Source organism: Triticum urartu, chromosome 1A, assembly GCF_056163025.1.
Source record: "Triticum urartu cultivar PI428250 chromosome 1A, HENAU_Tu73, whole genome shotgun sequence".
Lineage (NCBI taxonomy): Eukaryota > Viridiplantae > Streptophyta > Magnoliopsida > Poales > Poaceae > Triticum > Triticum urartu.
Genome location: NC_141873.1, coordinates 539,128,842 through 539,200,372, shown reverse-complemented (window position 1 = coordinate 539,200,372; position 71,531 = coordinate 539,128,842). Strand labels below are relative to the sequence as shown.

The 71,531-nt window shown below is 45.5% G+C and overlaps 4 protein-coding genes across 5 annotated transcripts; 2 read left to right on the top strand and 2 right to left on the bottom strand.

Annotated features, from left to right (window-relative positions):
* The first annotated feature begins 45,696 nt into the window (after window positions 1-45,696).
* Window positions 45,697-49,358, top strand: LOC125527446 (farnesyl pyrophosphate synthase). Its single transcript, XM_048691956.2, has 12 exons — window positions 45,697-46,076; window positions 46,777-46,801; window positions 46,894-47,009; window positions 47,094-47,180; window positions 47,321-47,437; window positions 47,524-47,612; window positions 47,775-47,826; window positions 47,928-48,023; window positions 48,118-48,162; window positions 48,271-48,360; window positions 48,435-48,506; window positions 49,011-49,358. Exons 1-12 carry the CDS (start codon window positions 45,942-45,944, stop codon window positions 49,137-49,139), a joined length of 1,053 nt encoding a protein of 350 aa, XP_048547913.1. The 5' UTR covers window positions 45,697-45,941; the 3' UTR covers window positions 49,140-49,358.
* A 686-nt stretch (window positions 49,359-50,044) lies between these two features.
* Window positions 50,045-58,002, bottom strand: LOC125527450 (Transducin/WD40 repeat-like superfamily protein). The gene is made up of 9 exons (XM_048691958.2): window positions 57,676-58,002; window positions 57,489-57,589; window positions 51,808-51,981; window positions 51,619-51,718; window positions 51,378-51,494; window positions 51,158-51,295; window positions 50,955-51,036; window positions 50,449-50,498; window positions 50,045-50,378 (listed from the first exon to the last, which is right to left on the bottom strand). The coding sequence occupies exons 1-9, from the start codon at window positions 57,748-57,750 to the stop codon at window positions 50,253-50,255; spliced, it is 963 nt and encodes a 320-aa protein (XP_048547915.1). The 5' UTR covers window positions 57,751-58,002; the 3' UTR covers window positions 50,045-50,252.
* A 3,675-nt stretch (window positions 58,003-61,677) lies between these two features.
* LOC125527456 (AP-1 complex subunit mu-2) lies at window positions 61,678-64,926 on the top strand. Its single transcript, XM_048691967.2, has 11 exons — window positions 61,678-62,079; window positions 62,160-62,309; window positions 62,416-62,478; window positions 62,580-62,756; window positions 62,844-62,947; window positions 63,446-63,553; window positions 63,631-63,727; window positions 63,841-63,938; window positions 64,020-64,161; window positions 64,254-64,376; window positions 64,484-64,926. Exons 1-11 carry the CDS (start codon window positions 61,951-61,953, stop codon window positions 64,580-64,582), a joined length of 1,290 nt encoding a protein of 429 aa, XP_048547924.1. The 5' UTR covers window positions 61,678-61,950; the 3' UTR covers window positions 64,583-64,926.
* A 907-nt stretch (window positions 64,927-65,833) lies between these two features.
* LOC125538074 (uncharacterized) lies at window positions 65,834-67,209 on the bottom strand. Of its 2 annotated transcripts, XM_087529774.1 has the most exons (2): window positions 66,889-67,209; window positions 65,834-66,828 (listed from the first exon to the last, which is right to left on the bottom strand). In XM_087529774.1, the coding sequence occupies exons 1-2, from the start codon at window positions 67,068-67,070 to the stop codon at window positions 66,060-66,062; spliced, it is 951 nt and encodes a 316-aa protein (XP_087385900.1). In that variant the 5' UTR covers window positions 67,071-67,209; the 3' UTR covers window positions 65,834-66,059. The 2 variants fall into 2 exon arrangements, with proteins under 2 accessions (XP_087385900.1, XP_048557336.1); XM_048701379.2 differs by having other exon boundaries at window positions 65,834-67,209.
* Window positions 67,210-71,531: the final 4,322 nt, after the last annotated feature.

The window sequence follows — 71,531 nt, the reverse complement described above, 5'->3', positions numbered from 1 at the left end:
TACGGTTTCCCCAGGATATAAGTAGCCCCCCCCCCCACACACACACACATACACACAACCACTAGTTGGTTGTCTGCTCCAAGTGATTGATTAACAAGTTTCATCTAGAGCAACCCATCCTCCAAAGAACGTGGGAGAATCCTAAGTGATGAAAAACCCAAACACCCAAACCCATAGTGATTGAGCGTTACTGAAGAGATTGACATGTGTGATCCGACGCTTGTTACCTTTGAAGACTATGATTCTTCTAGATGGTTAGGCATCATATTCCAAGCATCCAACAAGAATTTTTGGAGTTCTATAGAACGAGTTTATGAATATTTCAGAAGCCTACCTTGAAGACTTACCACGAGTGTTCAGGCGGGGTCTAAGTGACCTTAAGTCAAGGAGAATAAGGTGAAGACTTAGTGTCTTCTGAGTTAAATCTCGAGCCTCCCTAATCAAACATACAGCTTTCACACAACTGGAACTAGTCAAACAAATTCATTGTCTTCACCGAGCCAACCTAGTTTCAAATTCCTCAACCCTTAACTTCCAGTATTTCTACAATTGTAGGATTTGTGTCCCTCACTCTGAAGACTTTCATCTTGATAATTTTTCATTCCTTCAGTTCATGATGTCTATGTTTGATCATATGTATATTAGCATGTTCTTCATCTGTCACTATAATGTATGACTGTTTAGTTTCGCTTTGACGACTTAATTTTCATAAAAACCTCCCGGTCCCCCCCCCCCCCCCCCCCCCCCCCGGTCGATAACTTGCACTTTCAGAGGCATATGTCAGATGGTAGTTTGAGAAGGCAAAGACTTTTGGAACAATTCAGCTCGAGAAAACATAGGACTCCCGCTCCCGTGTCGGTCCGCGGGGCGACACCAGGGCGACCCCAACCCTAGCCGCCAGATCCACCTCCACCACCACTCTGCCGCCGCCGGTGATCAGCGCCGGCGGCGGCGAAGGTCGGCTCCCGAAACCGGGCGGCAACCTCTTCCACTTCAATCCAAGCCACCACCGCAAGATCCATCGGGGCTCGGTCCAGGCAACCTGCCGTCTTTCGATCCAGTGGGGCGCCGCCGCCCAGGCCTCACCCGTCCGCTGCTTCCTCGCCGGCCCCTGTCACCACGCACGAAGCACCCATGCCAACCCCTGCCTCACCGTCCGGTACTCCCCTCCACATCCACCATCGCCAGATCGAGGCGGCCCCCCACATCGCCAGCGCCGGAGGAGGCCGTCGGGCCGGTCCCGTGGCGGACGGCGGCGGCAAGGCCATGCTCTGCTCTTCGCCCGCGACATCAGCCTCCTCCCAAGATCCAAAATCCGCCTCCCACATCTTCCTGCCCGGAGCCGCCAGTGCCCGCCGGCCGGCGCGTGCTGGACCTCCGTCGGTGGCTGCTGCTCACACAGCTCGTCACCGTCGATGGGGGGTTGCTCCCGTGCTGCTCGTCAGATCCGGCCGACGCTGCCCTTTTCGTCGCGGATCTGCTCGTCTGGGGGTGCCCCTTTCTCAGGGCTGTCAGATTGAATCCTCTATGTCCGGTCTGTCGGAGTTTGGGTGTGGTGGTGGTGGAGGGTGTGAGGAGGCATGGAGAAATCTGTGCCGGCGACAGCCGGCTGCCAGCGGCGACGCCTGCGGGCGCCGCGTCCCACCATGGTGGCGCTGTACTGCCTCCTCCTCCTTCTCGTTGGACTTGGGGAAGGGGAGAAATCTCTGTCGGTTCGTCCGGCCACGACTGCGGCGGCGCACTCATGCCGCTCCTCCATGTTGATTGCGCGGTCTGCATCCCCTTTATGTTCGTATGGTGAATTCCTTTGCCCTCTGTTTGACCTCTCGAGTTTGCTTCAATTCTCTCATCGCCTCCCATCCACCTCGTACCACATTCGACTTCGCCTCTTCGCCGAGCCCTTCGCTGCCTTTCATCTGCCCCTGCCCATCGTCTGGTGTGTCGCCCATGTTGTTGTGCATGCTCATGACCCTTCCATGGATGCCATTGTGTTGCGGCGAGCTTCATGCTCTTGGTGTTGTCTCGGTTCATCTTTGCTCAACGACGACGCAAGATGCCTCCCCAACTTGCTAATCGTTCCAAATTCCTGTGGCGGAGCTCCCAGTCAAGGTTCGTGTCCAGCTGTGGCACTCGTTGATTGTGGATGCTCCTGTGTTGCGCCGTGGGGCTTGGTACGCACGCCGGTGCGGTGCGTTAGGTTGCTTGCAAAGTCTTGGTATTGTGATCCCTCGATGGCACCCCACATCTACTTGTGTCTCTCATGGTGATGGTCCTTCAGTCTGCTAGCTAGGTCGTGACATGTCCCGGGTGTCTTTAATTTTTCTTTCTTTCTCATCTTCTGTAACTGTGTTACCTGTACGGTTTTTGGCCCGGTTTTCCTCATAAACGGGGTCAACTTGTTTAGGTTTTCGATCCGGTTTCCCTTATAAACTTGATCAGCCAAAGCTTAAGGGGTGACTCTTGGCTTTGACAGCTTTTGATGGTCCTTCAGTCTGCTAGCTAGGTCGTGACATGTCCCGGGTGTCTTTAATTTTTCTTTCTTTCTCATCTTCTGTAACTGTGTTACCTGTACGGTTTTCGGCCCGGTTTTCCTCATAAACGGGGTCAACTTGTTTAGGTTTTCGATCCGGTTTCCCTTATAAACTTGATCAGCCAAAGCTTAAGGGGTGACTCTTGGCTTTGACAGCTTTTTGAGCAATATATTCAGGTGGGGAATCCCCCCCCCCCCCCCCCCCCCCCCCTTGACCGTTCAAAAAATAATTTAGCTCGAGAAAGAGAGGTTGCAGCTGGTCCAGGACATGGAGGATTAGAGGGTCGTGTTGACCGATGCTTCCCTCTTGGATCCGGAAGACAAGAAGTGACTTGAGTGGAAGAAGCAGGAGATCAACGCACGCAATGGGAGCACCGAACGAATCATTCTTATATCGTCTATCTATGAATTGTCGTATTGTCTTTTCGCATGTGTTGAATTGTCCTTTATTTTGCTTTGTTGCATTGTTGAATTGATAATGAAATAGTGATATATGATGGATGTGGATGTGGATGGATTTGCATGGATTCAAGAAATTGAATATAAGGTGAACAAATAAAGAGCCATCTAAGACTGACCAGGACGCGTCTGTAGATGCTTCAACAGCGAGAGGACGCTACCAACAAAGATGCCAGTCAGTCCAAGTCCGAAGCAGCCGGGGAGGCGGCTCGGGCAGGACAGGTCGGGGAGACGGCAGCAGCGATACCAGGCACGGGTCGACGACCGGCCTGTAGCACGACGGGCAAGGTGGTTGTCGCGGCCCATTTAGAAACGTTTTAGGCGTTTTTCTCGCTTTAGGCGTTTCGTCGACTGTTCGTCGCACTGAGCTCCACAGGAGGAATCGCGTACATCACATCACATCTAATACACGAGTGTTTTGCTCCAAGAAGAGGAGGAATCGCATACATCCTCCTATTTATTTTGTCTTTTTTATAAAATTAAAACTTGTGTTTATTTTTTCCTGGAGCGTTATGAACGATGATGGTGCTAGCGACAGGACATCACATCACATCACATGTACCGATACGAAGTGAGTACTGTACTACTTAGACCTCCTTCAATGCAAAGGTGCTTAGATGAGGTGCTAAGTATATTAAATGCCTTAGCAACTCTAGTCCTCAATGCAAAGGTGCTAAGCTTTTAGGTGCTAAGCTTCATGCATTTAATTAGTTGTAGACTTAAAATTGTGCTTCCACCTAGGTACACGTGCTTAGCACCGTTTCCTTCTGAGGTCACCATACTATTCTCTCTTCTTTTAACTAGCATGCCATATCAGACTTTTTGCTTAGTTAGCAACCTTAGCACCTGTCCAAGGTGGAGTATTGAGAGAGGCCTTAGTACATCGCCCACACATTCAAGAATCGATTGCCAATGCTTTCCAAAAAGAAGAAGAATCGATTGTCAATCCATGCATAATTTCTGGTGTTGCCAATTATTAGCTTAGTTCGAGAGTAAAACCACATCGGTTATTTTAAAATGATGAAGGGAGCAGTAAATCGTAGACCATGCACTCAGCTGGCCATGTGTCATGCATTCAGATCCGGCCAACATGCACTTGGTTCTTGGATTTTTTGCCCCCGTATAAGGTGTGCAGTTGTGGTTATTAGAGCGTCTCCAACGTCGAACACTTAAACTGTTTGTATACGTCTGAACCACGGAAGCCAGTTAATATGGTCTTATACCGCTCTGTTCGGCGGTCAGGATGCATTTTCTCCCGTAAAATGAAGACGAGGTGCGGGAGTTCGGTCGGACAACAGCCACATTGAACTTCGACACCCCAGGCCAACTAAATCCGCCCTCCCGGTCCAATTTTCTTTCACTTCGCCACTTCTCCCCATTACTTTGCATCTGGACCCTTCACCTCCGCCTTCGTTGTTGTACCTTGCCGGTCGGCACACAGGCATTGTCGGACGTTCGTAACCAGCACGGACACGCCCGTTCGCCTTTTACAAGGCGTTGTCTACCCTGCAGCTATTTGTACCCAGGTACACTCCACCACCTAGTCAACGACCTTCATGGCGGCCACCACGACCGGCAGGTGTTCAGTCAAATGTCATTGAGCTTATTTTCGGATGCCGTGTCGTTTTTCAGAGTAAGAAGGATGGCGGGGTACTCGACCATGAAGGATGAGTTGTTGTGCGATGTGTAGTTGGCCGTATCCGTAGATTTCATAGGCAGGAGCAGAGGGGGGACCTTCTGACAGCAAGAGCATGAATCATTTCACGCACGAAAGCACATTGCGCCCTACGTCCATAGTCGCAATGTGAATTCATTATCGTATCGATGGTACGCCTTCCAGACCATTGTCACCAAGTTTTGTCATGTAGTTGCTCAGCTGAAGGCGAGGTGACCATTGCACACGACAGAGGAGGAGATTCTAAGTTTGCTTCTTCTTTCTCAACTTGTTGATTTAATCATTCATTCACTTAATGTTGCTCTGTACATTGTGTAGCTCGTACGTGCTGTCGTGATGTACCACAGGAACGAGGGACAACCATTTACATACACACACTGTTGGATGACATGATCCGTTGAATAACTTGTTGAACATCGAATTTGAGACATTGTTATACTAGACTTATTTGCATGCTATGTATGGATCATTTGTGCTATTTTCTTTTCGAACTTTGACGAATATTAGCGGGTTTGCATGAATTTCGGTCGCTAAGTTGAAACCCGACTTGAAATGTACGCGCACAGCGTTGGATGGCTAACTCTGACATCCATGTCTATGGACGGATACCGGAGCAAATTTGCGGGTAAACGTTGAAGATGTACTTATGCCCCATAGGTACGAAATAACGTATTATTTTTTGGTTTTCCTATCGGAGTTGAAATGGTACTTGTGTGTGTGTGGGGGGGGGGGGTGTGTGTGTGCTAACTTTAGCAAACAAGGTCGCAACTCGCTACGTTTGTGCACCAATGATGCACACCCCGTATGATGCCCCGTGAGTTCATCAATCTGAACCTAAGTGCGCCCCGGGCGCTCGTGCTTGCCATGTTGCCTCGCACAAACTATAGTGGGATCGGTATGTTGTTTGGTCTTCTTCATTGGCGGACCTTTTCAACAAATAGTTGGGCAGGCCAGGTGGCTCAGATGAAGGAAAATGTTGTTCGACTGGCCTTCCACATCCCTAGTGTTGGTGTTAAAACCGGCGGATCTCAGGTAGGGGGTCCCGAATTGTGCGTCTAAAGCGGATAGTAACAGGAGGCAGGGGACACGATGTTTACCCAGGTTTGGGCCCTCTTGATAGAGGTAATACCCTACGTCCTGCTTGATTGTTTTTGATGATATGAGTATTACAAGAATTGATCTACCACGAGATCGAAGAGGCTAAACCCTAGAAGTTAGCCTATGTTATGATTGTCGGTTGTCCTACGGACTAAAACCCTCCGGTTTATATAGACACCCGGAGGGGGCTAGGATTACATAAGGTCGGTTATAAAGGTGGAGATATACATATCTGTATTGCCTAGCTTGCCTTCCACGCCAAGTAGAGTCCCATCCGGACACGGGACGAAGTCTTCAAACTTGTATCTTCATAGTCCAACAGTCCGGCCAAAGTATATAGTCCGGCTGTCCGGAGACCCCCTAATCCAGGACTCCCTTAGTAGCCCCTGAACCAGGCTTCAATGACGATGAGTCCGGCGCGCAGTGTCGTCTTCGGCATTGCAAGGCGGGTTCCTCCTCCGAACACACCACGGAAGACTTTCAATACAAGGACAGTGTCCGACCCTGCAAAATAAGTTCCACATACCACTGTAGAGAGAATAATATTTTCACAAATCTAATCTGCTGACACGTTTTGACAGCGTGACATCACGCCATGACCCGGTCATTATTCAGACCGTTTCCCTCAACCAGCTCCGCACAGAACGTGAGGCAGTTTTCTTGACACGTCTTGTCAAAGCAGAGATCGTGTCCCCCTTATCACGGGATTCTCATCAATACAAACGTGGGTAACCCAACCGTGCCTGTTGGTATGACTCCTAGATCTTAGGTAAGTCCCAAACGGCCACGAGGAGGACGCTTGATATTCACCCTCTTTATAAAGGGGACGAGACTTTTTCTTTTTTCCCTCCCGTGCTCAATCGAATCCTTCCTCCACCTTGAGTTCTAACACCCAAAACTCGGGTCAGGTGCTTCAGACCTTCAACTATGTCCGGATCCAACCTTCAAGGTTGGTGGATGCCTTCCTCCGTCACAGAGGAGGACATCAAGAAGTTGAGGGAGGCCAGATATCTGACCGCCGAAATTCCGCATAGGCTGCCCACCCGAGGGCAGGTCGTCCCTACTCCCGAACCCAACGAGAGCGTTGTGTTCGTCTCCCACTTCCTCCGAGGGCTAGGCCTCGCTCTGGATCCCTTTGTTAGGGGTCTTATGTTCTATTACGGGCTGGATTTTCACGATCTGGCCCCGGATTCCCTTCTTCACATCTCGTCATTTATTGTCGTATGCGAGGCCTTCCTCCGCATTACCCCTCACTTCGGCCTGTGGCTCAAGACCTTCGATGTGAAGCCGAAGATGATCAAGGGGCAGCACGCAGTGTGCGGAGGTGCTTTAATAAGCAAGATCACTGAAGCTCCATGGCCAGAGGGTTCCTTCCCAGAGGTGTCCGGATTGTGGCAGCGGGAGTGGCTTTACATCATAGCTCCCCGAAGTGCCAAGTGGGTAGCTGCCCCCGCCTTCCGCTCGGGCCCCCCACCACAACTGATGTCATGGATCAGCAGGGGGCTGAGCTGGGGTCCAGCCAAGGACGTGCCAATACTGCAGAGCCGTATCCGAGATCTCTTCGAGGGAGACTTCAGTCTGGTTATGGTAATGCAAGTTATGTTGGTTCGTCAAGTCCAACCTTGCAAACGCCGGCCCCTCCGTATGTGGGAATTCAACCCGGAAGGACCGCGAGTGTAGGATCGAAAGTATGTCTAGAGGGGGGGTTGATTAGACTACTTGACCAAATAAAAACTTAACCTTTTCCCAATTTTAGTTCTTGGTAGATTTTAACTATTGTAGGACAAGTCAAGCAATCATCACACAATTCAAGCAAGCATGCAAAGAGTATATTGGCAGCGGAAAGTAAAGCATGCAACTTGCAAGAATGTAAAGGGAAGGGTTTGGAGAATTCAAACGCAATTGGAGACACGGATGTTTTTCCCGTGGTTCGGATAGGTGGTGCTATCCTACATCCACGTTGATGGAGACTTCAACCCACGAAGGGTAACGGTTGCGGGAGTCCACGGAGGGCTCCACCCACGAAGGTTAACGGTTGCGCGAGTCCACGGAGGGCTCCACCCACGAAGGGTCCACGAAGAAGCAACCACCCACAAAGGGTCCACGAAGAAGCAACCTTGTCTATCCCACCATGGCCATCGCCACGAAGGACTTGCCTCACTAGCGGTAGATCTTCACGAAGTAGGCGATCTCCTTGCCCTTACAAACTCCTTGGTTCAACTCCACAATCTTGTCGGAGGCTCCCAAGTGACACCTAGTCAATCTAGGAGACACCACTCTCCAAGAAGTAACAAATGGTGTGTAGGTAATGAACTCCTTGCTCTTGTGCTTCAAATGGTAGTCTCCCCAACACTCAACTCTCTCTCATAGGATTTAGATTTTGTGGAAAGAAGATTTGAGTGGAAAGCAACTTGGGAAGGCTAGAGATCAAGATTCATATGGTAGGAATGGAATATCTTGGTCTCAACACATGAGTAGGTGGTTCTCTCTCAGAACATATGAGTTGGAATTGTGTATGTGTTCTGATGGCTCTCTCCACAAATGAAGAGGAGGTGGAGGGGTATATATAGCCTCCACACAAAATCCAACCGTTACACACAGTTTTCCAATCTCGGTGGGACCAAAGCAACAAACTCGGTCGGACCGAAAAGGTAAACCTAGTGACCGTTAGAGATTTTCGGTGGGACTGACATGCAACTCGGTAGGACCGATATGGTTAGGGTTTGGGCATAACGTAATCTCGGTGAGACCGATTACACAAACTCGGTGAGACCGAGTTTGGTAATAAGCTAACCAGAGAGTTGGTCAGGCAAACTCGGTGGGACCGATTTGCTCTTTCGGTGAGACCGAAAAATTACAAAAGGGAAACAAAGAGTTTACCTTGCAATCTCGGTGGGACCGATTCGCTCTTTCGGTGAGACCGAAAAGTTACGAAAGGGAAACAGAGAGTTTGCAATCCCATCTCGGTGAGACCGAGATCCCTATCGGTAGAACCGAATTGCTAGGGTTTGGCAGTGGCTTATGACAAGTGAAACTCGGTGGCGCCGGATAGAAAGAATCGGTATGACCGAGTTTGGCTTAGGGTTTAGGTCATATGTGGATATGGGAAAGTAGTTGAGGGTTTTGGAGCATATCACTAAGCACATGAAGCAAGAGGCCCATTAAGCAACACCTCATCCCTCCTTGATAGTATTGGCTTTTCCTAAAGACTCAATGTGATCTTGGATCACTAAAATATAAAATGAAGAGTCTTGAGCTTTTGAACTTGAGCCAATCCTTTGTCCTTAGCATTTTGAGGGTTCCACTTTCACATCCATGCCATGCCAATCATTGAGCTTTCCTGAAATAGTCATCTTGGAATAGCATTAGCTCAATGAGCTATATGTTATGAATTACCAAAACCACCTAGGGATAGTTGCACTTTCAGCGAGTTATTCAGCATTTCCTCGGCATGACGCACGAAGAGATGTACAAATCGTCCTTCGGACCCCAAATAGAGTGTCCGGACACCACCGAGGATGTGGGCCTGAGCTGCAACCGCCCTGCTGCCCAAGTAAGTGTTGGGTAACGTAGTAATTTCAAAATTTTCCTACGCACACGCAAGATCATGGTGATGCATAGCAACGAGAGGGGAGAGTGTTGTCTACGTACCCTCGTAGACCGCAGCGGAAGCGTTATGACAACGCGGTTGATGTAGTCGTACGTCTTCACGGCCCGACCGATCAAGCACCGAAACTACGGCACCTCCGAGTTCTAGCACACGTTCAGCTCGATGACGATCCCCGGACTCCGATCCAGCAAAGTGTCGGGGAAGAGTTCCGTCAGCACGACGGCGTGGTGACGATCTTGATGTTCTACCATCGCAGGGCTTCGCCTAAGCACCGCTACAATATTATCGAGGAGTATGGTGGAAGGGGGCACCGCACACGGCTAAGAAAACGATCACGAGGATCAACTTGTGTGTCTAGAGGTGCCCCCCTGCCCCCGTATATAAAGGAGCAAGGGGGGAGGAGGCCGGTCCTAGGAGGGGCGCGCCAGGGGAGTAGGATTCCTACTCCTAGTTGGAGTAGGTTTCCTCCTTTCCTAGTCCAACTAGGAGAAGGGGGAAAGGGGGGGAAGAGGGGAAGGAGGGGCCGCGCCCCAAACCCCTTGTCCAATTCGGACTGGGCTTGGGAGGGGCGCGCGCCACCTCCTGGTCCTTCCCACTAAGGCCCATTAAGGCCCATTGCTTCTTCCTCGTATTCCCATAACTCCCCGGTACCTTCGAAAATACCCGAATCACTCGGAACCTTTCCGATGTCCGAATATAGTCGTCCAATATATCGATCTTTACATCTCGACCATTTCGAGACTCCTCGTCATGTCCCCGATCTCATCCGGGACTCCAAACTCCTTGGATACATCAAAACATATAAACTCATAATGAAACTGTCATCAAAACCTTAAGCGTGCGGACCCTACGGGTTCGAGAACAATGTAGACATGACCGAGACACGTCTCCGGTCAATAACCAATAGCGGAACCTGGATGCTCATATTGGCTCCCACATATTCTACGAAGATCTTTATCGGTCAGACCGCATAACAACATACGTTGTTCCCTTTGTCATCGGTATGTTACTTTCCCGAGATTCGATCGTCGGTATCTCAATACCTAGTTCAATCTCGTTACCGGCAAGTCTCTTTACTCGTTCCGTAATACATCATCTCGCAACTAACTCATTAGTTGCAATGCTTGCAAGGCTTATGTTGTTGGGGAACGTAGTAATTTCAAAAAAATTCCTACGCACACGCAAGATCATGGTGATGCATAGCAACGAGAGGGGAGAGTGTGATCTACGTACCCTTGTAGACCGACAGCGGAAGCGTTAGCACAACGCGGTTGATGTAGTCGTACGTCTTCATGGCCCGACCGATCAAGCACCGAAACTACGGCACCTCCGAGTTTTAGCACACGTTCAGCTCGATGACAATCCCTGGACTCCGATCCAGAAAAGTGTCGGGGAAGAGTTCCGTCAGCACGACGGCGTGGTGACGATCTTGATGTACTACCGTCGCAGGGCTTCGCCTAAGCACCGCTACAATATTATCGAGGATTATGGTGGAAGGGGGCACCGCACACGGCTAAGAATATGATCACGTGGATCAACTTGTGTGTCTAGGGGTGCCCCCTGCCCCCGTATATAAAGGATCAAGGGGAGGAGGCCGGCCGGCCCCTATGGCGCGCCAAGGAGGAGTCCTCCTCCTAATAGGAGTAGGACTCCTACTAGGAGGGGGAAAGAAGTGGGGAGGGAGAAGGAAAGGGGGGCGCCGCCCCCCCCCCCTCCTAGTCCAATTTGGACCAGGGGGGAGGAGGCGCGCGACCCACCTTTGGCTGCCCCTCTCTCTCCACTAAGGCCCATATGGCCCATTACTTCTCCCGGGGGGTTCCGGTAACCCTCCGGCTCTCCGGTTTTCTCCGAAATCACCCGGAACACTTCCGGTGTCCGAATATAGCCGTCCAATATATCAATCTTTATGTCCCGACCATTTCGAGACTCCTCGTCATGTCCGTGATCACATCCGGGACTCCGAACTAACTTCGGTACATCAAAACTCATAAACTCATAATATAACTGTCATCGAAACCTTAAGCGTGCGGACCCTACGGGTTCGAGAACAATGTAGACATGACCGAGACACGTCTCCGGTCAATAACCAATAGCGGAACCTGGATGCTCATATTGGCTCCTACATATCCTACGAAGATCTTTATCGGTCAGACCGCATAACAACATACGTTGTTCCCTTTGTCATCGGTATGTTACTTGCCCGAGATTCGATCGTCGGTATCTCAATACCTAGTTCAATCTCGTTACCGGCAAGTCTCTTTACTCGTTCCATAATACATCATCTCGCAACTAACTCATTAGTTGCAATGGTTGCAAGGCTTATGTGATGTGCATTACTGAGAGGGCCCAGAGATACCTCTCCGACAATCGGAGTGACAAATCCTAATCTCGAAATACGCCAACCCAACATGTACCTTTGGAGACACCTGTAGAGCACCTTTATAATCACCCATTTACGTTGTGACGTTTGGTAGCACACAAAGTGTTCCTCCGGCAAACGGGAGTTGCATAATCTCATAGTCATAGGAACATGTATAAGTCATGAAGAAAGCAATAGCAACATACTAAACGATCGGGTGCTAAGCTAATGGAATGGGTCATGTCAATCAGATCATTCACCTAATGATGTGATCCCGTTAATCAAATAACAACTCTTTGTTCATGGTTAGGAAACATAACCATCTTTGATTAACGAGCTAGTCAAGTAGAGGCATACTAGTGACACTCTGTTTGTCTATGTATTCACACATGTATTATGTTTCCGGATAATACAATTCTAGCATGAATAATAAACATTTATCATGATATAAGGAAATAAATAATAACTTTATTATTGCCTCTAGGGCATATTTCCTTCAGTCTCCCACTTGCACTAGAGTCAATAATCTAGATTACACAATAATGATTCTAACACCCATGGAGCCTTGGTGTTGATCATGTTTTGCTCGTGGAAGAGGCTTAGTCAACGGGTCTGCAACATTCAGATCCGTATGTATCTTGCAAATCTCTATGTCTCCCACCTGGACTAGATCCCGGATGGAATTGAAGCGTCTCTTGATGTGCTTGGTTCTCTTGTGAAATCTGGATTTCTTTGCCAAGGCAATTGCACCAGTATTGTCACAAAAGATTTTCATTGGACCCGATGCACTAGGTATGACACCTAGATTGGATATGAACTCCTTCATCCAGACTCCTTCATTTGCTGCTTCCAAAGCAGCTATGTACTCCGCTTCACATGTAGATCCCGCCACAACGCTTTGTTTAGAACTGCACCAACTAACAGCTCCACCGTTTAATGTAAACACGTATCCGGTTTGCGATTTAGAATCGTCCAGATCAGTGTCAAAGCTTGCATCAACGTAACCTTTTACGATGAGCTCTTTGTCACCTCCATATATGAGAAACATATCCTTAGTCCTTTTCAGGTATTTCAGGATGTTCTTGACCGCTGTCCAGTGATCCACTCCTGGATCACTTTGGTACCTCCCTGCTAGACTTATAGCAAGGCACACATCAGGTCTGGTACACAACATTGCATACATGATAGAGCCTATGGCTGAAGCATATGGAACATCTTTCATTTTCTCTCTATCTTCTGCAGTGGTCGGGCATTGAGTCTTACTCAACTTCACACCTTGTAACACAGGCAAGAACCCTTTCTTTGCTTGATCCATTTTGAACTTCTTCAAAACTTTGTCAAGGTATGTGCTTTGTGAAAGTCCAATTAAGCGTCTTGATCTATCTCTATAGATCTTAATGCCTAATATGTAAGCAGCTTCACCGAGGTCTTTCATTGAAAAACTCTTATTCAAGTATCCCTTTATGCTATCCAGAAATTCTATATCATTTCCAATTAGTAATATGTCATCCACATATAATATCAGAAATGCTACAGAGCTCCCACTCACTTTCTTGTAAATACAGGCTTCTCCAAAAGTCTGTATAAAACCAAATGCTTTGATCACACTATCAAAGCGTTTATTCCAACTCCGAGAGGCTTGCACCAGTCCATAAATGGATCGCTGGAGCTTGCACACTTTGTTAGCTCCCTTTGGATCAACAAAACCTTCTGGTTGCATCATATACAACTCTTCTTCCAGAAATCCATTCAGGAATGCAGTTTTGACATCCATCTGCCAAATTTCATAATCATAAAATGCAGCAATTGCTAACATGATTCGGACAGACTTAAGCATCGCTACGGGTGAGAAGGTATCATCGTAGTCAATCCCTTGAACTTGCCGAAAACCTTTTGCGACAAGTCGAGCTTTGTAGACAGTAATATTACCGTCAGCGTCAGTCTTCTTCTTGAAGATCCATTTATTCTCAATTGCTTGCCGATCATTGGGCAAGTCAACCAAAGTCCATACTTTGTTCTCATACATGGATCCCATCTCAGATTTCATGGCTTCAAGCCATTTTGCGGAATCTGGGCTCACCATCGCTTCTTCACAGTTCGTAGGTTCATCATGATCTAGTAGCATGACTTCTAGAACAGGATTACCGTACCACTCTGGCGCGGATCTCACTCTGGTTGATCTACGAGGTTCGGTAGTATCTTGTTCTGAAGTTTCATGATCATCATCATTAGCTTCCTCACTAACTGGTGTAGGTGTCACAGAAACAGGTTTTTGTGATGTACTACTTTCCAATAAGGGAGTAGGTACAATTACCTCGTCAAGTTCTACTTTCCTCCCACTCACTTCTTTCGAGAGAAACTCCTTCTCCAGAAAGTTTCCAAATTTAGCAACAAAAGTCTTGCCTTCGGATCTGTGATAGAAGGTGTATCCAATAGTTTCCTTTGGATATCCTATGAAGACACATTTCTCCGATTTGCGTTCGAGCTTATCAGGTTGAAGCTTTTTCACATAAGCATCGCAGCCCCAAACTTTCAGAAACGACAACTTTGGTTTCTTGCCAAACCACAGTTCATAAGGCGTCGTCTCAACGGATTTTGATGGTGCCCTATTTAACGTGAATGCGGCCGTCTGTAGAGCGTATCCCCAAAACGATAGCGGTAAATCAGTAAGAGACATCATAGATCGCACCATATCTAGTAAAGTACGATTACGACGTTCGGACACACCATTACGTTGTGGTGTTCCGGGTGGCGTGAGTTGCGAAACTATTCCACAATTTTTCAAATGTACACCAAACTCGTAACTCAAATATTCTCCTCCACGATCAGATTGTAGGAATTTTATTTTCTTGTTACGATGATTTTCAACTTCACTCTGAAATTCTTTGAACTTTTCAAATGTTTCAGACTTGTGTTTCATTAAGTAGATATACCCATATCTGCTTAAGTCATCTGTGAAGGTGAGAAAATAACGATATCCGCCACGAGCCTCAACGTTCATCGGACCACATACATCTGTATGTATGATTTCCAACAAATCTGTTGCTCTCTCCATTGTACCGGAGAACGGTGTTTTTGTCATCTTACCCATAAGGCACGGTTCGCAAGTACCAAGTGATTCATAATCAAGTGGTTCCAAAAGCCCATCAGTATGGAGTTTCTTCATGCGTTTTATACCGATATGACCCAAACGGCAGTGCCACAAATAAGTTGCACTATCATTATCAACTCTGCATCTTTTGGCTTCAACACTATGAATATGTGTGTCACTACTATCGAGATTCAATAAAAATAGACCACTCTTTAAGGGTGCATGACCATAAAAGATATTACTCATATAAATAGAACAACCATTATTCTCAGATTTAAATGAATAACCGTCTCGCATCAAACAAGATCCAGATATAATGTTCATGCTTAACGTTGGCACCAAATAACAATTATTTAGGTCTAATATTAATCCCGAAGGTAGATGTAGAGGTAGCGTGCCGACTGCGATCACATCGACTTTGGAACCGTTTCCCACGCGCATCGTCACCTCGTCCTTAGCCAATCTTCGCTTAATCTGTAGTCCCTGCTTCGAGTTCCAAATATTAGCAACAGAACCAGTATCAAATACCCAGGTGCTACTGCGAGCATTAGTAAGGTACACATCAATAACATGTATATCACATATACCTTTGTTCACCTTGCCATCCTTCTTATCCGCCAAATACTTGGGGCAGTTCCGCTTCCAGTGACCAGTCTGCTTGTAGTAGAAGCACTCAGTTTCAGGCTTAGGTCCAGGTTTGGGATTCTTCTCTTGAGTAGCAACTTGCTTGCTGTTCTTTTTGAATTTCCCCTTCTTCTTCCCTTTGCCCTTTTTCTTGAAACTAGTGGTCTTGTTGACCATCAACACTTGATGCTCCTTCTTGATTTCTACCTCCGCAGCTTTCAGCATTGCGAAGAGCTCGGGAATAGTATTATTCATCCCTTGCATATTATAGTTCATCACGAAGCTCTTGTAGCTTGGTGGCAGTGATTGGAGAATTCTGTCAATGACGCAATCATCTGGAAGATTAACTCCCAATTGAATCAAGTGATTATTATACCCAGACATTTTGAGTATATGCTCACTGACAGAACTGTTCTCCTCCATCTTGCAGCTATAGAACTTATTGGAGACTTCATATCTCTCAATCCGGGCATTTGCTTGAAATATTAACTTCAACTCCTGGAACATCTCATATGCTCCATGACGTTCAAAACATCGTTGAAGTCCCAATTCTAAGCCGTAAAGCATGGCACACTGAACTATCGAGTAGTCATCAGCTTTGCTCTGCCAGACATTCATAACATCTGGTGTTGCTCCAGCAGCAGGCCTGGCACCCAGCGGTGCTTCCAGGACGTAATTCTTCTGTGCAGCAATGAGGATAATCCTCAAGTTACGGACCCAGTCCGTGTAATTGCTACCATCATCTTTCAACTTTGCTTTCTCAAGGAACGCATTAAAATTCAACGGAACAACAGCACGAGCCATCTATCTACAATCAAGCATAAACAAGCAACATACTATCAGGTACTAAGTTTCATGATAAATTTAGGTTCAATTAATTTACTTAAAGAACTCCCACTTAGATAGACATCCCTCTAATCCTCTAAGTGATTACGTGATCCAAATCAACTAAACCATGTCCGATCATCACGTGAGATGGAGTAGTTTCATTGGTGAACATCACTATGTTGATTATATCTACTATATGATTCATGCTCGACCTTTCGGTCTCCGTGTTCCGAGGCCATATCTGTATATGCTTGGCTCGTCAAGTATAACCTGAGTATTCCGCGTGTGCAACTGTTTTGCACCTGTTGTATTTGAACGTAGAGCCTATCACACCCGATCATCACGTGGTGTCTCAGCACGAAGAACTTTCGCAACGGTGCATACTCAGGGAGAACACTTCTTGATAATTAGTGAGAGATCATCTTATAATGCTACCGTCAATCAAAGCAAGATAAGATGCATAAAAGATAAACATCACATGCAATCAATATAAGTGATATGATATGGCCATCATCATCTTCTGCTTGTGATCTCCATCTTCGAAGCACCGTCGTGATCACCATCGTCACCGGCGCGACACCTTGATCTCCATCGTAGCATCGTTGTCGTCTCGCCAATCTTATGCTTCCATGACTATCGCTACCGCTTTAGTGATAAAGTAAAGCATTACAGCGCAATTGCATTGCATACAATAAAGCGACAACCATATGGCTCCTGCCAGTTGCCGATAACTCGGTTACAAAACATGATCATCTAATACAATAAAATTTAGCATCATGTCTTGACCATATCACATCACAACATGCCCTGCAAAAACAAGTTAGACGTCCTCTACTTTGTTGTTGCAAGTTTTACGTGGCTGCTACGGGCTTAAGCAAGAACCAATCTTACCTACGCATCAAAACCACAACGATAGTTTGTCAAGTTGGTGTTGTTTTAACCTTCGCAAGGACCGGGCGTAGCTACACTCGGTTCAACTAAAGTTGGAGAAACTGTCACCCGCAAGCCACCTATGTGTAAAGCACGTCGGGAGAACCGGTCTCGCGTAAGCGTACGCATAATGTCGGTCCGGGCCGCTTCGTCCAACAATACCGCCGAACCAAAGTATGACATGCTGGTAAGCAGTATGACTTATATCGCCCACAACTCACTTGTGTTCTACTCGTGCATATAACATCAACATATAAAACCTAAGCTCGGATGCCACTGTTGGGGAACGTAGTAATTTCAAAAAAATTCCTACGCACACGCAAGATCATGGTGATGCATAGCAACGAGAGGGGAGAGTGTGATCTACGTACCCTTGTAGACCGACAGCGGAAGCGTTAGCACAACGCGGTTGATGTAGTCGTACGTCTTCACGGCCCGACCGATCAAGCACCGAAACTACAGCACCTCCGAGTTTTAGCACACGTTCAGCTCGATGACGATCCCCGGACTCCAATCCAGCAAAGTGTCGGGGAAGAGTTCTGTCAGCACGACGGCGTGGTGATGATCTTGATGTACTACCGTCGCAGGGCTTCGCCTAAGCACTGCTACAATATTATCGAGGATTATGGTGGAAGGGGGCACCGCACATGGCTAAGAATATGATCACGTGGATCAACTTGTGTGTCTAGGGGTGCCCCCTGCCCCCATATATAAAGGATCAAGGGGAGGAGGCCGGCCGGCCCCTATGGCGCGCCAAGGAGGAGCCCTAGTAGGACTCCTACTAGGAGGGGGAAAGAAGTGGGGAGGGAGAAGGAAAGAGGGGCGTCGCCCCCCCCCCCTCTCCTAGTCCAATTCGGACCAGGGGGGAGGAGGCGCGCGGCCCACCTTTGGCTGCCCCTCTCTCTCTCCACTAAGGCCCATATGGCCCATTACTTCTCCCGGGGGGGTTCCGGTAACCCTCCGGCTCTCCGGTTTTCTCCGAAATCACCCGGAACACTTCCGGTGTCCGAATATAGCCGTCCAATATATCAATCTTTATGTCTCGACCATTTCGAGACTCCTCGTCATGTCCGTGATCACATCCGGGACTCCGAACTAACTTCGGTACATCAAAACTCATAAACTCATAATATAACTGTCATCAAAACCTTAAGCGTGCGGACCCTACGGGTTCGAGAACAATGTAGACATGACCGAGACACGTCTCCGGTCAATAACCAATAGCGGAACCTGGATGCTCATATTGGCTCCTACATATCCTACGAAGATCTTTATTGGTCAGACCGCATAACAACATACATTGTTCCCTTTGTCATCGGTATGTTACTTGCCCGAGATTCGATCATCGGTATCTCAATACCTAGTTCAATCTCGTTACCGGCAAGTCTCTTTACTCGTTCCGTAATACATCATCTCGCAACTAACTCATTAGTTGCAATGCTTGCAAGGCTTATGTGATGTGCATTACCGAGAGGGCCCAGAGATACCTCTCCGACAATCGGAGTGACAAATCCTAATCTCGAAATACGCCAACCCAACATGTACCTTTGGAGACACCTGTAGAGCACCTTTATAATCACCCATTTACGTTGTGACGTTTGGTAGCACACAAAGTGTTCCTCCGGCAAACGGGAGTTGCATAATCTCATAGTCATAGGAACATGTATAAGTCATGAAGAAAGCAATAGCAACATACTAAACGATCGGGTGCTAAGCTAATGGAATGGGTCATGTCAATCAGATCATTCACCTAATGATGTGACCCCGTTAATCAAATAACAACTCTTTGTTCATGGTTAGGAAACATAACCATCTTTGATTAACGAGCTAGTCAAGTAGAGGCATACTAGTGACACTCTGTTTGTCTATGTATTCACACATGTATTATGTTTCCGGTTAATACAATTCTAGCATGAATAATAAACATTTATCATGATATAAGGAAATAAATAATAACTTTATTATTGCCTCTAGGGCATATTTCCTTCATATGTGATGTGCATTACCAAGAGGGCCCAGAGATACCTCTCCGACAATCGGAGTGACAAATCCTAATCTCGAAATACGCCAACCCAACATGTAGCTTTGGAGACACCTGTAGAGCTCCTTTATAATCACCCAGTTACGTTGTGACGTTTGGTAGCACACAAAGTGTTCCTCCGGCAAACGGGAGTTGCATAATCTCATAGTCATAGGAACATGTATAAGTCATGAAGAAAGCAATAGCAACATACTAAACGATCGGATGCTAAGCTAATGGAATGGGTCATGTCAATCACATCATTCTCCTAATGATGTGATCCCGTTAATCAAATGACAACACATGTCTATGGTTAGGAAACATAACCATCTTTGATTAACGAGCTAGTCAAGTAGAGGCATACTAGTGACACTTTGTTTGTCTATGTATTCACACATGTATTATGTTTCCGGTTAATACAAATCTAGCATGAATAATAAACATTTATCATGAAATAAGGAAATAAATAATAACTTTATTATTACCTCTAGGGCATACTTCCTCCAGTCTCCCACTTGCACTAGAGTCAATAATCTAGATCACATCGCCATGTGATTTAACATCAATAGTTCACATCACCATGTGATTAACACCCATAGTTCACATCGTCATGTGACCAACACTCAAAGGGTTTACTAGAGTCAGTAATCTAGTTCACATCTATATGTGATTAACACCCAAAGAGTACTAAGGTGTGATCATGTTTTGCTTGTGAGAGAAGCTTAGTCAATGAGTCTGCCAAAATTCAGATCCGTATGTATTTTGCAAATTTCTATGTCTACAATGCTCTGCATGGAGCTACTTTAGCTAATTGCTCCCACTTTCAATATGTATCCAGATGAAGACTTGGAGTCATCCGGATCAGTGCCAAAAACTTGTATCGACGTAATCCTTTTACGATGAACCTTTTGTCACCTCCATAATCGAGAAACATATTCTTATTCCACTAAGGATAATTTTGACCGATGTCCAGTGATCTACTCCTAGATCACTATTGTACTCCCTTGCCAAAAACAGTGTAGGGTATACAATAGATCTGGTACATAGCATGGCATACTTTATAGAACCTATGGCTGAGGCATAGGGAATGGCTTTCATTCTCTTTCTATCTTCTGCCGTGGTCGGGCTTTAAGTCTTACTCAATTTCACACCTTGTAACACAGGCAAGAACTCTTTCTTTGACTGTTCCATTTTGCACTACTTCAAAATCTTGTCAAGGTATGTACTCATTGAAAAAACTTATCAAGCATCTTGATCTATCTCTATAGATCTTGATGCTCAATATGTAAGCAGCTTCACCGAGGTCTTTCTTTGAAAAACTTCTTTCAAAACACTCCTTTATGCTTTGCAGAATAATTCTACATTATTTCCGATCAACAATATGTCATACACATATACTTATCAGAAATGTTGTAGTGCTCCCACTCACTTTCTTGTAAATACAGGCTTCACCACAAGTCTGTATAAAACTATATGCTTTGATCATCTCATCAAAGCGCATATTCCAACTCCGAGATGCTTGCACCAGTCCATAGATGGATCGCTGGAGCTTGCACATTTTGTTAGCACCTTTAGGATTGACAAAACCTTCTGGTTGTATCATATACAACTCTTCTTTAATAAATCCATTAAGGAATGCAGTTTTATTTATCCATTTGCAGGATTTCATAAAATGCGGCAATTGCTAACATGATTCAGACAGACTTAAGCATAGATACGAGTGAGAAACTCTCATCGTAGTCAACACCTTTGAACTTGTCGAAAACCTTTTTGCGACAATTCTAGCTTTGTTGATAGTAACACTACCCGTCTTCCTCTTGAAGATCCATTTAATCTCAATGGCTCACCGATTATTGGGCAAGTCAATCAAAGTCCATACTTTGTTCTCATACATGGATCTCATCTCAGATTTCATGGCCTCAAGCCATTTCGCGGAATCTGGGCTCATCATCGCTTCCTCATAGTTCGTAGGCTCGTCATGGTCAAGTAACATGACCTCCAGAACTGGATTACCGTACCACTCTGGTGCGGATCTCACTCTGGTTTACCTACGAGGTTCTGTAGTAACTTGATCTGAAGTTACATGATCATCATCATTAGCTTCCTCACTAATCGGTCTAGTAGTCACAGGAGCAGATTTCTGTGATGAACTACTTTCCAATAAGGGAGCAGGTACAGTTACCTCATCAAGTTCTACTTTCCTCCCACTCACTTCTTTTGAGAGAAACTCCTTCTCTAGAAAGGATCCATTCTCAGCAATGAATAACTTGCCTTCAGATCTATGATAGAAGGTGTACCCAACAGTCTCCTTTGGGTATCCTATGAAGACATATTTCTCCGATTTGGGTTTGAGCTTATCAGGATGGAACTTTTTTCATATAAGCATCACAACCCCAAACTTTAAGAAACGACAACTTTGGTTTCTTGCCAAACCACAGTTCAGATTGTGTCGTCTCAACGGACTTAGATGGTGACTTAGATGGTGCCCTTTTAAACGTGAATGCAGATGTCTTTAATGCATAACCCCAAAACGATAGTGGTAGATCGCACCATATCTAATAAAGTACAGTTATGACGTTCGGACACACCATTACATTGTGGTGTTCCAGGTGGCGTGAGTAGTGAATCTATTTCACATTGTTTTTAACTGAAGACCAAACTCGTAACTCAAATATTTTACTTCTGCGATCATATCGTAGAAACTTTTATTTTTGTTACTATGATTCTCCACTTCATCTGAAATTATTTGAACTTTTCAAATGTTTCAGACTTGTGTTTCATCAAGTTGATATACTCATATCTGCTCCAATCATCAGAAAATAATGATACCTGCCGCGAGTCTCAATATTCATCGGACCACATACATCAATATGTATTATTTCCAACAAATCTGTTGCTCGCTCCATTGTTCCGAAGAACGGAGTCTTAGTCATCTTGCCCATGAGGCATGGTTCGCAAGCATCAACTGATTCATAATCAAGTGATTCCAAAAGCCCATCAGCATGGATTTTCTTCATGCGCTTTACACCAATATGACCTAAACGGCAGTGCCACAAATAAGTTGCACTATCATTATTAACTTTGCATCTTTTGGTTTCAATATTATGAATATGTGTATCACTACGATCGAGATCCAACAAACCATTTTCATTGGGTGTGTAACCATATAAGGTTTTATTCATGTAAACAGAACAACAATTTATTCTCTTACTTAAATGAATAACCGTATTGCAATAAACATGATCAAATCATATTCATGCTCAACGCAAACACCAAATAACACTTATTTAGGTTCAACACTAATCTCGAAAGTATAGGGAGTGTGCGATGATGATCATATCAATCTTGGAACTACTTCCAACACACATCGTCACCTCGCCCTTAACTAGTCTCTGTTCATTCTGCAACTCCCGTTTCGAGTTACTACTCTTAGCAACTGAACCAGTATCAAATACCGAGGGGTTGCTATAAACACTAGTAAAGTACACATCAATAACATGCATATCAAATATACCTATGTTCACTTTGCCATCCTTCTTATCCGCCAATTACTTGGGGTAGTTCCGCTTCCAGTGACCAGTCCCTTTGCAGTAGAAGCACTCTGTTTCAGGCTTAGGTCCAGACTTGGGTTTTTCACTTGAGCAGCAACTTGCTTGCCGTTCTTCTTGAAGTTCCCCTTTCTTCCCTTTGCCCTTTTTCTTGAAACTAGTGGTCTTGTTAACCATCAACACTTGATGTTTTTCTTGACTTCTACCTTCGTCGATTTCAGCATCACGAAGAGCTTGGGAATTGTTTCTGTTATCCCTTGCGTATTATAGTTCATCACGAAGTTCTACTAACTTGGTGATGGTGACTAGAGAATTCTATCAATCACTTATTTTATCTGGAAGATTAACTCCCACTTGATTCAAGCGATTGTAGTACCTAGATAATCTGAGCACATGCTCACTGCTTGAGCTATTCTCCTCCATCTTTTAGCTATAGAACTTGTTGGAGACTTCATATCTCTCAACTCGGGTATTTGCTTGAAATATTAACTTCAATTCCTGGAACATCTCATATGGTCCATGACGTTCAAAAACGTCTTTGAAGTCCCGATTCTAAGCCGTTAAGCATGGTGCACTAAACTATCAAGTAGTCATCATATTGAGCTAGCCAAACGTTCATAGCGTCTGCATCTGCTCCTGCAATAGGTCTGTCACCTAGCGGTGCATCAAGGACATAATTCTTCTATGCGGCAATGAGGATAAACCTCAGATCACGGATCCAATCCGCATCATTGCTACTAACATCTTTCAACACAATTTTCTCTAGGAACATATCAAAATAAACATAGGGAAGCAACAACGCGAGCTATTGATCTACAACATGATTTGCAAATACTACCAGGACTAAGTTCATGATAAATTAAAGTTCAATTAATCATATTACTTAAGAACTCCCACTTAGAAAGACATCCCTCTAATCTTCTAAGTGATCACGTGATCCAAATCAACTAAACCATGTCCGATCATCACGTGAGATGGAGTAGCTTCATTGGTGAACATCACTATGTTGATCATATCTACTATATGATTCACGCTCGACCTTTCGGTCTCCGTGTTCCGAGGCCATATCTGTATATGCTTGGCTCGTCAAGTATAACCTGAGTATTCCGCGTGTGCAACTGTTTTGCACCCGTTGTATTTGAACGTAGAGCCTATCACACCCGATCATCACGTGGTGTCTCAGCACGAAGAACTTTCGCAACGGTGCATACTCAGGGAGAACACTTCTTGATAATTAGCGAGAGATCATCTTAAAATGCTACCGTCAATCAAAGCAAGATAAGATGCATAAAAGATAAACATCACATGCAATCAAAATATGTGACATGATACGGCCATCATCATCTTGTGCCTTTGATCTCCATCTCCAAAATATCGTCATGATTTCCATCGTCACCGGCATGACACCATGATCTCCATCATCTTGATCTATATCAATGTGTCATCACATGGTCGTCTCGCCAACTACTGCTCTTGCAACTATTTCTATCGCATAGCGATAAAGTAAAGCAATTATTTGGCGCTTGCATCTTATGCAATAAAGAGACAACCATAAGGCTTCTGCCAGTTGCCGATAACTTCAATAAAACATGATCATCTTATACAACAACTTATATCTCATCACGTCTTGACCATATCACATCACAACATGCCCTGCAAAAACAAGTTAGACGTCCTCTACTTTGTTGTTGCAAGTTTTACGTGGCTGCTACGGGCTGAGCAAGAACCGTTCTTACCTACGCATCAAAACCACAACGATAGTTTGTCAAGTTGGTGCTGTTTTAACCTTCGCAAGGACCGGGCGTAGCCACACTCGGTTCAACTAAAGTTGGAGAAACTGACACCCGCCAGCCACCTGTGTGCAAAGCACGTCGATAGAACCAGTCTCGCGTAAGCGTACGCGTAATGTCGGTCCGGGCCGCTTCATCCAACAATACCGCCGAACCAAAGTATGACATTCTGGTAAGCAGTATGACTTATATCACCCACAACTCACTTGTGTTCTACTCGTGCACAACATCAACGCATAAAACCTAGGCTCGGATGCCATTGTTGGGTAACGTAGTAATTTCAAAATTTTCCTACGCACACGCAAGATCATGGTGATGCATAGCAACGAGAGGGGAGAGTGTTGTCTACGTACCCTCGTAGACCGCAGCGGAAGCGTTATGACAACGCGGTTGATGTAGTCGTACGTCTTCACGGCCCGACCGATCAAGCACCGAAACTATGGCACCTCCGAGTTCTAGCACACGTTCAGCTCGATGACGATCCCCGGACTCCGATCCAGCAAAGTGTCGGGGAAGAGTTCCGTCAGCACGACGGCGTGGTGACGATCTTGATGTTCTACCGTTGCAGGGCTTCGCCTAAGCACCGCTACAATATTATCGAGGAGTATGGTGGAAGGGGGCACCGCACACGGCTAAGAAAACGATCACAGGGATCAACTTGTGTGTCTAGAGGTGCCCCCCTGCCCCCGTATATAAAGGATCAAGGGGGGAGGAGGCCGGCCCTAGGAGGGGCGCGCCATGGGAGTAGGATTCCTACTCCTAGTTGGAGTAGGTTTCCTCCTTTCCTAGTCCAACTAGGAGAAGGGGGAAAGGGGGGGAAGAGGGGAAGGAGGGGCCGCGCCCCAAACCCCTTGTCCAATTCGGACTGGGCTTGGGAGGGGCGCGCGCCACCTCCTGGTCCTTCCCACTAAGGCCCATTAAGGCCCATTGCTTCTTCCTCGTATTCCCGTAACTCCCCGGTACCTTCGAAAATACCCGAATCACTCGGAACCTTTCCGATGTCCGAATATAGTCGTCCAATATATCGATCTTTACATCTCGACCATTTCGAGACTCCTCGTCATGTCCCCGATCTCATCCGGGACTCCAAACTCCTTGGATACATCAAAACATATAAACTCATAATGAAACTGTCATCAAAACCTTAAGCGTGCGGACCCTACGGGTTCGAGAACAATGTAGACATGACCGAGACACGTCTCCGGTCAATAACCAATAGCGGAACCTGGATGCTCATATTGGCTCCCACATATTCTACGAAGATCTTTATCGGTCAGACCGCATAACAACATACGTTGTTCCCTTTGTCATCGGTATGTTACTTTCCCGAGATTCGATCGTCGGTATCTCAATACCTAGTTCAATCTCGTTACCGGCAAGTCTCTTTACTCGTTCCGTAATACATCATCTCGCAACTAACTCATTAGTTGCAATGCTTGCAAGGCTTATGTGATGTGCATTACCGAGAGGGCCCAGAGATACCTCTCCGACAATCGGAGTGACAAATCCTAATATCGAAATACGCCAACCCAACATGTACCTTTGGATACACCTGTAGAGCTCCTTTATAATCACCCAGTTACGTTGTGACGTTTGGTAGCACACAAAGTGTTCCTCCGGCAAATGGGAGTTGCATAATCTCATAGTCATAGGAACATGTATAAGTCATGAAGAAAGCAATAGCAACATACTAAATGATCGGGTGCTAAGCTAATGGAATGGGTCATGTCAATCACATCATTCTCCTAATGATATGATCCCATTAATCAAATGACAACATGTGTCTATGGTTAGGAAACATAACCATCTTTGATTAACGAGCTAGTCAAATAGAGGCATACTAATGACACTTTGTTTGTCTATGTATTCACACATGTATTATGTTTCCGGTTAATACAATTCTAGCATGAATAATAAACATTTATCATGAAATAAGGAAATAAATAATAACTTTATTATTGCCTGTAGGGCATATTTCCTTCAGTAAGTAATCCTATGCCGGACCTTCTGTCCTTTCATTTATCATGGCATCATTCTAAAGAGCCGCTCTTTGACCAGGACTGGATAACAAAGGCGATGATGATCAGGTGTTCGGCCCCCCTTCCTGAGGGCTTGGACAATCCGGTATTGGACAAGATGCTCGAGCCGATGCCTTATCCAGTGTCCTCAAAGGAAGATGATGGGGGGAATAAAGAGGGCGAAAGCGGGCCTCACTCGCTACTTATTTCAGCCGGGGGAATGAGCACCTCTGCAAGGGAGGATAATCAAAGGGAAGAACCTGACATTCTCCCTCCCCGGGGAAGGAAGAGGACTACCTCTGAAGATCTGGAAACTAAGGTTTCAAAACGGGAGAAGAAATCTTCATCAGAGGGTCCTGCCTCGGAGGGTATTCTTGCCGCACAATATCCGCGTGGGGATCAGCCCTCTACCGAGCTGTAAGTAATCGAAAAGTACTTAACAGTGAAAACATCCTACCTTACTTCCGAAGACAATAACCGATGCTTATAAATTGTAGTCCGGATTGTAGCCCTTCTCGACAGAGTTCATCTTTGGGGGATCTTCTTTCGGAGATGATGGAGAGCGAAACGCCTCCCGCAGACACCCCGTCTCAAGAAGCAGGCGACCTTGAAGTGTCGTCGCGAAGGGTATCTCCGGATCCACTAGGGCCAGAGGATAACCCTTTGGCTGCCTGGAATCCCCAGTATCCGTCTCCTAAGGAGAGCGACAGCAAGGGTCCGTACAGTGTGCGATCGAACATGCTGAAGGATCTTTTGGGGCAAGCGGCCGTCTCGGAAGCGCATCGTACGCTAATGGGTACGGTAATTGAAAGGATTTCATCCGCTGAAAGCGGTTTGCATGAAGCCTTCATGAGTCTGCTGAAAGGCTTCGAGATACGTGAAATAATGTATGTTTTTAACAGTACCGCATACGTTAGATATGCCTTATGCAGATAGTAGCCCCTGAGACTCTGGTTGTCGTCGAAAACAGCAGCAAACAGAGGATCATAGTCCTAGGTAATAACCAGACCGCCTTTATGTGCAGGTGGCTGAAGCTCCGGTGCCTAGCCGGACTGATGGTTTTGCCGAGCTAAAGCGGCAACTTGATGCGGCAAACGCCGACATCGTGCTTGTCAACAAGCGGCTTGACGAGGCACAGGGTGAGTGATTTTTCTGGTGATCGTCACATAATAAGAGTAGCATGATGCCATTATCTTTAATGTGTTGTGACTGCAGATAGAGCTGCCACCGTGGAGATCCTTCCGGCGGAGCTTGCCTGAGCCAAGGAGCAAGTAAGGAGTAGCAATGTGGCCACTTTAAAGGCGGACGAAGAATTAAGGGCCGAACAGGCCGTGCATTGCGAGAGCAAGGAAAAAATAGCCAAGATGGTTGTAGAGTTAAAAGTTGTCGCTGACCGTTACCGGTTTCTTAAAGAAGAGAACCGGGCGAAGGCAACAGACCTGGAGAAGGCCCGGGTGGCTGCCAAGGAAGCCCGCTCCAAAATTAGAGCGACGAAGGAGGAGCTAAATCAAGCTGCAGATATCGTGTTTGGGAAGCCCTTCTTGTTGCGGACTAAGTTCGGAGATCCGAAGTATGCTCCTCTGGACCGGCTATGGAGTTCTGCGGACACATACATGGATTTGGCTGCAAGTGCTGCTAATGCGGCCGAGTACTTCAAGGATCAGAAAGGTCCCGAAGTGGAAAAAATGTTCTGGTCACAGTTCCACGCTCCAGTCCGTTTGCTGTTGTTGAATGAGCGATTGGCCGAGTGGGCTGAGCTCCATAGGTTGTCCGGACTTGCCATGAGGTCCGTTGTGGATCACCTGTGGCCGGGAGGGCCAAGGCCGAATAGCTACTTTAGCTTAGTGCAACAATTCCTTGGTGTTGTGCCACACATCGATGTTGTAAAGAGATCAGCATGCATAGAGGGTGCGCGGATGGCCTTTGTCCGTGTCAAGACATATTGGGCGGAGATGGAGGCCACCACTGTTGCGACACAGGGTTCGGCCGTAGGCCGAGTGGCTGCCGAGCACTACTTTGAAGAAGTTCTTGACGGCGCTCGTTCAATATAGGCCCAGTGCTCGAAGAATGTTATGTTCAAGTGACATGTATTCCCATTGTAAAAACAATGTTTTATTGAATTATCAAGGCTGTATTTATACTTTTGCCCGAAAGTACTATGGTGCCTCCTGTGCGGCCGTTTATGTATATATGTGTATAACCTGAAAGGTTGCAGTCGTCGGCTTCCGCCCCCACGCATATAATGCGGGGGTGTTTGCAAAAGATGCATATCCACACTTGATCCAGTGTCTTGGTCCGTTAAGGAGGTGATAGCGTAGCGAACGAGGCAATCGGACTATATTGCTTTAACACTTTCACTTAGCCATAGGAGTTTGACAGTGGGGCTACTATATAGCCCCTGGTACTTCTGCGCTCGTCCGAATACGGGGCGCGTACGTACATGACCGGGAAGCGGTCCTTCGTTAATGCGGAGGAATCCCGAAGATTCCGATGAGTCATCGAGTGGTTGACCAGTCTCTCGCTATATCATGACAGTCAGTTTTCGGCTTTCTCTACTGAGGTGCTCATCCGGATGAACCAGGGCACAATCGCAGTAGTTCTCCCAGTGCTACCTTAGCCGATATAACGGAACGTAAGGTACCAAAACGTGGGAGCCGGGCAAACCCAACATTTGACCAAAGACATGATTCGGAGCTGATGCATATAGGGCCAAACTCGCGACGCCGAACACTCCCTAAGGTGTTTGGTCTTTATAACATACACCGGGCTAAACAATTCCCTTAATAAGAAACCCCATGTGTCCAGGTACGTGCAAAATCCTGGCGTGGCCACATGCCAATAACGCCTGCATCCTTCTCGGTTGTGTGGAGTATCCAGAGGATGTGAGCAACAAGAGATAGTAAAAAAGGTTTACGCAGGGTCTTGATCTAAAGAGAAACCTTTGGGTGGGTCCTTGCTGCACGTCTGCGCCTGTGTCTCCGTTGTGTCGTGTCCTGGACGGGTGTAGCACGATTGTCATCTGCAAAAGCAAAGATCTTAGGTGAAAGTTGTCGTGCCAAAAAAAAGAAAGAAGAGTTGGTTATTATCAATGAACTATCAAAATTCAAGAGAAACCAAGTTGAGCCAGGCTGGCCCTGATTACACGCGGGAAGCCCCTGGTATCATTTTATGAGGGTTCGAAAACCAATCTCATGTAAATATGATGGAACACCGGATTCGTCTAACCGTGTCCGTGGTCTTGACGACCTTCCATTTTTTCTGGTTGGTGAGGCCGTCTAGTTCGCGGCTGTTAGAGCCGCCGCGTCCTCTTCCGTACGTAAAAACGTTTGATATTTCCACTAACTGTGATGATGCCATGTGGACCGGGCATCTTGAGCTTGAGAAAAGCATAATGCGGTATTGCGTTAAAACGAGCGAAAGCCGCCCTCCCGAGTAGTGCTTGATAATCACTTCGGAATGGAGCGATGTGAAAAGTTAACGTTTCGCTTCGGAAGTTATCGGGAGAACTGAATACCACCTCTAGTAGTAGAGAGCCCGTACAGCGGGCCTCTTGGCCTGGTATTACTCCCTGGAAGGTAGTATTACTGTGGCTTATTTGTGTTGGGTCTATCCCCATTTTTCTATCCCCATTTTGCGGACTGTGTCCTGATATATCAGATTTAGATCACTGCCGCCGTCCATGAGGACCCTTGTGAAATGGTACCCATTTATTAATGGGTCTAACACCAAGGCCGTCAGTCCTTCGCGCCGGATATTTGTATTGTGATACCTACGATCAAAAGTGATCGGGCAAGCCAACCAGGGGTTGAACCTAGGAGTGACGGGCTCTATGGCGTGTGTGCATCGGAATGCGTGATTGCTTCTCCTCTTTGTCACATGGATCACGTTTACTGTTTTAACCTCTGGTGGGAACTTTTTCTGTCCTCCGGCGTTTTGGTGGCGAGGTTCATCTTCGTCTTCGCTTGGTGTCTCTTCCCCTTTGTGTTTGGCGTTTAGCTTACCGGCCTACTTGAAGACCCAACATTCTCTGTGGGTATGATTTGCAGGTTTGTCTGGGGTGCCGTGAATCTGACAGAGTTTGTCAAGAATTTTGTTTAGGCCAGATTGTCCTTCTCTGCTGCCTTTGAAAGGCTTTTTCCGCTGACCTGGTCGGGAGCCCCTGAATCCGGCGTTTATTGCCGTGTTATCTGGGCTACCTTCTTTATTTTGACGCTTGTTTTTGTTGCGTCGTGGTTTACCATTGCCATCCCTGACTTCGAATGTGCTTGGGTCGCTCGTGCTGCTACGGGCCAACCAGCTGTCCTTGCCCGCACAAAAGCGGGTCATGAGGCTTGTTAGGGCTGCCATTGTTCTCGGTTTTTCTTGACCGAGGTGTCTGGCGAGCCATTCGTCTCGGACACCGTGTTTAAAAGTTGCTAAGGCTTCGGCGTCCGGACAGTCGACAATTTGGTTCTTCTTGGTGAGGAACCTGTTCCAAAGTTTTCGGGCGGACTCTCCGGACTGTTGGATTATATGACTTAAATCGTCTGCATCCGGAGGTCGGACATAAGTCCCTTGAAAATTGGCCCGAAAAGCGTCCTCGAGCTCCTCCCAACTTCCAATTGAGTTTTCGGGGAGGCTTTTCAGCCAGTGTCGAGCTGGCCCTTTAAGCTTGAGGGGCAAGTATTTAATGGCATGGAGATCATCTGCACGAGCCATATGAATATGGAGGATGAAGTCCTCTATCCAGACTCCAGGGTCCGTGGTTCCGTCATATGCCTCTATGTTCACCGGTTTGAATCCCTCTAGGAATTCGTGATCCAACACCTCATCAGTGAAACATAAGGGGTGTGCGGCGCCCCTGTAATGGGATGCGCCATGGTGTTCGGACGGTTGTAGTATTTGGTGTTGGTTGTGTACCGTAGCGCGCTTCCTAGATCCATAGATAGATCTGGTCGCGCCGAATTTCTGACGCAAGTTCTCACGTAGATCGTGTGTTGACATATGCACGACTTTGTTAGCCGCTCTATCGGGTTCGCAGGGTGGTGGATCCGGCCGGTTGGCCGTATCACTTTTCGGCTGTATGGGCTCTAAGGCCTCATCGTCGAATTCTGGTAATAGCTTGCGCTTTGGATAGCTATTTTTATGGTAACTTCCACCATACTTTGTTACTTTGTTCCACTTGCTGTTGAGCGTATCTTGTGCAACCTTGAGCCGTTGCTTCTGTTTCTTCAGGCTCCTCGCTGTGGCAATAAGCCTTCTGCGGAGGTTCTCTTGCTACAAGTGTGTTTCCTGGATGATGCGTGCATCTTCGTCTGGACTGCTTTCTTCCCCAGATGGGGTTTGATGAGGCTTATCCTTGGTGTCATCGTGTTCGGACGTCGGATCCATACTATGTTTGCAGTTTGCATCTTGATCGTTTTCTGCCACCGGGTGGTGCAGTTGTCATTTCTTCCAGAGTCGAGTGGACTATTATTCCCTCTTGCGCTGTTATCGCTGTTTTTGCTATGGCGGGACTTAGGGCGGCGCCACTGACGTCGGCGCTTGGGTTTCTTGGAGGGTGCATCCCCCGCTGTCTCTTCGCCATTGCCCTCTCTGGGTGTATCCACCATGTATACGTCATGTGATGAAATGGTGGTCCGGCGCCTTGTGGGCGGTGGTTCCTATTTGTCTCCGGCATCATCGTCCATACCGTCGATGTATTCGGAGTCGAAGTCGAGCATGTCGGTTAAGTCGTCGACAGTGGCTACTAAGTGGGTGGTGGGTGGGCAGCGAATTTCTTCGTTGTCCGCATCCCATTCTAGCCGGACATAGTTCGGCCAAGGTTCTCCTGATAGGGAGAGGGACCTTAATGAATTTAGCACATCTCCGAAAGGTGAGTGTTGAAAGATATCCACGGAGGTGAACTCCATGATCGGCGCCCAGTCAGACTCGACGGGCACGGATGTGAGCGGCTCGGAGTCCGTGGCCGGAGATGAATCCAGTGGTTCGGCGACATGGCTCTTGTAAGGGGTGAAGTCAGTATCCGGCTCTATCGCCACTGAGAGTGAGACCTCCATGGCGGGGTCCATCCCTCCGCTCTCGGATGGCGCGACTTGCTCCAGATTGAAAGCCGGAGTGGTTGCGGATGCGATCTCCCGAACATCGTTTGACAGCAGAGTTACGTCATGCTCGTCGCGACTGTGCGGCACGTCCGACATGGGCTTGAATCCGTCGAAGATCAAGTCTCCGTGGATGTCGGCCGTGTAGTTCAAGTTTCCAAATCTGACCTGATGGCCAGGGGCGTAGCTTTCGATCTACTCCAGATGGCCAAGCGAATTGGCCCGCAGAGTGAAGCCGCCGAATACGAAGATCTGTCTGGGGAGGAAAGCCTCACCCTGGACCGCATCGCTAGCGATGATCGAAGGAGCCATCAAGCCTTGCGGTGACGACACAGTGGAACTCTCAATGAAAGCACCAATGTCGGTGTCAAAATAGGCGGATCTCGGGTAGGGGGTCCCGAACTGTGCGTCTAAGGCGGATGGTAACAGGAGGCAGGCGACACGATGTTTACCCAGGTTCGGGCCCTCTTGATGGAGGTAATACCCTACGTCCTGCTTGATTGTTCTTGATGATATGAGTATTACAAGAGTTGATCTACCACGAGATCGAAGAGGCTAAACCCTAGAAGCTAGCCTATGGTATGATTGTCTGTTGTCCTACAGACTAAAACCCTCCGATTTATATAGACACCGGAGGGGGCTGGGGTTACACAAGGTCGGTTACAAAGGTGGAGATATACATATCCGTATTGCCTAGCTTGCCTTCCACGCCAAGTAGAGTCCCATCCAGACACGGGACGAAGTCTTCAAACTTGTATCTTCATAGTCCAATAGTCCGGTCAAAGGATATAGTCCGGCTGTCCGGAGACCCCCTAATCTAGGACTCCCTCACCTAGGTTGGCTCATCATGGGGGATTGCTCCTGGGCTGAGCGGGCCATGGCTTGCTTCTACATAAGGTGGTAGCCTTGCCAATGATCTTCTTGTAAGGTAAAGCTTGTTTTCGGAATATTTTGTTCTCCATTAGCAAAAGGGGAAATATAACAAGCCCAAGATCCACTCGTCTGCACCTCTTGCCTGACACGATCAGTAAAAAGGAAAATATAACTTGCTACGTTTGTTCTCCATTTGCACCCTCTTATAGCAGAATGGGAAGTATAAGAAACCCATGATTCACCTGTTTGCACCCCCTTACACGACGCAATTAGCAGAAGGGAGATATAACAATCCCACAATTCGCCCGCTTGCAAACACTTGTATGATACGCCGGTTTCCCCCCCCCCTTACGTGACACAATCGGCAGAAGCGGGAATATAACAACCCCATGATAACCCACAAGTATAGCGGATCACAACAGTTTTCGAGGGTAGAGTATTCAACCCAAATTTATTGATTCGACACAAGGGGAGCCAAAGAATATTCTCAAGTATTAGCAGCTGAGTTGTCAATTCAACCACACCTGGAAACTTAGTATCTGCAGCAAAGTGTTTAGTAGCAAAGTAATATGATAGTAGTGGCAATGATAATAAAAGGTAATGATAGCAAAAGTAATGTTTTTGGTATTTTGTAGTGATGATAGCAATAGCAACGGAAAATTAAATAAGCGAAGAACAATATATAGAAAGCTCGTAGGCAATGGATCGGTGATGGAGAATTATGCCGGATGCGGTTCATCATGTAACAGTCATAACCTAGGGTGACACAGAACTAGCTCCAGTTCATCAATGTAATGTAGGCATGTATTCCGAATATAGTCATACGTGCTTATGGAAAAGAACTTGCATGACATCTTTTGTCCTACCCTCCCGTGGCAGCGAGGTCCTTACGGAAACTAAGGGATATTAAGGCCTCCTTTTAATAAAGTGCCGGAACAAAGCATTAACACATAGTGAATACATGAACTCCTCAAACTACGGTCATCACCGGTAAGTATCCCGATTATTGTCACTTCGGGGTTAACGGATCATAACACATAATAGGTGATTATAGACTTGCAAGATAGGATCAAGAACTCTCATATATTGATGAAAACATAATAGGTTCAGATCTGAAATCATGGCACTCGGGCCCTAGTGACAAGCATTAAGCATAGCAAAGTCATAGCAACATCAATCCCAGAACATAGTGGATACTAGGGATCAAACCCTAACAAAACTAACTCGATTACATGATAGATCCCATCCAACCCATCACCGTCCAGCAAGCCTACGATGGAATTACTCACGCACGGCGGTGAGCATCATGAAATTGGTGATGGAGGATGGTTGATGATGACGATGGCGACGGATTCCCCTCTCCGGAGCTCCGAACGGACTCCAGATCATCCTTCTCGAGAGGTTTTAGGGCTTGGCGGCGGCTCCGTATCGTAAAACGCGATGAATTCTTCTCTCTGATTTTTTTCTCCCTGAAACACAATATATAGAGTTGGAGTTGGAGTCAGAGGAGCTCAAGGGGGCCCACGAGGTAGGGGGCACGCCCCCCACCCTCGTGGACCGGTGGTGGGCCCCCTGGCCTTCATCTTTTGCAGGTATTTTTTATTTTCTAAAAAGTTGCTCCGTGAAGTTTCAGGTCATTCCGAGAACTTTTGTTTCTGCACATAAATAACACCATGGTAATTCTGCTGAAAATAGCGTCAGTTCGAGTTAGTTCCATTCAAATCATGCAAGTTAGAGTCCAAAACAAGGGCAAAAGTGTTTGGAAAAGTAGATACGACGGAGACGTATCAACTCCCCCAAGCTTAAGCCTTTGCTTGTCCTCAAGCAATTCAGTTGACAAACTGAAAGTGATAAAGAAAAACTTTTACAAACTCTGTTTGCTCTTGTTGTTGTAAATATGTAAAGCTAGCATTCAAGTTTTCAGCAAAGATTATAACTAACCACATTCACAATAATGCTTAGGTCTCAAGTTTACTCATATCCATGGCATAATTAACTAGCGAGCAATAATAATAAATCTCGGATGACAACACTTTCTCAAAACAATCATAATATGATATAACAAGATGGTATCTCGCTAGCCCTTTCTGAGACCGCAAAACATAAATGCAGAGCACCTTTAAAGACCAAGGACTGACTAGACATTGTAATTCATGGTAAAAGAGATCCAGTCAAGTCATACTCAATGTAAACTAATAGTAATGGATGCAAATGACAGCAGTGCTCTCCAACTGGTGTTTTTAATAAGAGGATGATGACTCAGCATAAAAGTAAATAGATAGGCCCTTCGCAGAGGGAAGCAGGGATTTGTAGAGGTGCCAGAGCTCGATTTTGAAATAGAGGTGAATAATATTTTGAGCGGTATACTTTCATTGTCAACATAACAACCAAGAGATGGCAATATCTTCCATGCTACACACATTATAGGCGGTTCCCAAACAGAATGGTAAGTTTATACTCCCCCTTCCACCAACAAGCATCAATCCATGGCTTGCTCGAAACAACGAGTGCCTCCAACTAACAAGAGTCCTAGGGGGGGTTTGTTTGCAATTATTTTGATTTGATTTGCATAAAGCATGGGACTGGGCATCCCGGTGACCAGCCACTTTCTCGTGAGTGAGGAGCGGAGTCCACTCCTCTTGAGAATAACCCGCCTAACATGGAAGATACGGACAGCCCTAGTTGATACATGAGCTATTCGAGCATACAAAACAGGATATTTATTTGAAGGTTTAGAGTTTGGCACATACAAATTTACTTGGAACAGCAGGTAGATACCGTATATAGGTAGGTATAGTGGACTCATGTGGAATAACTTTGGGGTTTAAGGGATTTGATGCACAAGCAGTATTCCCGCTTAGTACAGGTGAAGGCTAGCAAAAGACTGAGAAGCGACCAGCTAGAGAGCGACAACAGTCATGAACATGCATTAAAATTAATCAACACCGAATGCAAACATGAGTAGGATATAATCCACCATGAACATAAATATCGTGAAGGCTATGTTGATTTTGTTTCAACTACATGCGTGAACATGCGCCAAGTCAAGTCACTTAAATCATTCAGAGGAGGATACCACCCTATCATACCACATCACAATCATTTTAATAGCATGTTGGCACGCAAGGTAAACCATTATAAGCTCCTACCTAATCAAGCAGGGCACAAGAACTATGATCTCTAGTTGTCATTGCAAACATGTTTATTCATAATAGGCCGAATCAAGAACGATGAACTAATCATATTTACAAAAACAAAAGAGGTCAAGTTCATACCAGCTTTTCTCATCTCAATAAGTTCATCATATAATCATCATTATTGCCTTTCACTTGCACGACCGAACGATGTGAATAATAATAATTGTGCATGTGCATTGGACTAAGCTGGAATCTGCAAGCATTCAATAAACAGGAGAAGACAAGGCAATATGGGCTCTTTTGTCAAATCAACAATTATGCATATAAGAGCCACTTCAACAATTTAATCATGGTCTTCTCCTATCGACCCCCAAAGAAAAGAAAAGAAATAAAACTATTTACACGGGAGAGCTCCCAACAAGTAAAAGAAGAACAGGAAATCTTTTTGGGTTTTCTTTTTAATTACTACTACAAACATTGAAAGTAAACTAATTAAAAGCTACAACTAATTTTTTGGTTTTTCTTAAGGTTTATTAAACACACAAAAAGAAAGCATAAAAAGGAAAGTAAACTAGCATGGATGATACAATGAAAAAGTATGAGCACCGACATCTAGCAATGAGTGTGTGAACATAAATGTAATGTCGGTGGGAAATACATACTCCCCCAAGCTTAGGCTTTTGGCCTAAGTTGGTCTATGGCCACGGCTGGCCTGGCAGATATCCATAATAATAGTTGGGGTCGTACTGCGAAGAAGAAGAAGACTCCGATTGCCACTGGTTGGCAATCATCTTCGGATCCCACTGGTAATTAGATTGTCGTGGAGGATCAACTTGTGGTTCCGGCTCTGGCTCTGTGGCTGATGTAGGGTTCTGATAGGCATGAATAGCCTCTAACGGAACAAGGTACTGGCCTGCAGATAAATCAAATAAGAAAGGAGCAGGCAGGGTAATAGTCTCAGGATGATGTTTATCAAAGAACAATTTGTATTTAAGCTCTCCTTCCCTATTCTTAACAATAAAATCATGTGCCACCATACTTTTATAATCTAAATAAACACGAGGCATCACTTTTTCTTCCTTCTCATAATGCTTAATAGGTATGTTAAAATGTGCAGCTAGGCGTGAAGCATAGATGCCTCCGAAGATGGGGCCCTTTGTACGGTTCAGACTTAACCGTTTAGCAATAATGCCGCCCATACTAACAGAGTTATCACCGAATAAATCGTGGAGCAAAATAATAATATCAGGGACACTAAGGTTTCCACAGTTTCGGCGACCAATTAAACAACGACTAGCAAATAATGCAAAATAGCGTAAAACAGGAAAATGTATGCTAGTGATTCATGCATCGGAAACCTTCCTTGTTTCCCCTACAGTGATAGTATCAATAAACCCATCCACATCCTCGCGATGTGGTTCCTCTGTCTTGACCTCGAAAGGAACTAAACAAACCCGACAAAAATCATAAAGCGGCATCTCCTTATGCTCATCATATAAATGAAACTCCACCGTAGGTGGTGAGCTCCTAGAATGGAAATGAAAGTTTTGCACAAAGATATTTGTGAGTAAAAGATACTGATCGCGTTGGTCGTGGAGGAAAGCGGTGAGGCCTGCATTCTTAGCCAATTCATAAAAATCTTCATAAATCCCGGCTGCTCTCAAGAAATCATCGGAAGGCCATTCACACGACCGAACCTCCACGGTGCGAGGCAGATTATACTTGGGCTTCTGTGCCTTTTCCTTCGAGCTTCGGCTCGATGAGCCCTCAAAAGTCTCTTCATTATTTTCTGAAAAATTCTGAAATTTTTAGTAACTTCAAAATAAAAGTAAACCAAAATCAATAATATTGATAGCAACTACTCCTACAAGTGCCTAGGGCCTATATCATGCATCAAAACTACTTGGAACCATATAAATTTGACATGCAAGCTCAAGAACATGGTCACCTAGACAGCAAAAATTTGCAATGGATAAAGCACTAGAACAAAAACTAATTGGACCAATGGAGGAGTTACATACCAAGGAACAATCTCCCCAAGCAGTTTTGTGAGAAGTGCTTTGAGCAAGGAGATCGAAAATGGCAACAAAACGAGCTTGGACTCGGGTATGAACTGGATATTTGTGTTTGGGGGAGGAAGAAGGAGTGTCTAGGTGAAAGGATAAGTGGAGGAGGGTCACCGTGGGCCCACGAGGCAGGGGGGCGCACCCTCCACCCTCATGGCCAGGTGGATGACCCCCCTGCTGTGTTCTCAGTGCCAAATATTCTCAAATATTCTAGAAAAAATCATATTTAAATTTCAGGGCATTTGGAGAAATTTTATTTTCGGAGTATTTTTATATTACACGGATAATCAGATAACAGACATTAAATCGCACATTAAAAAATCCGGTCAAATTTTCATTGTAAATATGAATTCCTTTGTTAAAAGAGCAGTTAAACCTTATTTGGCCACTACAGGAGCAACTGTTAATGGTCATTATGGAGAAATCCTTTACAAGGGAGATAGGTTAGTTACGTTTATATATGAAAAATCGAGATCTAGTGACATAACGCAAGGTCTTCCAAAAGTGGAACAAATCTTTGAAGCGCGTTCAATTGATTCATTATCCCCGAATCTCGAAAATACTATTTTTATTTTTTATTTAATATAAATAACAGAAAGTAAAAGGAGGGTACAGAAGGTTGTGCCTTCTAGTTTCATCCATCTCATGGTCATCAAAAGGAATCCACTAACAAGGTTGATCAAGTCTTGTTAACGAACTCATTCCGAATAACATGGAACCGGAGAAATTTCGAATAACACTATGTTACCTCAACGGGGATATGCACATCCCCAATAAAAAGAATATCATATTTCTTCTTGACAGTAGGAAGGGGAAATTCAAAACCTCCAAATATAATCGATGGAATTTTTCCAATAGAGTTGATACTATGAACTTGAGGTTGTTTCCTAGGAAAGTGTACCGTGTGCTCATTACATTAACATGAAAAATGACATTGCCTTTAGTGCAATCAATAACAGCCCCTGCAGTATTCAAAAAGGGTCTTCCAAGAATAATAGACATACTATCGTCCTCGGGAATATCAAGAATAACAAAGTTCGTTAAATAGTAATGTTTGCAACTACAACAGGCACATCCTCACAAATACCGATAAGTATAGCAATTGATTTATCAGCCATTTGCAAAGATATTTCAGTAGGTGTCAATTTATTCAAATCAAGTCTACGATATAAAGAGAGAGGCATAACACTAACACCGGCTCCAAGATCACATAAAGCAGTTTTAACATAGTTTCTTTTAATGGAGCATGGTATAGTTGGTACACCGGGATCTCCAAGTTTCTTTGGTATTCCACCCTTAAAAGTATAATTAGCAAGCATGGTGGAAATTTTAGCTTCCGGTATCTTTCTCTTATTTGTAACAATATCTTTCATATACTTAGCATAAGGATTCATTTTGAGCATATCAGTTAACCGCATACGCAAAAATATAGGTCTAATCATTTCAGCAAAGCGCTCAAAATCTTCATCATCCTTTTTCTTGGATGGTTTGGGAGGAAAAGGCATGGGTTTCTGAACCCATGGTTCTCTTTCTTTACCATGTTTTCTAGCAACAAAGTCTTTCTTATCATAACGTTGATTCTTTGATTGTGGGTTATCAAGATCAACAGCAGGTTCAATTTCTATATTATTATCATTACTAGGTTGAGCATCATCATGAACATTATCATTAACCTTATTACTAGTTTCAAGTTCATTACCAGATTGTGTTTCAGCATCAGAAATAGAAATATCATTTGGGTTCTTAGGTGTTTCAACAATAGGATCACTAGAAGCATGCAAAGTCCTATCATTTTTCTTTTTCTTCCTTTTAGAAGGACTAGGTGCGTCCACATTATTTCTCTGAGAATCTTGCTCAATTCTCTTAAGGTGGCCTTCAGGATACAAAGGTTCCTGAGTCATTTTACCACCTCTAGTCATAACTCTAACAACATTATCATTATTCTTACTATTCAATTCGTTGAGCAAATCATTTTGAGCTTTAAGTACTTGTTCTACTTGAGTGGTAACCATAGAAGCATGTTTACTAATAAGTTTAAGTTCACCTTTGACATTAGCCATATAATCACCCAAGTTTTCGAGCATATTTGAATTGTATTTCAATTGTCTACCAAAATAAGCATTAAAATCTTCTTGCTTAACCATAAATTTATCAAACTCATCTAAGCATGGGCTAGCAAACTTAGTAAATGGGATTTCAGCTTTATCATATCTACAGAGAGAAATTACCTTTACTACCTGTGTCGGGTTATCAAGACCGTGAGTTTCTTCAATAGGTGAAGGATTAATATCATATGTTTCTTCATCAGACGGTAAATTAAGACCATGTATTTCTTCAATAGGAGGTAAATTCTTAACATCTTTAGCTTTAATACCTTTTTATTTCATAGATTTCTTTGCCTCTTTCATATCTTCAGGACTGAGAAATAGAATACCCCTCTTCTTCGGAGTTGGTTTGGGAATAGGCTCAGGAATTGGCTCCGGAGGTGTCCAATTATTTTCATTTGTCAACATATTATTCAATAGAATTTCAGCTTCATCCGGTGTTCTTTCCCTGAAATCAGATCCAGCACAACTATCCAGGTAATCTCTGGAGGCATCGGTTAGTCCATTATAAAAGATATCAAGTATTTCACTTTTCTTAAGAGGATGATCAGGCAAAGCATTAAGTAATTGGAGAAGCCTCCCCCAAGCTTGTGGGAACTCTCTTCTTCAATTTGCGCAAAATTATATATATCCCTTAAAGCAGCTTGTTTCTTATGAGCAGGGAAATATTTAGCAGAGAAGTAATAAATCATATCCTGGGGACTACGCACACAACCAGGATCAAGAGAATTAAACCATATCTTAGCATCACCCTTTAATGAGAATGGAAATATTTTAAGGATATAAAAGTAGCGAGTTCTCTCATCATTAGTGAACAGGGTAGCTATATCATTTAATTTAGTAAGATGTGCCACAACAGTTTCAGATTCATAGCCATGAAAAGGATCAGATTCAACCAAAGTAATTATATCATGATCAACAGAGAATTCATAATCCTTATCAGTAACACGGATAGGTGAAGTAGCAAAAGCAGGGTCCGGTTTCATTCTAGCATTTAGAGATTGCTGATTCCACTTAGCTAATAACCTCTTGAGTTCGTATCTATCTTTGCAAGCTAAAATAGCTAAAGAAGCTTCTTTATCAAAAACATAACCCTTAGGAATAACAGGCAAGTCTTCATCGTCACTTTCATCAGTATTATCAGATTCAATATTTTCAATCTCTCTAGCCCTAGCAAGTTCTTAGTCAAGAAATTCACCAAGTGGCACAGTAGTATCAAGCATAGAAGTAGTTTCATCATAAGTATCATGTATAGCAGAAGTGGCATCATCAATAACATGCGACATATCAGAACGAATAGCAGAAGCAGGTTTAGGTGTCGCAAGCTTACTCAAAACAGAAGGTGAATCAAGTGCAGAGCTAGATGACAGTTCCTTACCTCCCCTCGTAGTTGAGGGATAAATCTTGGTTATTGGATCTTTCAAGTTCTTCATGATGATAAGCAGATATAAATCCCAAGTGACTCAAAGAATAGAGCTATGCTCCCCGGCAACGGCGCAAGAGAATAGTCTTGATAACCCGCAAGTATAGGGGATCGCAACAATTTTCGAGGGTAAAGTATTCAACCCAAATTTATTGATTCGACACAAGGGGAGCCAAAGAATACTCTCAAGTATTAGCAGCTGAGTTGTCAATTCAACCACACCTGGAAACTTAATATCTGCAACAAATTATTTAGTAGCAAAGTAATATGATAGTAGTGGTAACGGTAGCAAAAGGTAACAGTAGTAAAAGTAATGTTTTTGGTATTTTGTAGTGATGATAGCAATAGCAACGGAAAAGTAAATAAGCGAAGAACAATATATGGAAAGCTCGTAGGCAATGGATCAGTGATGGAGAATTATGCCGGATGCGGTTCATCATGTAACAGTCATAACCTAGGGTGACACAGAACTAGCTCCAGTTCATCAATGTAATGTAGGCATGTATTCCGAATATAGTCATACGTGCTTATGGAAAAGAACTTGCATGACATCTTTTGTCCTACCCTCCCGTGGCAGCGGGGTCCTTACGGAAACTAAGGGATATTAAGGCCTCCTTTTAATAGAGTACCGGAACAAAGCATTAACACATAGTGAATACATGGACTCCTCAAACTACGGTCATCACTGGTAAGTATCACGATTATTGTCACTTCGGGGTTAACGGATCATAACACATAATAAGTGACTATAGACTTGCAAGATAGGATCAAGAACTCTCGTATATTGATGAAAACATAATAGGTTCAGATATGAAATCATGGCACTCGGGCCCTAGTGACAAGCATTAAGCATAGCAAAGTCATAGCAACATCAATCTCAGAATATAGTGGATACTAGGGATCAAACCCTAACAAAACTAACTCGATTACATGATAGTTCCCATCCAACCCATCACCGTCCAGCAAGCCTACGATGGAATTACTCACGCACGGCGGTGAGCATCATGAAATTGGTGATGGAGGATGGTTGATGATGACGATGGCGACGGATTCCCCTCTCCGGAGCCCCGAACGGACTCCAGATCATCCCTCCCGAGAGGTTTTAGGGCTTGGCGGCGGCTCCGTATCGTAAAACGCAATGAATTTTTCTCTCTGATTTTTTGTCCCCGAAACACAATATATAGAGTTGGAGTTGGAGTTGGAGGAGCTCCAGGGGGCCCACGAGGTAGGGGGGCGCGCCCTAGGGGGGCAGGCGCGCCCCCACCCTCGTGGACAGGTGGTGGGCCCCTGGCCTTCATCTTTTGCAGGTATTTTTTTATATTTTCCAAAAAGTTGCTCCGTGAAGTTTCAGGTCATTCCGAGAACTTTTGTTTCTGCACATAAATAACACCATGGTAATTCTGCTGAAAATAGCGTCAGTCCGGGTTAGTTCCATTCAAATCATGCAAGTTAGAGTCCAAAATAAGCGCAAAAGTATTTGGAAAAAGTAGATACGACGGAGACGTATCACCCCACGATCCCGCTTGCAAACCCTTGTCTGATACGCCTGTTTGCACCCTCTTGGGTGAAGCGATCAGCAAAATGGGAAATTTAGCAGGCTCACGGCCAGCCGGTTTGCACTTGGTTGCGTGATCCACCCGTTTACACCCCCTTGCATGCCGGTATCGGCAAAAAGGAAAATACAAAAAGCCCACGGCCCGTCGGTTTGCACCTCGTTGTGTGATACACCCATTTGCACTCCCTTGTGCGACGGTATCGACAAAAAGGGAAATCTAACAAGCCCACGGCCGTCAATTTTGCACCCATTTGTGTGATCCACCCATTTCCACCCCCTTGCGTGGCGCTATCGGCAAAAAGGGAAATATAACAAGCCCATGGCCCGTCGGCTTGCACCCCTTTGCACGATCCACCTGTTTGCACCCCTTTGTGTGATCCACACGTTTAGACCCCCTTGCGTGATGTTATCGGCAAATAGGGAATATAACAACCCCCGACCCGTTGGTTTGCACCCCGTTGCGCGATCCACCCGTTTGCACCCCCCCCCCCCCTTGTCTGACGGCATCGGCAAAAAGGGAAATATAACAAGCCCATGGCCCATCAGTTTGCACCCCCTTGTGTGATCCACACATTTGCATCCCCTTGCGTGACGGTATCGGCAAAAAAGGAAATATAACAAGCCCATGGCCCGTCGGTTTACACTCATTGCGTGATCCACTCATTTTGCGCCCCCTTGCGTGACGCTATAACAAGCCCACGGCCCGTCGGTTTGCACCCCTTTGCGTGATCCACCCGTTTGCAACCCCCTTGTGTGACGGTATTGGCAAAAAGGGAAATATAACAAGCCCACAACCCATCGTTTTGCACCCATTTGCGTGATCCACCCGTTTCCACCCCCATGCGTGACGCCATCGGCAACGGTGACCCACGCGTGATGCCTCAGTGGGTCCAGCAACGTGGTCCCCGTCGCGTCGCGTGATCAACCTACTCACATTCGACGTTTCCGTGGCGCGACCGACAAACTCCATTAGCCTTTTTTACGAGACGACACCTTGTTTCCGTCATATTTTGTTCTCGGTTACCAAAACTAGTTTGGAATTATCGATCCGACACCACCTAACATCTTTCGAGCAGCGAACTAACCTGTGGTTGAGATGGTTAGGTGGACAGTGGTATCCCCAACCCATCAGGGTTCAAATCCTGGTGCTCGCATTATTCCTGGATTTATTTCAGGATTTCCGGTGATGCGCTTTCAGTGGGAGGAGACGTTCCCGTCGATGACGAGGCGCCTACGGTGATTTCGTAAATGTCAAGATGATATGTCGGCTCGGTCTGTCGGAGGTGCTCATAAGGGTAGGGTGTGCGCGTGTGCGTTCATAGGAATGAGTGTACGCGCGTATATATGAGCGCTTATGTCTGTACTGATGCTAAAAAAATATCTTTCGAGCACGCCCCGTCGATTAACACGTTAAATCTTTTTTACGAAAATATCGCCTTGTTTTTCCCTACATTTCGTTCTCGACCAGCGAAGTAAACGCCCGTAATTCATTCATCCATTCAAACACGGCATGTTGATTAGTCCGTGCACATGGCGTGACGAGACGAGCGTAGATAAATTCACAATGCAAGCCGAGTTAGTCGTCCCTCAGATTTCCCTTTTTAGAACAAACAAAAGTTACTGGTGGTCGGACGGCTGCTAGAGGGCAAAGCAAAGGCCAACCAGCTGCGGCCGGGCCAGCGACGAACGCGCTGGAAAACTATAAAATTATATGCGGATTCGAACTGCGAATCCCAAATTTCCAGCACGGCAGTACAGAATACAGATCCAGATCGCGCACGAAACGGACGGACACTGTTCGCACGCATCGTCTCCCTCCCTCCCTCCCCTCTCTACTGGAGTACTACTACTCGTAGCAGTATATATTAATACTGGCAGCCGCTGCCAGTGCTCCGAGCTCGACGCCATCGCGATCCCCAGTCTCCCCTCCGCCCATCACCCGTCGCCGTCGCAGCCCCGCCCCTAAAATAGCCCCGCGCCCCGCGCCCCTCGCAGCCGCCACCCGCCATCCGCCCCCCTCCTCCCTCCCAGCGCGGCCGTACTGAGGTCACTCTCCCTCCCTCTCGGCCGATTTACTCCCTCCTCGGCTGCCCTCCCCTGCCCTCCCCTGTTTGAGGAGGCAATGGCGGCGGCGGCGAACGGCGGGGGTGGGGAGACCAAGGCGGCGTTCGCGCGGATCTACGACGCGCTCAAGGCGGAGCTGCTCCGGGACCCCGCCTTCGAGTACACGGAGTCGTCGCACCAGTGGATCGACCGCGTAATGCTCCCTTCCCTCCCTCCTCTGCTTCCGCTTTCCTCCGCGTTTCGTCCCGCCCCGCTGCCTCCAGCTCCTCCTTCCTTGCTGGGTTCCGCTGTTAAGATTTGACTGAGCTGGCGCGAGATCGGCTCCTTGATGGGTGGGAGCGCAATCAATCTGGCTTGCTAGTAGTAGTGCGCCGGTTTGCTGCCCAAGGCTGAATCGGCAATTAATTTGGCTTAGTACGGAAGGCTGGATCATATTTAGCAAGTACAGAAACCAAAATCTGAAGCTCCTGCACAGTTAATAAGTAGGATTAAATGCTTTCCAATTGCAAGTGATCTGCCGGAGGGCCGTTCTAGGTTTAAGAGCAAGATGGTTCTCACAAGTTATTAGTATAGTCAAAAATTTGAAGGACAAAATGTCAAACACATCGTAATCGTTTCTGTTAGATTCAAATTCTTCGAAGTGGACTATTAATTTGTTATACCCGTTATTAAAACAGAGCATGCGTGGTCATTAGTTACTTCTATATGTAGAGATCCATTTCCCTGTCATTAATGTGTAGGCATGATGCTGCATTTTGCATGCTGTTTTTACTTTTCATGTTAAAAAAAATTCTCAAGATGCTCCAGACAGAGACTGGATGAACAATGATCTTCTTATTGGTTCAGTTCTGCTATTTTAACATATCGTGCCTTTATTTTCTTTTTTGGAGCAGATGCTGGACTACAATGTACTGGGAGGTGAGGAGATGAATTCGGGCTACAGGTTTTCTTCTTAAGTAGTACTACAAGAAGCTACCGCGTTTCTAATCTGTTGTTGTTGCTAATGATAGGAAAGTGCAACCGTGGGCTCTCTGTGGTCGATAGCTATAAGCTGTTGAAAGGCGTCGATGTTCTTACCGAGGAGGAGATGTTTCTTGCCTCCACTCTCGGTTGGTGCATTGAATGGGTAATTCCCCGTCTCTCAGTGTTGCTCCAGTGAATTTATAGCAACCAAAATTGCCCCCCTTAAGATTTGCTGCTGTCTGTGTAGCTTCAAGCCTTCTTTCTTGTGCTCGATGATATCATGGACGACTCCCACACTCGACGTGGGCAGCCTTGTTGGTTTAGGGTGCCTCAGGTTAGTGAAAACTAAATTGTCCTTTCCAGCTACAGTGTTCGAAAAACTCATTTGTCTTCGTTCAAGAACATTCTGTAGTCCCTTCTTTCCAATGTTACAAATAAACTTATCCGTAATGCTGCCCTTTTCTGATAAACTAGGTTGGCTTCATTGCTGTAAATGATGGGATTCTCCTTCGCAACCATATTTCGAGAATGCTTCGGCTCCACTTTAAGAAGAAGCCTTACTATGCCGATCTCCTTGATTTATTCAACGAGGTAAGTACATAGTATGCTGAGGAAACATGTGCAGTCTGAACTTGTGGATCATCACAGGTGGTGATTACCTTGTCATGTTTTTCCAGGTTGAGTTCAAGACAGCTTCTGGTCAAATGCTGGACCTTATTACAACCCACGAGGGAGAAAAAGATCTAACGAAATATAACATTGGGGTGTAAGTTGACATTGTGCCAACTCTGAGATAAACTTCTTTAGCATGCTTCATCGCGCATAAATTTAGGAGCACAGTCTTCTTTTGTTTGATATTTCTTGGTAATAATTGATATGTGATATACCATTTGTTTATTGTTAATATGAAGCTCTAATATTTTTGCAGCCACCGCCGAATTGTTCAATTCAAGACAGCCTACTATTCATTTTATCTGCCGGTAAAATGATCATTCTATGTTTCTTTTATCTTCTCTGTACACATCTCTGTTTTGGCAATTGATACTGATTCAACTGGTGCTGATCTGCTGCTTTATGAAAGGTTGCATGTGCGCTACTACTCTCTGGTGAGAGTTTGGAGAACTACGGTGCTGTAGAGAACATACTTGTTGAGATGGGAACTTACTTCCAAGTTCAGGTAACTCCTATTTTCGCTACACATTATGATATTAATCTTTTGGCTGCGACCACCATTAGTCTACTTAGCATTAATATACATTTTCTTATTACAGGATGATTATCTGGACTGTTATGGTGATCCTGAATTTATTGGCAAGGTTAGTGCATTACTGCATGTGCCTGTTTCAAAATGAATGGCAATTGTTATATTGTTGATGTGTTCTATTTAGCTCTTGCAATTTGATCAACGTTGAGTCTTAACATAGATCGGCACCGACATTGAAGATTACAAGTGCTCCTGGCTAGTTGTCCAAGCTCTTGAGCATGCTGATGAGAGCCAAAAGAGCATTCTATTTGTAAGTCACCTTTGCGCTACTTTGCCCTTTGGAATAATATGGAGGCTGTTATTGAACAGTTAATGCTTCTACAGGAAAACTATGGAAAGAAAGATCCAGCATGTGTGGCAAAAGTGAAGGATCTCTACAAAGAACTTAACCTTGAGGTTTGTCTAACACTTAACCCTGTTATATTTATATGTGGACTGTAATGGATTTAGTAGGACTATGAATCAGAATATAACGCATCAATCCATTTCATTCACTTAAGCATGTTTACTTTTGATCAACATGCTCACAGGAAATATTTTACTGTTTTACTGAGTATTCGTCAAAGTAACATTTTTCCTCGTATCTTTGAAAACCAAAACTTCATTTGATGGGCCTTCACTCTTGCACCCCCTATGAACAACTATTTACTGTAGTATGCTTAAATTGGTCTAAGTTGACGACGGAAAACTCCTTGCTGGACCTGTCAAAGTAATCTACTTGTGTCTTATAATAAGAGCCACTGGATTCTCATAGTCAGCAAAATAGTTGTCTGCCGATGAAAACTTCTTGCTGGAGCGGTCAAATAATATTGTGTCTCATATAATAAGAGCTACTGGCATTCTCATACTCCGCAAAATATGGCAGTGTCTAACCACTGGTTTGACTATTATTTATTGTAGGCGGTATTCCATGAGTACGAGAGCGAGAGCTACAAGAAGCTGATTGCTGATATCGAAGCCCAGCCGAGCGTTCCTGTTCAGAAGGTTCTGAAGTCCTTCTTGCACAAGATCTACATGAGGCAGAAGTAGGGGGTGTCTCTTGGGCAGGAAATCTGTTCCATTGTTGCATGTTTGATAGATGACTAGCGGTGTTGATTTTATGGTTTAGTGCTTCATGTTGTATGTCGTGCCTTGCTGCTCCCAGTAATAATGATGCAAGGTGCTATTTCGGGTTTGATGGACCGCTTTGGTGTAGACGACTGATGGTTCTGTAATTTGCACCCTGCCCTTTCGTTTGGTCTTTTCTTATATTGTTGCATTAGAGAAGTTAGCAGGTGTAATCCCATGGTAGTTCTTCAACTTGCTGCTAAGGAAAATCATCAGTGCTAAAATAGACATGAAATGAGGTGGATGTAAGATGAATCTGCGTAGTTTTTCATGTAAATGAACGCTTGGGATTACCCCACATGATTGAATATCCAACCAAGAGAACCTCCTCCAGGATACTGAAAACTTCTACAAGAATGCTGTTGTAATTGTTCTGATATCTTTCAAAAGTTTTACAGTCAGCAACCATGTGACACATGTGGTAAGCAACCCAAACTATTAAAAAAAGTATGTCAACACTGTTTAAAAGTCAGCAGTGGTTTAAATCATTGGCTTTTTTAAGAATAAAGCTAGCAGTGGTTAATTCGTCGGCTTTTCTAAGAATAACAAGGCGACAAGAAGGATCAGGTTCCCACATAATGATAATCTACACAAATTGAAGAGAACGTTATGCCCTCATCATCTTGGGGTGATAAAGAATATCAGGAATCTGAGAGCTTTAGCGATATAAGAAGGCCAGCTTATCATATTCTAAGCAAAAGTCTACCCTGTTCCAGCAACAAAAGAATATGGAACAAGTTCCCGATTCTCCAAAACAAATGCACTAGGATAGCACAGGGAAGAATTCGGGGCGACTTTATGTACGATGACAGAACCACAAGAGAAAATAATGAGCAAGTGTGCAATATTATATACTTAAAAAATAAAGGGAGCACTTCAATACATTCTACAGGGAACCAACATCACTGTTTCCACATATATGGTAATAAAGCAAGTGATACTTCATACATAGTACCTGTCCTGTCAAGGAAAGAACATGATACAAGTCTTTTGTTAAGTTAGTGTATTCCACGTTCCATCTTCCTTTTCAGGGACCTAACTCGAACTGGATTCGTTGGGAATCCAGAAAGTTAGTGCGGTTGATGCAGTTGCGAACATAGCTCGACGAGGGGCCCATTTCAAAGCAGTGATAGGACCAATATGACTGTTCCAACAGGCAATCTGCAACAGGAAAAGAAACTAAGCCAACAAAACACACGCTGTAATCAAAGTTTAAGAAAGTGGTACCTACCTCCTGTACTGTATTGATGTTCCAAGCATGCAAGGTACCATCACCAGATCCTGCAACATCAAAGCATATGTTGTTTTCAGCAACAGCTTTTGCCACGCAACCTGGTCAGTGCTTTTTCTAAAGCATTCTAGCAAATTTGATATTTCCAAGTTTCACTTTCAGCAATAGTGCTCCAGAATTGAGAATGGGAAGCAAACCACCATATCAGATGTATTATCATCGCTATGATATTTTAACTTTTTACTTGGCGTGAAAGCAGTGTAACACTATAACTATAAATGCCTCTCTAATGCTGATAAAAAAGCTACACACAAGTTGAAGGTGAAAAATATATTGATGAATCTTATAAGCTCTCTTCCCAAAGTAAAAGCAAAAGGGAGAAAAGAGTGAGACTAGAGATGATATTACATGCTAAGGCTTAATTACAGGTCAACATGTTGGGTAAGTTCAGAGGTAGTATGCAGCAGAATATCCTAAGGAAGATGCACGAAAAAACCAAACATTACCTGAAATTACATATTGACCATCTGGAGTGAAAGCAGCTTCAGTTGCAATGTTGCGAGATGGCTCCAAGCTGAAGCCACACTTCTACAAAATAACAGACAAAGATGAGTTAATATATATTGTTGTTAATGACAAGATATAGGAAACTGTGCACTTTACAGCTCGATGTCTGAAGCAAAATTCTGCAATTATAGCGCTAACTGACCTTCTCCCCTCCATATGCATCCAGAACATATATATGGTTGTTAGTTGTAGTCAAAAGCACAGACTTGCCATCATTGCTGAATTTAATGTCAGACACTTCAGCCGTATCTCCACCAACCAAGAAAGTGTCAAATGGACCCTGAAAGTGGTTTCTTTCACAAGATTGAGAATTTCACGTGCTTTCTAGATATATGACTTTGAGATTCAAGTTCAATACAGACCTTGTCATATGACCGAGAATCGAACAGCTTAATAGCACCTCCCTCCATTGCTACAGCAAAAACAAGTCCCTGCTGATCATATGCAACAGAAGGCCTACCACGCAGACGTAGTATACCCTGAATGCTAAACGTGTAAGCATGAAAAGCACTCAGAGGATAAATTGGTACTTTTCATCAGCTAAATACAAAATATGCATATTGAAGTTATTTGTGATCAAATTAACAGATTCTGTGGCCAAACCTGACAAGCATTTACACGAAGATCCCATATTCTGACACTGTGATCAAGTGACCCCGACATAAAGCTATCATTGACAGGTGACATACATAGTGAAACAACCCTGAAATGACATAAAAAAGAATGCAGGCCTCAGCATCTGACCCTTGAAATAGTTGCTACAAACAAGAATCCAAGGAAAATTTGTTGAACCTGTCTTTGTGTCCTTTGAAATATCTCAAGCAACGGTTGTCATACAATGACAGGTAACGAAGTGATTCTCCTGACTCCACATTGTATCTTGATGAACATAATATGGAACTCGGATGATGAGTAAAACAGACACGGTCAGCACCATGTTTTTTATGATAAGTTGTCTTCGACAACCTAAAAAAAAAGTCCAAATTCTAGCACTTGTCAATAATAGTCAATGACACAAGTGCATGAAACAAAGCAAAATGCTGGCATCATGCAGGGTCGCATACAAAAAAGTTAAATCTGACAAAGAAAAACAAGCAACTGCAGTAGGAAAATAAATAAGACAATGGCATACTGCAGCATAACCATGAACAAATACTCAGTACAAACAACATTAAATCATCTAAGTGGATCGTACTGACCAGCATGCTGTTGGAATTGATCTACGGCCCGCTCGGATGGAAGGATAACGTAACATAAAGGGGAGGGCCACGAACCAACGTTCGTGCCCCTTGCCCCAAACTAACACACCCTGATCAGGGGCGTCCCTAACCAACATTGTCTCGGCTGCCTGATCGCCAGGGCCATATAAAAAGAGGGGGGGAGGGGGGGGGGGGGGGGGGGGGTACGTATGACCAGTTCGCATACAGTTTTCTGCTGCTCCCCACATCTCAAATCCCTAAACCGATCTAGGGGAGGCGCTGCTGCAATAGGAAGGCCATCTCCGACGGCACCAAACAGTGCCGGTGGCGTCCAGATGATCGCCGGTACCCGCCACCGACATATTCACCGAGCCTATGTCACGCCTGCATCGAGCAGGCACGGGACATCGCCCCACTAAGCCAATGGCTGCACCCATTGGCAATAAGGGTCAGTTCTTTTCAGGCTTATGGATGACTGCCAAAATAAGCTTTTAATTAGTAGGCTTCTTCTAGAATAAAATTTTAGGTTGGGCTGCCAGAATAAGCTGGGTGGGGGCAGCTTATTTTGGCAGCCACCCATAAGCCCCAAAAGAACTGATCCTAAGTTCCTAATCATCTCTCTATTCAATCATGTTTAGGTGATCTAATGTCTACGCCTAACGATCCTATCACGTAATCGTAAAGAATTATGTCTAACATTAGTATCGGAGTGCCCCCCCCCCCCCCCCCCTGAAATGTGGCCCAAACGACAATGTCCACAATTTCAAACAGTTACTAATGTCTTTCCATTTCTTCTCATCTTTGCATTCATCATTCACATGCATACCAAATCGTTAAGGAATGACATGTATAATTTGTCTCGTCTGAAACTGAGGCCAACATTTTTATTACACTTATTTAAAATAAATTGTTTGTTGCCAAACATGCATTCATACATGTCATCATCCAAGCAAGAAACGGAAACTAAATTCCTACTTTACATAGATACATAAAGACCATTATTTAATTGAAGCCTATAGCTGGTGTGAAGCTCCAATGTGAGAGATCTGTAGTTTCAACATCGACTTCAATTCCATTAGCTACCTTAAGTTTTCTTGCCCCGTGAGTTATAATTTGGGTCATAACAAATCCCTACAAGGAGTTAACAAAATGAGCAGTTGCAGCTGAATCAATCTACCATGACATTCAAGAGAAATCAACTTAAAGTGCTTCATCAACAAAAGTGATTTCATCAATATCTTTTTTGTTGAGCCATTTGAGAAAGTCTGGGCAATCCCTCTTAATATGTCCTGGGTGTTTGCAAAAGATGCAAAGTCTCTCTCTCCATCAACATTCGTAGCATTAACATTAGAGAGGGTTGGAGGAGCAGAACGAGAGCAACTTGAACAGAGAGGCAAACAAAAGGACCATGTTTTTCATGTTAACTCTGCGAAGAGAGAGCATGAAACCATGGCAATCATAAGCTCAACAAAAAACAAGTCCTCAAGAAAGATGAGCCAAAGCCCAGGGATGTAAAGAGCCAAGTTGCTATCGTTCGGCTCCTCCAGCTCCCTCTAATGTTAATGCTACGAATACTGATGGAGAGAGACTTTGCAACTTCTGCAAACACCCAGAACATGTTAAGAGGGATTGCCCGGGCTTCTCAAATGGCTAACAAAAAAGGTATTGATGAAATAACTTTTGATGATGAAACAATTTATGTTGATTTCTCTAGAATGTCATGGTGGATTGATTCAGGTGCAACTGCTCAAGTTGCTAACTCCATGTAGGGATTCGTTACGACCGAAATTATAACTCAAGCGGCAAAAAAACTTAAGGTAGCTAATGGAATTGAAGTCGATGTTGAAACTGCAGGATCTCTCACATTGGAGCTTCACATCAGCTACAAGCTTCAATGAAATAATGGTCTTTATGTATCTAGTTAAGTAGGAATTTAGTTTTTGTTTCTTGCGTGGATGTTGACATGTATGCATGCATGTTTGGCAACAAACAATTCATTTTAAATCAGTGTGATAAAAATGTTGGCGTCGGTGTCAGATGAGGCAAATTATACATGTTATTCCTTAATTATTATTTTTACGTATGTGAGTGATGAATGGAAGATGAGAAGAAATGGAAAGGCGTTAGTAATTCTTCGAAATTATGGCACCATCGTTTGGGCCACATTACGAGGGGGAATGGAACGCTCTGGTACCAATGTTAAGACATAATTCTTTAGGGTAGCGTGATAGAATTGTTTGGCCTAGACATTAGATCACCTAAACATGATTAACATAGAGGTAGATTAGGAACTTATTACCAAGTTCCCAACTGTGAATGGACTCATTGCTCATTATTTAACACCTGGTGAACCTCACCAAAATGGCATGGCTGAGCGTCGCAATCACACCCTTATGGATATGGTGTGAACCGTGCTTAGCTGCTCAAGATCACCAGTGAACCTTTGGATGGGGGCATTAAAGACAGTCATGCATGTGCTAAATCTTGTTCCAACTAAGTCAGCAACAGGCACACCTTATGAGATGTGGACAAGAAAGAAACCAAGCTCAAATTACTTGCGTGTGTGGGGCTGCCCGTGCTAAAGCTAAAGTATGAATCCACAAATTTAAAAGTGGGGCCCAAAGACAATTAGTTGATTTTTCAATGGGTAAGCTCCTAGAGGAAAGGGTTGCTCACGTCATACCACCAAGTTTGTGGACATCGGGCAAGCGGTGTTTTTGAGGATAATGGAGTCACAAAGGCTAGGGCAATTGATCTTGAGGAGAAGCGGGTGTATGTTCTATCCCCAATTATCCAAGAGAATTTTGTCCCTAGGCGTAATATGCATGAGACACCTACTAGTGATCCTGAACTTCACGTGGATCCTCGGTACAATGAGGAGCTTCGGCCTAATGAAGGTCCTCAGCATGATGAGGTTTCTCAATCTACTGATGATCCTCAACCTGGTGTTAATCCTCGTCCTCCCCGTGCAAGAAGAAATGTACAAAGTAATGAGCCTGTGAGAAGATCACAAGGTTAAGGAACCATCCCAAGCGACTTTGTCACTTACATGAGTAAGGATGTAAATGACATAGGGAAGGTAGAACATCTGGTCTCATATAAGGAAGCTACTGAAAGTGAAAACTTGTCCAAATGGTTGGTTGCCATGAAAGACGAGATGAAGTCTATGAGTTCAAATGATGTTTGGGACTTGGTAGAAGTTCTGATGGAGCAAAAAGGCAAGCTGCAAGTGAGTCTAAAAAACCAAATATGATACCAAAGAGGACGTCAAAAGATTCTAACTTCAAAGCAAGACTTGTAGCAAAAGGTTTCGCACAAAGAGAATGATCTATTATAATCAAACCTTCTCACATGTGTCATCTAAAGATTCTTTCAGAATTTTCATGGCACTTGCAGCTCATTATGATTTAGAGCTACATCAAATAGATGTCAAGACATCATTCTTGAACGAAGATGTGGACATGACATGACCTGAAGGTTTTGCCATGGAAGAAAAAAATACATGGCAGATCATTTAAAGAAATCCATTTATGGCTGGAAGCAAACTTCTTGACAATGGTACCTCAAGTTCGATAAGATTATTAGAACTTCCGGTTTAAAAGAAAATGAAGTGGACATCTGCACTTCTGGTTTAAATAAAAGAAAATGAAGTGGACATCTGCATATATGTTATATTCAATGTTCCAAATATCGGCCAGTTAATCAGCATCTCGGTCAGTTAATCGCTATTCGGACCCCTTCCGATATGAAAAGGCCCTATTTGATTCATTAACTGGTAGGGGCAGTTTATCAGTCTGACAAACCGATTTATCGGCTGTCAGGCTGAATTATCGGTTGGCCGATAAACTGCCAGGCACTTTTTTGGCCCAGGCAACAGCAAGGTAAACCCCTCTCCTCTGTTATGTACCACACTCCTACTGCTGCTGTTCTGCACTTGTGTTCTTGCTTCTGTTGTGCTCTCCTTTGGAACATTGGTGTTGCTGCTGTGCTGAATATGGTACCAGTTAATTCAGTTAATAGAGCCCTAGTTAACCTATTAAGCCTAGGATATATTGATATGGCCCTGGTTAACCTACCGATAAATGGGTTACTAATATATTCAGCTATAATAGGGCGATTCACCGATTTATCCATACAAAGCACCCGACCAATATGGTACCATTTACCGATATCCTGAACATTGATAAATTTAAAGGCCACAAAGAAAGTATTGTGTTACGTGCAAGGCACTAAAGATTTCATGCTTACGTATAGAAGGTCTGATAATGTGGAAGTTGTAGGTTATTCATACGCTGATTTTGTCGGGTGTGTGGATAGTAAGAAATCCCTAAACCACTAACATTATACTGCGATAATGAACTCGTAGTTTTCTATACGAGTAACAGCAAGTTAAGTGTTGCTGCCAAGCACATTGACAAACAGTATCATGTTGTGAAAGAATCCATGATCAAACTATTAATGTTAAGCATATCAGTACGACAAGTATGCTTGCGGATCCGCTCACTAAAAGCTTAACACCCACTATTTTTCATGAGCATGTAGCCGGCATGGGATTATGGGAAGCCTTCCGATCCTAGAATTATGGGACCGTTAACATGAACTACTCCCAATAAGTAATATTTTTCCATTTCAAAACAGGATGCGTACTATAAGTATTGACGTTCAACGACATTTCATTGGTTGTTGTAACACCTTACTTTCATATATTATTCCTATGGACAATGGGCAAAAGTAGTTGAGCCGAGGGGAATGTTGGAATTGATCTACGAGACTACGACCCACTGGGATGGAAGGATAACATAACGTAAAGGGGCCGAGCCACGGACCAACGTTTGTGCCCCTGCAGATCTACCTCTCTGTCTAATCATGTTTTCGCGATCTAATGCCTAGGCCTAAAGATCCTATCATGTAATCCTACAGAATTATGTCTAACACATGCAACATCAGATTACTAGGGGTTTGCATCACAAATAGTCAATGGCCTAATGCTGCTGTACTCCTACTTGTGAAGCAAATCACCATAAAATTTATTAACATAGTCACAGAAGCATCGCTGCAAGATACCACTAAGATCAAAGTAGCCCATTACCAGCATCCCCAAACAGCAGAACCCAGCACTGTCACTCGAATCTATAGGCCAACACTCAAAATGCACTAGATGCCAGACACTTCCCACCCACATGCCGTAACCTCTCTAGCACACCGAGGTTCAGTTAACACAGGCAGAAGCACTAAAAGAGCAGATGTGAACCCAAGCGGGGGCGGCGGACTCACGTGGCGCTGGTGGTGTTGTAGAGGCGAATGGAGTCGTCCTCGCTGGAGGTGACGAGGAGGTCCTCCTTGCGGTGGAAGTCGAGGCAGCTTATCTTCCCGGCCTGCCAGCCGATTCGCCGCGGCAGATTAGCGTGGGCAGAAGGAACAAACAGGGGGGCGGGCTGGGGGGTTAGGCAATGAGGCTCACGTAGTCGGTGAAGACCGCGCCGATGGCCATGCTGCGGACGATGCCGTCGTCCAGCTGCGACAGCGTGGCCGCCATCCTCCGCGCCGCCGCCGCCGCCGCCGCCCGCCCGCCCGCCTTTCGGATCTCGTGTTCTGGGTGATGGATGTTCGGTGGAGCTGGCCTGGCGCCGGCGACGCTGGGAGTGGCGGGGATTGGCGCGGCGCGTGGGAGAGGAGACGGAGACGGAGGGGAGGGAGATGAGGGGCGTGCGGCGTGGGAGCTCGAAGGAAGAAGAGAAGCCGAGCCCGGAGCAAACTCTCTCTCGTCGGGGAGAAGAAGGGCCTGATGGGCCGGCCGGTCTCTCTGGTCTAGTCCTGGCCAAACGGGCCAGCCCATCGTAATCGTGCCCTGGCGGGCCGTGCCGGGCCAGGCACGATTACTATACAGGCCGTGCCGTGCCGGCCCGCGTGCTGGGCCCCCAGGCCCATGCACGGCCCAGTAAATAAACGGCCCGGCATGTTTAGCATGGTGGGCTGCATATTTTCAGCCTGTTATTTGACGCACTAAGCGTTTTTAGCCTATATTTACATGTTGGGCCATATATAGATATATAAAAAAATAAAAAACATAATCGGGTTGTGCCGTGCCGGCCCGCGTGCCCAGCCTCAGGCACGGCCCATGGCGTGCCGCATGCCGGGCCCGGCCCGTTTAGCTCGTGTCATGCCTGGCCCAAGGCGGGTCGTGCCGGCGTGCTCACGGGCCGGCCCATTTGGCCAGCTATAGTCCTGGCCATCTCCGTTCCAGCCCTGTTGGTCCACCTAGGCCCGGCCCTAAAATCCAGGGCCTAGGCCCGATGGGCTTGCTCGTGGGCCGGGCTTGGGCCTGAGTTTTGAGCCCACCAGCAGGGCCTGAACGGGCTTGGGCTTGGCATTTTAAGGAAGAGGCCCGGCCCACGACCCTAAGCCTTAAGGGCTTTTCAGGGCTTTTTACCAGATGGGTCGGGTTGGGTCTTGAAAAGTAGGCCCGATGGTAGGGCCTGGGAGGGTCTGGGCCTTAGTTTTCTGCCATGGACTTTTAAGGCCCGACCCATGGCCAGATATACTCTGGTCTAGCCGAGCCGAAACAAAACCATAGTTCAAAAAAACGTAGGCGTAAATTGTGCGTTTTGCCACTGCCTTGCGCTTTACTGACCAAAGCATATGCTTATGCGCAATTATGCGTAGATTAAGCGTAATTATGCGCAATGCGTTTTGCCAACGCCTAGAGCCTAGGCGTGCTTAAGCGCTTGCTTAGGCGCGCCTTTTTAAACTATGAACGAAACACGCACGAGTTGAACGACCTGGCGTGACTCAAAAAAAAAGGTCGCCCCTTGTCCATAGAGCAAATCTGGCCTTAAAGGTCCGCGGATGCGTCCGGCCAGTGACTGGACTTGTCCGTTTGAGCCATACCGTTTGCGATTTATGCATCACCCACAGTTTGGTCGAAGGGTCTTCGATACATGTGTTGCGTTAGGACCATCCTGCAGTAGTGTTCTCCAGAGGCTGTTGTTAAGGTTTTCACCTTCCTTGCCCCGATCTCCCTCAGTAGTTTTGCTTCGGGCTGAACCAGGATGATCCCGCGTCACCTCCTGGCCTTGACCTACTATCAGTTTTGAGAAAAGGGAAGTTAGGGTTCCCTCCATTATCACTCGATTTGAGTTTTCTTTCTCGGGCAAATGTTCTCGTTATGGCGATGGAGTGGTCAAAGGCTGGAGGTGCGCCTGGCCCAAGCTCTGTGCCTGACAAGCCTTACGTCAACAAGCCTTACAACCAAGGCTGGTGTAGGATGAGAAAGAAGCGCCGTCGGAGGCCACTCCTTAGATGGCGGATGCTCGTGTTCACATCGACAAGCCTTACAATCAAGCCTATTTTTTAGGAACTTGCAACCTCCTTGACGGTGTGAGGCTGGCAGGTCCGTGCTTGTTGCAAGCCCAGTTGCGAGGGGCGGGCAGCGGCGGGTGGCTGCAAGTCCGTCAGTGATGGGCGATAGGGGCCATGTTGGCTGGAAGTCCTTCCACTTCCACCAGGAAGGCGCCATCGCGAGGATCGAGGAGCGAGGGGGTGACTGGATTCTGCCGGCGAGGGCGACGCAGATGACATGCTAGGCACCCCCACGTGTGAGAAGGGAGGCGAGGAGCGATGAAGGGTGACTAGAACTATGCGAGGGAGGCGAGGAGCACGACTGGACGGTTTTTATTGGCGGAACCGTGCGACTATAGGTGCCTCAGGACTGCGCGGGCGTGCGTTTGAAGAGGTGGAATAGTGATTGCAATTGGCACTAAGATCAGAGTATTATGGGCTATATGATCAGGTGTATGGATGGACAATATGGACTTGGATCTCTGCATTTCGTTCTATTATACGGAGGGTAGTAGATAGATGCATGGCATGTTTCGATCAAGAAGCAATTTGGATATATCCCCACTACGTCTCGATGCAAGCACATTTTAATGGGTGTTGTATAGAGCACGAATGAAGATCATGATGATCTTGATCACAAATATATAGTTGTAAGAATCAAGTCCTCATGTCGTGTATTTTATTATAAGTGTTTTAGTAACAAAGGTGATTTAAATCCGGTATAAAAGCTGAATTTTAATCCTTTTGCAAAAGCTTATTAGAAACCTTTGGTGTAGTGCACGTCCTCTCACAAAATCGATAACTCAGGTCACACCTTAGGGAAAGAGACGGGGAACCTTTTTGCTACTCGTTACCGGATCACTAAAGGGAGTCATCAAATCTTTTTCTGGTGCCGTTGTCGGGAAGAAATTATGTCACTAGTAATTGTGCTAGAGTTTTTGTTAGAGTTTTTTTTCCAGATTTTATTATTGTTCTAGTTTTTATTTTGTGCCAAGTGTTACTCAAAATCCAAAAAAATGTTATAGCTCACAATCTTGAAGAATTTGTTGTTCCAAGCAAGCGAACCAATTCCACAATCTAATGTTGTTTGCGTCAGACGACGTTCATGGCCTCGGGGCGCTAACGGAGAGGGTGCGTGTCCTCCACCGCGTTCGGACGCCAGACGGCCCGTATCGCCTCCGGTGAGGCAGCGACGACACACCTAGCACTGGATCCATGCGCCATTTGGGCGGACACAATGAATTCCCGACGGAAAGAGTCTGAGCGCTGCCTCACACGGGCCTTCTCTCGGGAGCAGCGGAGCGCAAGCCAGACATCGGTTATCCTCATCTGGGCCGCGTGGGATGAGGTCGGGGTCGACAGATCTGGAGGTGAATGATTTAGATCCGCTGCCCGCCATGTCAGAGATGGTCGGAGATAGCAGGACGGGAGCTTGGGTGGCGGAAAGAGTGGATTGAAGTGGCTAGGGTATGGTCCGGTGAGCGGATGAAGAGGGATATATGCGGTGTCGGATGGGCTAGTGTGGGCCGGGTCCAACATGGTGGACGCGCCTAAGAGCATCTCCAACATGACGACGATGACTGGGAGTAGGCTGAAGGTGCACTAGTAGTTTTTATCGATGTCCTTGCACTATCTAAATAATTTTTATCTATCTATGCTATGGAACTATGTAAAATATCTATGTATCGTTTTTTCTATCTATGAATTTTATTAAAAAAATGTACGCACTATTTAGCGTGCGCTGCATTTTAGCGCGGCCGCTGGAGCTACACGCGCGCGCTCAATTTTGACGCGTCTGCTGGAGCCACCGCTGCCGGCCGCGTCAAATCAGGCGAACGACGCGCGGCAAATGACTTTTTTACGCGCGGCGCGTTGCGCGGTTGTTGGAGATGCTCTAAGAGCCGCATATCCGCCGCATATTTGGGCTAGAAATGAGAAATGCTGGCCAGTCCGAATATTTGAGACTCGTTTAAGATGTCCGTATCGCATTTTCGGTGACCGGGCCGGGGGCGTCCGGCTGTAGACGCTCAACCTTGATCCATTTTTTTCCTCATCAATCACACACGTGTTACTCCTGTTAAAAGACTAACTAATCCTGGCAAAGCCAGGAACCAAGCACTGGCCCCACCGTGCAGTGGGACAGCAAGAGAACCGCCCGGATCTGATCCAACCACTCCAGCACAAGCCCCCGCCGTCGTCAGTCCCGGCTCCGATCTCCCCTTCCCTTCCCTCACTCAAACACGGCGCGCGCGTGCACAGCAGCCAGAGCCGCGGCGGATCCGGAGGCCTCAGCGGCCGAGGCCCGAAGCCAGCAGCCGCCCGCGCCGCTCGCCGCCCCCCGCCGACCACACAGTCAGGCACTGCACCGGCAGATCCAGATCCAGCGTGCCCCGCCCGCATGGCGGGGGCGGTGTCGGCGCTCTTCCTGCTCGACATCAAGGGCCGCGTCCTCGTCTGGCGCGACTACCGCGGCGACGTCACCGCGCTCCAGGCCGAGCGCTTCTTCACCAAGCTGCTCGACAAGGAGGTCCGTGAGCCCTCCCTCCCTCTCCTCTCAGATCTGTGCAGCATCGAATTGCGGGTCTGAGCTCTGCCCTGCTTTACCAGGGCGACGCGGAGGTCCACTCGCCCGTCGTCCACGACGGCGCCGGCGTCTCCTACACCTTCATCCAGCACAACAACGTCTTCCTCCTCACCGCCGCCCGCCAGAACTGCAATGCCGCCAGCATCCTGCTCTTCCTCCACCGCCTCGTCGATGTACGTGCGCCGCCATTCTCACCGCAGCGAGCAGTGCTTCTCTTTAGCATTGCGAGCAAGTAGCAGCAACGGGCATTCTGCTCATGTGATCTGTGTGTCGGCGCAGGTGTTCAAGCACTACTTTGAGGAGCTGGAGGAGGAATCTCTGAGGGACAACTTCGTCGTCGTGGTATGTGGTGCGTTTCTGTGTTACATGAGCTGGGTTTGGTTCAGTTTGAGTTGCTGCCACTGATGTTGGAGGGGCTTATGGACGCCCTTTGTTCTGCGCAGTATGAGTTACTTGATGAGATGATGGACTTCGGGTATCCGCAATACACAGAGGCGACGATCCTGAGTGAGTTCATCAAGACCGATGCATACAGGATGGAGGTCACACAGAGGCCGCCCATGGCAGTGACGAACGCCGTGTCATGGCGGAGCGAGGGGATTCGGTACAAGAAGAATGAAGTGCGATACATTACACCTCTGCCCCTGTTTACTCTGGTTCACTTTGATGGTTATGTGATGGGAAAATTGTTGGCTCGTGTATCGCAGGTGTTCTTGGATGTGGTTGAGAGTGTCAACATTCTTGTCAATAGCAACGGGCAGATCGTGAGATCTGACATCATCGGCGCGCTGAAGATGCGGACCTTTCTGAGGTAACTTCGTGATATCATCCCATACAGTCATACCGCAAATTCACACTATGCTTATAACTCAGCTGCTTGTGTAGTAATAAATTTAATATGAATCACATCCATGTAGCTCTGTGAAGATGTAGCTAGATTATATTATCCAACACATTCCTGTAACCTTTAAAATTAGTAGTTGTGTAGTAGCAGTTGAAACAAATTGACAGTGAGGAATAAAGACTAATAAAGTGTATACATACCCTGCCAACTACAACATATGTATTGCAAGTGTGTCTTGAACAAGCAGACTTTACTTAGTTCTCTTTCAGATAATATCATCAAGTTGTACCCGATAAATGAACTGGATTATGTAAGTTACAAATGATAATTGAACTTTGACTCAAACCAGCTGGTTTCAACTTCTGGTCTTTTGGGTTAATGGGTCAAAGTATTATCCGACTATGTTTTCCCTGTATATCCTGTGGGATATATTCATCATGGCTGATATGCATGTACTTGTCACAGTGGAATGCCCGAGTGTAAACTTGGGTTGAATGATAGAGTTCTTTTGGAAGCGCAAGGCCGAGCAACTAAAGGAAAAGCAATAGATCTGGATGATATCAAATTTCATCAGTAAGATTACACGATTACTATATTCTTTTTGTCATAGTAGTCATTTTAGGGTTTATATTGACCGATCCTTTTTTTAGGTGTGTTCGGTTGACCAGATTTGAGAATGATAGGACTATATCATTCGTCCCTCCAGATGGAGCTTTTGATCTAATGACTTACAGACTCACCACACAGGTTTGTCCTTTGTGTTTTACAATCAGGAACTATTTGGTGACATATGAGATGCCAAGTCCTGGCACACATTTGATATTAGTGCATGAAACATCTTGCTTTGGTCCCTCCTGCAGGTGAAGCCTCTGATCTGGGTAGAAGCACAAGTTGAGAAGCATTCAAGAAGCCGGATAGAGATCATGGTGAAGGCAAGGAGCCAGTTCAAGGAAAGAAGGTGCCTGTTTCTAACAATAATAATGTGCCTCTGGTGGCATGAATGACCAACTTACATAGCATTTCTTTTTCTCATTTCCAGCACCGGAACAAATGTAGAAATTGAAGTACCTGTACCCTATGATGCGACAAACCCAAATATAAGGACTTCAATGGGTTCTGCGGCATATGCACCTGAGAGAGACGCAATGGTCTGGAAAATTAAATCATTTCCTGGTGGCAAGGTAGGTCCTGATCCAGTTCCATATGTACACTTTTGCTTCCATGTTATGCTAGGCTGGATTGCTCTAATTCCCTGGACCTATTACTCTATCAGGAATATATGTGTAGAGCAGAGTTTAGCCTTCCCAGCATTACCTCGGAAGAAGCAACCCCTGAAAAGAAGGCTCCAATACGTGTGAAATTTGAGATACCCTATTTTACCGTTTCAGGCATTCAGGTAATCCATCAGCTCTTGTTGTAGATCTGTAACTAGGTAGCTTTGCTCACAACTTTCTTTGGCAGTCTTGCATCCTGCTTATATACCATATTCTTATACTTTTGCAGGTTCGTTATCTGAAAGTCATCGAGAAAAGTGGATACCAGGCCCTCCCTTGGGTTAGGTACATCACAATGGCCGGTGAATACGAGCTGAGGCTTATCTGATCTCTGCTCTAGCTGCTGGAGCAATCAAGCAGTTTGTTAGAGTCTGAGGAGGCGAGGAGCACATGTAGTGCTGCACCTGAATTACGGCGGCAGGATAGATGGCGTTTACCGGCAGGTTGGGGCTCTTGTCCCTAAAGCTCCACCCTTCCATCATGCAGAGTTCTCTTAGTGGTTTTTACCCATGTTTGCTGTAAGTTACCATCCACCGGTACAGTTGCCTAGTTGAATTCTTGTTTTCCAATTCTTTCCTGGTTGATATCACATGTATCATATTGGTTTATTTACCCTATTGATGTCACTCACAAGCTTGGGCCCTGTTTCTAATCTTACTATTTTCCTTCCAAGCTATTTTGATTGGAGGTGTATTATTACCCTCTGATACCTCCTAGTCATGAGTAAAAAAATTGTTGGGTGCATGTCTGCTCTGTATTCCCTGTGGAGCATCACGAACTGTATTGACCTTTCTTACCGGTGTGAATGTATGATGACCTGTGGTGCAGTCTCCAGCAAGTCTACAGAGAAATCTTCAACTTAAGCGAGCAATCTGAAACAATCATGAGTTTAGGAGGTCTGGTGACGGTTGTCATCATGATTCTCATGGAGTTTCTTAGTGCCGTTGGTGACGGTTGTATCATGATGCTGTGTTTGCTTATGTGACAACAATGCTCCTTATGGTAGGAATGTATTGGTTAATCAATCACCAGCTCATCATTCGTGAAGAACAGTTCTAGCACAAAATGGGTAGGCGCACCAAATTTCTGATCTCCCAAACTGAAACACAACATAAGTGTATTGCTGCGAGGCGGGCACATGGGGTGTTGCACACGAACCAGCACAAATCAAAATTGAGAGCGACCTGGCATCATCCAGCAATCAAACTCAATATCTTGCCTTTCCTAAGGATCTTCGTCAGCAAACTCAATATCTCACCATTCGTAAGGATCTTCGATGTCGGTGAAGACAAACTAACAATGCATCTATGTTGTTGTTTTTTGCGGGAGAACTTGCAGTGCAAGACCATGTAAAGCATGCGATCTTTCCCATTCCTTCAACTAATGCAGACTTCTTCTCTTTTAGTAAACACAATGAAATCTGGAATGCTATAGCCATCTTCGCAGCTGGATAATGTGGCATTTTATAGAAGATCGTCAAAACGGAAAAACCACAGAAAAGAAAGATGTCATGTACCACTCCAGTCATAGTTTTGAAGACATTTTCCAACACAAAGAAGGAAAGCCAAATAGAGTAGCATTTGATTTGAAATGAAATATTTTAGATTAATGAGGTCAACCTGCTTGCCGTGTTAGCATACTTGTACATACACTAGCACTACAAACCTCCTCAAACCTTGATCACATAGTATATACTGTAGCATCAAGTGCATGCATACGGCATACAGCACACCACACCCTTCACACACAAGAGTCCATTAATCAGCACGCGCAGCAAAGCATAGCGAGCATACGGCGAAGCTTGCTCAGAGCTTCTTGTTGGCGAGGCCGAGGGCGACGGAGACCATCTGGGCGAGGTGGCGCTGCATGACCTCGTAGGGCGACTTGACGTCGCGCTCCTCGTACCAGTTGTCGCAGTCGCCGGCGTAGGTGCTGGCCGCCGTCATCTTCTCCACCAGGCTCTCGCTGCTGGTGCCGGGCTTGTGCATCGCCCGGCTCACCTCCTCCAGCGCGTCCACCAGGTCGTCGTAGTTCTGCTCGCACGACCCCAGGATGGACGCCATCGGGTTGCCCGCCCCGGACGCCGCCTTGGCCGCGTCGAACGTCACCTTGGCCGCCCGCGCCCGCCCCAGCGCCACCCGCACCGCCGTCTCCATCAGCGCCCGCGCCGTCGTCACCCCGGACAGGTGCAGCAGCGTGTGGCACACCCTCTGGTACGCCTCCAGCTGGTCGCACGCCTGCACCGCCCCCGGGGCCGCGCCCGCCGTGTCCGCCGACAACGCGCCGCCGCCGGCCAGCTTGCGCCCTTCCAAGAAGATGAAGCCCTTCTTCTGGACGGCCGCCTTGCTCTGCGAGACGGCGAGCCTCTTCTTCGGGATGCTGATCTTGCTCTGCGTGACGTCGAGCTTGCTGCCCCGGGCCAAGGCGTGGTCGGCCGGCGCCGCGTCGTGCCTCGCGACGAAGAGCTTGCTCTGCGAGACGGCGAGCCTCTTCTTCGGGATGGAGATCTTGCTCTGCGTGACGTCGAGCTTGCTGCCCCGGGCGGAGGCGTGGTCGGCCGGCGCCGCGTCGTGCCTCGCGACGAAGAGCTTGCTGCCCCGGGCGAAGGCATGGTCGGTGGGCGCCGCGTCGTGCCTCGCGACGAAGAGCTTGCTGCCCCCGGCGAAGATGTGGTCGGTCGCCGTGCCCTGCTTCGAGATGTGCAGCTTTATGCCCCGGGCGAAGGTGAAGTCCTTGGTGACGGCGGCCTCGGCGGCGATGAAGAAGGCGACGGCGGCGAGGAGGAGGGCAGTGGTGGTCACGGAGAGCCGCGCCATGTTTCTTGCTCCTTTCGGTCTCTTCTCGACCGCCCTCGTCGAGAGTGTATTTATCGGTGCGCGCGCGGGGAGGGCAGGCCAAATTAAGACCGAGAGAGAGCAGGAAGGAGGCGACGGCTCGATGGGAGGATGCTGCAGGTTGACGGCCTCCGCATCCCGAGTGTGTCGAAGTTATATAGGAAGGACGTCCAATTTAACCTGAGAGGGGAGCTAGCCCGGCGTGCATGGCCATGGCATTTTAAGGTCTGCCCACGGGCTCGCCATGGTTGTAGGATGTCCAAACATAGGCTGGCGATATCTTTTGCCTCGCGGAATTTTTGCTTGCTTGGTGTGCAGGGGTTCCGCGTGGCCCTCGCACAATGCTCCAAGATATCCATGCATGGATGCAATGCACCAACATATCTCGCTCTCGATGAGAAGCATTATTGCCTAGGTTCTTGTTTTCTCTAGCACATGTTACATATCTATACAAATAGTCGCTCCCAACTCGTCACCATACTTCCCGTATCCATGCATGTCTATTGATTCACAGAATCACAGACTAAGTTTTTTTTTTATAGAGTATGCACCAGTGCAGAACCGGACAATAGCACCGGTTCGTAAGGCTCTTTAGTGCCGGTTTGGTAATCGGTGCTAAAATGTAGGCACTAAAGGCCCCCCTTTTAGTACCGGTTCAGCACGAACTGGTGCTAAAGGGCAACCACGTGGCACGAGCCAGCTTCGGGGGCAGGGAGCCCTTTAGTACCGGTTGGTGTCACCAACTGGTATTAAAATGTTTGGGGGGTTTTGGGTTTATGATTTCTTTTTCATTTAATTTTGTATTTTCCATTTAATTTTTTTTCGTTTGCTGGTATTTTACGATACTACATATTGTACACGTTATGCATATATATAAATAGAATTTCTAGTAGAACGACCGATCATAATATATATAGGACGGCTGTTTGGGACACCTAGGTGCCCAGGCACCTTGACTAGATACCGTTGGATCAGATCTTGATCTGTTGTTGTGATGGTGGCATGCACACCTCTAATGGAAACAAAAAACTTCCCATACATTGTATACCCACGTACATGCATTGATGAGATTTCAAATTTTTTTTGATGCATGTCATTTGTTTACCTTCCAAACATTGCTACAGACGCTATGGAAAAGGTCAAATATAGTAACTGATACATGGCATTCATTGTGTCTTGCGTGAGAGAGTAACAATTAATTCATTTTTCATACCCGTTGCCTTCTATGGTAGCCACTGGTTAATAAATTAATGGAAAATGTGAGCACGGGTTTAGCGATGTCAGGATTGTTTCGCAATCTGACGGGATAATATATTCATATGAGGTATGCACGTCACAAAGTAAAAAATAATTAAAATCACATCTTATACTATTCGATCACCTTAATTTTTATAGGTAAATTAGTGGTAAAAAAGTGTGACCCGGCCTTAATTTTTTAAAGACTTGATACCTTGACAAGTAAAACATTACGAAAATACATAAGAATGTCCTAATTGTACATACAAAACCTTTGGGACGATGTTTCATATTATTTAATTATATCTGATACCTTAAAACAATCAGAGTATATACATACCCTTTTTGTTTTATTAGGTATATACATACCCTTGGGTATCTTTATATGCATCTGTGGTCGAAATGTGAAAAAATCGGGTGTGGGTATCAACCTGCACGCGTACATTCATAAAATTAGTCGTCAAAAAGTGTAACCTAGCATTTTTTTAAATACTCGATACCTTGAAAAGTAAAACATTAGGAAAATACATAAAAATGTCCCAATTATACATACAAACCTTTGGGACGATGTTTCGTATTATTTTGCCATACCTAATACCTACAAAAATTAGAGGGTATATACATACCCTTTTGCTTCATTAGGTATATACACACTCTTGCGTACCTTGGATTGCAGCTATAGTTAAAATGTCAGAAACATAAAGGATGCATGAATAACCAGAAATATCATGGGTATATATATACGCGCCATCTTTTTTCAGAAGTCAATGGGAGGTATAAGCAAAATATTTTTAATGAACGTATAATAGAGTGCACTGTTATAGAAAATACCATGCGGTTTTAGTTTGGAAAGGAAAACTTCTAGGGAACCAATAGTAAATCATTGACCATTAATGATTGGATGCATGCAAACAAAACTTGGAAAGTCATTATATCGTAGATTGTACACATGCATGAAGAAATATGACTTGCCATAACAGGTCTAGGTGCCCAGGCACCTAGATGCCTCAGATAATTTACCTATATATATATATATATATATATATATATATATATATATATCATCGAATGTCTCACAACCACCATTAATTAATTCACACATATATACACACATGTATATACAATTTCTCCTAATTGGTGCCTTCGGAGCCAGTGGCATTAGCCTATGCCTTCGGAGCACGATAACAATTGGAAGTGGTTGATGGGGGCGGTAGCGGCTAATAGTATTCTCCTTTGGGATCTATGACCTGGTCGAGCAAAAATCTCGCTATTTCCTCTTGAATTGCTTCTATGCGGTCCTGTGCTAGGAGCTTGTCCCGCACCTCTTTGAACTGTTAAGAAGGAGATCAATATGCATGTGTATTAGTTGTGTGACTAGATATCGATAATGGTGTAAAAATTTGTGAATAGTGTTCTGACAATCGATATCGTACCCACTCCTGTCTTTGAGATTTGCTCCTTTCGGACGCCATCATGCGAATGTTCTCGCAAACGTAGTATGCACATAGATCATTCCCCGGCGCCTGCTTCAGGCCTTTACGAGAATGGAATTTGATCAGATAATAATTAATCAAGCATAATAATTAAAGAGATGGCAGCTAGCTAGTACTACTTAATTACTTACCTTGGGTCGATACCATTTCAGATTTTGTTTCCATGCGCCTGGAGTGGCCCTGATGAACTTTGCCCAAGCCCTGCCCGCCGACAAAGAAAATGAATAAATGGGTTATTAAATAGTTGTTATCAGGAAATGACGAACTAATTAAATAGGCCGAGATATAGTTAATAATGATTGAAATTACGTGTTGACTATCCCCTTCACGATGCCGTAGTCACTTGCTTTCTTAAGTAGCGAGTCTAGTACTTCAACTGTTCCTTGATCAACTTTAATGATTAACAAGATCCAGTGAAATCTGCATGCACACACGTTTGCATATCTTAATTAAGCGGGCATATGTAAGCAAAAGCATGTAGCTATAGCTAGTAGGGAAAAACAGAATTTGTAGTACAAGACAGTGTGACTCACTGGAAGTTGTAAGGAAGTAGTATATCTTCATTGTATTTGAGTTCCTTGAAGAACTGTAGCATGCTTTCCTCTACACATTTTGCGTGATATGGATCTATTTTCCATGTGTATTCATTATTGGTATTTGGATCAACGAACCCAATGCCATAGCGTCCACCTTTTTTCATTTCATAAATCTTCATCCTGCATAATACCATAAAAAAGAATATAGTGAGGATAATTACAGGTAATGATTGATCAAAATGATCAGCTAGCTTGAGACTTAAATTACAGAAAGAAATCACTTACAGACAATAGCAACTGACGATAGATTTGTCGAGTGCGTCTTTATTGTATAGATGAAAAAGTTCTGAATACTCAACGGTCACAACTTTCTTATGGTAGTAATGCTCCTCGTTGACATTCACCATGAGGGACTCTCGATTGGAAATCTTGGTAATGTCCATGTACCATTGATGCAATGCATACATTCTCGTTGGGAGCTTATTGACCTCCTCTGGCTCGACCAAAGGTTGGCCCCAGGCATATTTCCGTTTTATTTCCTCCTCTCTAGTCGGAGACATGGGCTCGATATCGAGGAGTTGTCCAACAGTGATCCCGATCGATTCAGCCTGCGCAATATGCTCCTCGGTTATTATGACATCGCCCAGCCCGGGAACGTTAACGGTTTTCCCACAATAATATTGGGCGCGCCTACTCTCATGTGTTGTTGGCACAACAAGCAGGGGGATTGATTGCGCCACCTGTTCTCCCAGCTGGGGAACGGTTTTACCGCTCCTTTTGCCAGCTGATTTGCTCGAGCTCGAGCTCGCCTCTTTCTGTAGACGTGCTCGATTTAACTTCTTGATGTGGCGCTCATAGTATGAGTCAACAGGCTTGGGAGCTGGTGGTCTAGCCATACGAATGAAGTGGTCAATCTTTTCCACAGGCACTTTCTCCCTTGGCGACGGTGGCGGTTTCGATGCAAAATGGGCTTCCACCTCGGCCTTTGATATGGCTACGTTTTCCTCCTCGGACTTGTCGTAAGGCCTCTACGGAAGAGGCGCGAGGCTTCTTGGACCATATTGAAATCGCTTGCCTCCGCCTGTACCTGCAGTACTACCTCGACTTGTACCGCTACGCACCATAGCTGAGGCGTCTCTCTTCCGTGATTTCTGAGGCGGCGAAGACGGCTGACGTGG

Bases quoted from the DNA above. Each gene is read 5' to 3' on its own strand.
- LOC125527446 (XM_048691956.2), top strand. From the start codon at position 45,942: ATGGCGGCGGCGGCGAACGGCGGGGGTGGGGAGACCAAGGCGGCGTTC. The intron at 47,181-47,320 runs GTTAGTGAAAAC...CTGATAAACTAG, and splicing joins GTTGGTTTAGGGTGCCTCAG to GTTGGCTTCATTGCTGTAAA. The intron at 48,163-48,270 runs GTTAGTGCATTA...GTCTTAACATAG, and splicing joins ATCCTGAATTTATTGGCAAG to ATCGGCACCGACATTGAAGA.
- LOC125527450 (XM_048691958.2), bottom strand. From the start codon at position 57,750: ATGGCGGCCACGCTGTCGCAGCTGGACGACGGCATCGTCCGCAGCATG. The intron at 57,590-57,675 runs GTGAGCCTCATT...ATCGGCTGGCAG, and splicing joins GCGCGGTCTTCACCGACTAC to GCCGGGAAGATAAGCTGCCT. The intron at 51,495-51,618 runs GTTTGGCCACAG...TTTAGCATTCAG, and splicing joins TTCGTGTAAATGCTTGTCAG to GGTATACTACGTCTGCGTGG.
- LOC125527456 (XM_048691967.2), top strand. From the start codon at position 61,951: ATGGCGGGGGCGGTGTCGGCGCTCTTCCTGCTCGACATCAAGGGCCGC. The intron at 63,728-63,840 runs GTTTGTCCTTTG...TCCCTCCTGCAG, and splicing joins CTTACAGACTCACCACACAG to GTGAAGCCTCTGATCTGGGT. The intron at 64,162-64,253 runs GTAGGTCCTGAT...TTACTCTATCAG, and splicing joins AATCATTTCCTGGTGGCAAG to GAATATATGTGTAGAGCAGA.
- LOC125538074 (XM_048701379.2), bottom strand. From the start codon at position 67,070: ATGGCGCGGCTCTCCGTGACCACCACTGCCCTCCTCCTCGCCGCCGTC.